Source organism: Liolophura sinensis, chromosome 5, assembly GCF_032854445.1.
Source record: "Liolophura sinensis isolate JHLJ2023 chromosome 5, CUHK_Ljap_v2, whole genome shotgun sequence".
Classification (NCBI taxonomy): Eukaryota; Metazoa; Mollusca; class Polyplacophora; order Chitonida; family Chitonidae; genus Liolophura; species Liolophura sinensis.
Window position 1 is genome coordinate 1911522 of NC_088299.1, and position 59870 is coordinate 1971391.

The window sequence follows — 59870 nt, forward strand, 5'->3', positions numbered from 1 at the left end:
TATAATTCTCTTAATTTACAATTTTCGGAAAATATAGCCCCAGGAGATTTAGTTAGTTGTCACATAGAACTCATTTTATGTATTTAGCTGAACCGACTCAAAAGTGCAGAATTTCCTTTGGCAGTACATTTCTTTAACATTGTGTAAATTCAAGTCAGAAAGCACATCTCAAGTGAAGAGCTCTTGATATAGTGTATGGGTGGGTAAATGACAACATACTATGATACGCCCTATGACGAGCCAGGGTATGCCTCTTCATCAAAAAAAAAAAAATGTTTTGGGACATTTAGACCGATTTAAATTGTTGTTTACTGGGCAGAATTAATCTTTTTTTCAATGTCAGAGGGTATAAAAATAAACTTGAAAATCATCTAATTTGTGGAAAATTTGACTATCCTGGCAATTTTTGCTTTTGAAAACATATTTGCATGATCAGAAAGTGATGAAAAATAGGAAATTGATGAAAAACCCTTATGTTCACATGAAATAAAATTGTAGATTTTCATTTTTACTTCTCATCAACTCTAGGTTTTTAGAGTTGGCTCACCCGTAAAAAGTAAAAACAAAAGATAATTTTTGTCGCCTCGGTGTCCTCCCCATCCCCCCCCCCACACCATATACACAAAAAAAGGTCATGACTAAGTTATAAGAAGGTTCACTGGCTCTTCTTATTCTAAATATGAAGTTGGTGTCACATTATTGCTGGTAGAGAAACTGTTCATGGTTTTCTTGAGTTGATCGTAGCTCCAATGTAACTGCCGGACCTCATGCTGGTGACGACTGCGAGTCTCCTCTAAGTCCTTCAGCAGATGGTCGTTGGTCTGTACCAGGGGACTTGTGACTTTCTTGTAACATAGAGGCCAATTCCTGAACGTGGCCTACCTGCTTCAGACGCATGCGTAACTTCTCCACTTCCTGTCGCAAGTCACCATTCTGCTTCTCCAGCTGGTCTGTGAATAGAGAAACTATGGAATTAGCAATTAATTGGCTAATTTGTAGCGGGCTAAACTTTAGTAATAATTGTTTTATTTATTTATATGATTGGTGTTTTACGCCGTACTCAAGAATATTTCACTTATACGATCACAACCAGCGTTATGGTGGGAGGAAACTGGGCTCCGCCCGGGGAAAACTCACTACCATCCACAGGTTGCTAGACGAACTTCCCGCATACGGCCAGAGAGAAACCAGCATGAGCAGACTTGAATTCCCTGCGCCTGCATTGGTGAGTATTTCACTTCTTGAGCAGCTGCCAATATTATGGTGAGAGGAAACCCACAACCAAGTCGGAGAGGAAGGCAGCATGAGATACCTTTAGCAATGAAGTACTTTTTCTTTGGTGCAATGGCTACTCGAGACCCGCGCCAGATTGACCGCTACGGTACTGTGTTTGCCCACAAACATGACAAAGTGCCATCGCAAAGGCAGGATCGAACAATAGAATACACAGTTTAGACTTTAATTACTTTGGGCAGGAAAGGTTCCTTACTTTTTATTATTTTTATGTGAGGTCACAAATACTCAAAGTAACCTGTGAGTTTCCTCATTTTCCTTTAATCACTTTTTAAGGCATGAACAAAATACAGAAGACTTAAAACCACAGAAAAGCAATGGATATGTATCCTCTCTTCTCAAGGAAGGGGGTATTAACTAGGGTTATGAAACCATGCATGGCTATATGCCTACCGATTTGTGACTGAGAAGTGTCACTGTTAAAGGCTACGGATTTCGTCTCGGTGATCTTGTTCTGAAGATGCTGGTTCTCCCTGATGTATTTCTGCAGCTGCGATCGTAATGTTTCCTAGACAACACAAAATATTACTATCCTCACTAGAGTTTTACACTAGAATTACAAAGGCAAAATTTAAGAGCAACAGAATTCTCAGAATCAGGCAAAATGTGCAAATCAATGATGAGAAACATTTCAGGGCACTTATATTGTCCTGCCCAGTTAACACTTGCCACAGTGTTACACTTAATGCCTAAGGGCCAGTGGTAGGTACATAAGCACTTGGTGAAGAAACACATACTTCCACCAAGGAATTTAACAAAACAGTAATGGCTATCAGTTTTCTGTCTATTAAGACAACATGTGTCTATGTACCTAAGTGAAGATCCTCTTCAAATGAAGATATGTACATATAGTGTTAACATTATAAGGTTTCATATGGCCTTACTCAAAAATATTTCACTGATGCAACAGCAGCCAGCATTATGGTGGGAGGAATTGGGCAGAGCCCAGCCGAAACCCACGACCATCCTCAGGTTGCTAGCAGACCTTGCCACGTATGATTGGAGAAGAAGTCGCCATGAGCTGGACTTGAACTCAGAGCGAGGGCATTGGTGAGAGCTTCTTGACTTATTGTGGTGCACTAAGACTCTATTAACCACCAGGCCAGCTTTCCTATCGCAACTGAAAAGGGCATAAAAAACGCCTTGCCTCTTGTACAGCTTCAGGCATGTAATGAACTTCATCCATTTTTCAAAACGTCATTCAACAACCAAGCTGGCCAGCCAAAACTATATTCTGAAAATATAGTGTTGGTGAAACTTTGCTCTTTTGTGAAGCGTCTAACATGGACAAAATAATCACTGAATCTTAACTTGTCCTTCTACATGAAATTATAAGACAAAGGACTGGGTAACTGTGAAATGAATATCATTCATATGTACTGTATATACTTTGGTATGGAGTGGTTTTACTGCTGTGCTACAATGACTACACTATACACGACTGAGGGCATTTATTCCATGACTGCAATTTTCAGCCACACTCCTGACAACAAATGCATCACTCTTTATGCTCTCCAATCTCTATCACCACAGGCGTATTTTCTATGAAAACTTACTGAAAACTGAAAGAATGCCATGTTCAAATGGTCACAATCAGAAAGAAATAAAAAAAAAAAAAACAACTTTAGCTGTTTCAACCTTTCTTTCTACTGAGACTTGCTTCATATGCATAGCCTTTTATCTGAGGTTACTGCACATGCATGCATGAGGTGAAGTTTGTCTAGTGGTGGCAGTGATATAAAGAGAGCTCATGCTAAGGGGAGAATACTTGACTTCAGCAGAACTACATTCTGTATACTCAGTGCACCTTGACCGGCCCGGATAGCACAGTTGGTAGAGCGTCCACTTCGGGACCGGTAGATCCAGGATCAATCCTTGATCGAGTCACACCTAAGACTTTAAAAGAGGAAGTTGTAACTTCCTCGCTTGGTGTTCAGCATGAAGGGGATAGTGCAACGACTGGTTGACCCGTATCAGTATAAGGGCTCGGGCGGGGCGGCTTACTTGCCTTCGGCAAGTCGTCTCAGTGAAGCAGCACTAAATAAAAGAGCGGTGGAAATCCGTCCTGCAACAAGGAGGCACATTACACGTACATGCACCCTAAGGATTCCTTCGTCGTCATATGACTGAAAAATTGTTGAGTACGACATTAAACCCCAAGCACGCACTCACTCAGTGCAGCTTTCACCCAGTATAATTCACTTCAATAGAACTACATGTATATATATGTAGGTGACTACCACTACAATTTTCAGACACACTTTCACTAATTGTCCGTATAGTAAAACCGGTGAGTTAGGGCAGAATACGTCTACATTATTGAAGAACAACACCTGTTGAATATTGTATTCTGAAGTTTCAGGTAGCTATACTATCCCCATTATTTACAAGCCCAGCTACCATATTAATATCATTCTCAACTATATCAAAGACACAACAGATGCTGGCAGGTTGAATTTGAGTTCAGCACTCACCACATCCTGATACGCCTGTTTCAGAGATGCCTTCAGATATGCTTCATTCAGACTATTTTCCTTCAGCAGTTCCGTGTTCTCTCCCATTTGCCTTCCGTCTTCTCCTGCCCTAGGGTTCTCACTGTTTTTGCCATGAGATAAACCAATTTCCAGCCTATCCAGCAACTCTATGGCCACACCTGCAACAACAACAGAACACTGAGAGCATCAAAACATGGTAATGAGGTGGGAGGACAGGCAGATGGCTTACTGGAGATCGAGGCAGGTAGGCATGTAAAACTCAAGGAAAGCAATTTCTTTCAACATCATTCTACAAGGTGACAAAAATTAAATCTGGTTTTGATCCACCTCATTCATCTAACATATAATGCCACGGAAAGAGTTTTCTGTGAATTTTGTTTAATTTCTTATCAGAAAAACTTAAGTGCTGTCTCTATGTTCACTAGCAGGAAAAAAAAAACACCATTTCAGTAATTTTTTACTCATCCGTAAGAAGAGCTGTTTAAACATTCAAGGTCGTGTATAGAGTACGAAAAACATCTTCAGATGTCAAGACCCCCATAACACCGGTACTACAGTCCATAAAACCCACTTTTGCAGCATTTTCCTTCAAACAAAACCTCTCTCTAATTTCCCGCCACCCCTTACAATGACAATAATTGCAAATAAAGCTTACTTTTAAACTTTGGGTTCTTGTGAAGTGATTTGTTTCCATTCCAGTATTTGTCAACAAGATCTAAAAATGCAATTAGAAAGTCTCTATGCTGGGGGCCTAGGCTATCAGGAAAGGTAACTCCAGTACTTTGCTTCCCATCTGAACCACCTGGAGACTTTTGCTTTGGGCCATTGGACTGAAAATCAAAAAAAAAAAAACTATACAAAAAATCTTCACCGGTATAAAATATAATAACCTGTTACGTTTTATAAAGCATATGATTTTAAAATCCTCCACTTTCAGTAAATGCAGTCGGAATCATGTCCTCAAATGAAAAAATGAAAAGTGAAAATGACTACACACAGGATTGCAAGAAAATTTAACTGTTCAGTGATGAAATAAATTTTACCAAATTTTAATAAAATTGAAACATTTAGACACTTTTTTCCCCACCAATCAGACTGTTTCTCTAGTCATTCTGTATATTCACATTCACCATCGTCCTCATGTTTTCAAGAAGATTTTGCCGAGTGATCATAATAAGATTTACAATTCAGTACACAATTCACTGATGCAGACCACACCTGCAGTCCCTGGACCGGCTGCTTATCATCAGAGAATCTTAGTTTGCCTGCAGGAGAAGGAGGAGCCCCGGGGGGTGGTGTACTAGCAGCCTCCCATTGTGAATCACATGGAGGAGGGGGATTGCCACCCTCAAATCCCTCGGACTCAACAAAACCTGAAAGTACAAGTCAAGTGCTTAATGGCAAATAAAGGACATAAAATAGTATTGCTGGTACTGAAACGTACATTTTCCCAGTGCAATATAACCCTGCCTTTCAATTTATCTATATTCATTAGATTGGAGTGTTACGCTCTACTCATGAATATGTCACATATACAACAACAGCCATCAATATGGTGAGAGGAAACCGGGTAGTGCATGGGGTAAACCCCCCAAATATCTGCAGGCTGCTGGGGGACCTTACCATATACAACTGGAGAGGAAGCCAGCATGAACTGGGTTTGAACTCCCAGAGGCACCTGGGACATTGTAGTGTGCTAGGATCCTAACCACTAGTCCCCCTACCTTTCGAACAAACACTGAAACATCTTCCTAAGATCGACAGAGCTCTCACCATCAAGCAAAATATGTAGCTTAGCCTTGGATGAAATTTTACTCACAGGTTTTAATACAAAAAGTTTGCACTTGGTTATGCATGAATGTGCATGAAGGTAAACTTTATAACTGATAACTTACAGTTTTGATCTCCAAAAATCTGTCACTGTTTCTGTGTTCATGAACTTGAATTACTTCTAAAAACTGCAACCTTAGATTAGTTACATTACCTGGATGAGGTGTAAAAAAACCATGACTTTTGTATTTGGTGTAGGCTTCCATTTCATCTGTGTATTTCAGGTTAGGGTCGCTGAAGTAAACAGTAAATAAAAACCATCTTCAATTACTATATTTATTTATTTATTTGAGTGGTGTCTTAAGCCATACTCAAGAATATTTCACTTATATGACAATGGCCAGCTTTATGGTGGGAGGAAACCGGACAGAGCCCGGGAGAAAGCCACAACCATCCGCAGGTTGCTGTCAGACCTTCCCATGTATGGCCGGAGAGGAAGTCAGCATCAAATTACTATGAAGTGATACATTTTAAGTGATCCTGATTTATTCATCCACCTTTTAGGGTGACTTAAGAGTTTTTGTGTGAAGTCTGAATGATTTGTTAACAGAAAATACTTAAAGTGTTGGCATAAAAAATATCATTTTAAGGGATTGGTGAGCTTCTGAAAGCACATCAGGCCAAAACTTAGGTAAAATACAGTGACCATTCCTGCACAACACAGCACACAATGTGTACACATTTCCTAAACAAATGTATCAATTATGTTAACAAATATCATGCTTGTTTAACTTCATACAGCAACCTGCGGATGGTCGTGGGTTTCCCCCGGGGTGCTCGGTTTCCACCCACCATAATGCTGGCCGCCGTCGTATAAGTGAAATATTCTTGAGTACGGCATAAAACACCAATCAAATAAATAAATAAATAACTTCATGCATCAATGGTTGTTCACTTCATCGCGTTTTACCACTGACTGGTCCTCTAAATTCTACCAACAATGCTGCTGACACCAGTTTTTTTTTTTTTTTTAATTTGAAGTGATTTGCATTCAGCTGGAAGAGTTTTTTGTGTTGACACACCACCCTCCAATGGGCAATGATGCAGACAGATATCAGTGCTTCTCAAAAATGATGTTTAATAGGAATTCCTTCCCAATGACATCATTTTGCGTCATAAATGCAGTTCCCTTACAGCTCGGGTAATCCATAATCAACCTTGATTTAGGAGAATGGAAAGGTATTCCCCTTGTTACACCGCATAACAACACTGATCTGAATCAAAGTGAACATCTCAAAAAACGTAAAAACAGAGCTATAAAGAGTAACATGATATTTGCGTCCTGAGCAGTAATTCTCTGGTGATATATAAATAAAATGTTTTACCACAAGATTTCCCTTACCACAATAATGGACCGGTATAAAATTTCTGGCAACCCGTGACCTGCTTAGTGCCCCCACTTTAGGCTCTTCCCCACAACAGTTGTGTTGATAGCTATCACCGCTGACATCCCCACAATGGTTTAAAGCCATTTTTACACCTCATAAAGAAAGCTCAGTAGCCTTTTTGTACATTTATATATTAGGTCACTTCCTAAACTCAATATTAAGACATAAAAAGTGTTTCGTGTATCTTTTAATGTAATGGCCACAAAGTGGACTTACCCAACTTGCTGAGCGTCTGACTGAGGGGGTCTCATCAACGATGGTGAAATGGTTCCATTAGTTGGTACTCTTGGAATGTTGGGATATTTAATGGCGGCACTCGTGGATTGTGTTGGCTCTGAGTACAAATGACCATTTGAAGCAGTATTTGGTTGAGCAGGTAAATTCCTTGTGTTCAGTGAGTCAGGGAGGTGCTTTAAGTCTGAAATGATCAAATGTCATCACGTGGTACTACGGCTCATGGTTAAAAGAAAAAGCTAGAATCAAAGACTGTGATCATCAATGCTCCTTTATTCTGTTTTTTTTTTCAAACATACAGCACATTATACGTGCATACTGAAACATATTCAGACTTCCTTAAAATGAATAAATGCATTTTTATTGAAATACAACACTATTATTACATAGTTTTTGTGCAAAGAATTTGGTGTCGAAACAATCATACAGTTAAACAAATGAAAAGAATTCTATTTAATTTCGGCCAATTATTTCTTGGTAAATTCTGAATGCTGCCGAAATCATTATTGTTGAAAGATGTCATGGGTCATGTAGATCTGCTTACCGTCCAGAGAGTATTCTATCATGTCATCCTCCAGAGCTGCTGAACCTGTGATTTGCCGCGGTCTGCTGAGGTCACCATTAGTACGGGCAATCAAGTCCAGAACTTCCACATCATCATCATCCAGAGCTAGTTAATAAAAACCAAACTTCCACATCTTCATCATCCAGAACTAGATATCCAGAACTAGATACACAAAACCCAAACTTCCACATCATCATCCAGAACTAGATACATAAAAACCAAACTTCCACATCATCATCCAGAACTAGATACACAATAACCAAACTTCCACATCATCATCCAGAACTAGATACATAAAAACCAAACTTCCACATCATCATCCAGAACCAGATACACAATAACCAAACTTCCACATAGTCATCCAAAACTAGATACATAAAAACCAAACTTCCACATCATAATCATCCAGAACTAGATACACAATAACCAAACTTCCACATCGTCATCCAGAACTAGATACATAAAAAGCAAACTTCCACATCATCATCATCCAGAACTAGATACACAATAACCAAACTTTCACATCATCATCATCCAAAGATAGATACATAAAAACCAAACTTCCACATCATCATCATCATCCAGAACTAGATACACAATAACCAAACATCCACAACATCATCATCCAGAGCTAGATACACAATAACCAAACTTCCACACCATCATCATCCAGAGCTAGATACACAATAACCAAACTTCCACACCACCATTGCAAACAACTAAGTTACTAGGAGTTGACAAACTGCCCACTGACAATGTTAAATAACCAATACCTATAAATACCGTGGTCGTGTGAATGATGATATTGCATTAAATTTTTTGGTCAAACAAACCAAAATTTAAGTCACATGTGTGATTAACTGATCGTTAACTTTGAGCCCTGATACACTGTAAGGAAACAATGAGAAGATTGCAATTATTTGCTTATGAAACTGCATATGAACTTAACGGCACACCTGTGGCGCGCTTGTTCTGAGCCTGTAAGTACTGCACACGTGGGTGGCTCTGCCTGTCTGCCACATCTGGGGTGGGTGGAGGGGTGGGAGCACTGAACTCTGCAGCTTGACTGGAGGTGAAGTGAATCAGCGCAGTCTGCCTCTCTCTGTCTCGCACGCCACGGTCGTCTGACAGGTATACAAAAGTATCAATGAACATTTTAGGGGGAAGGAAAGTTCCTGGGCCCGGTTGTTTGAAAGTGTACTAAAGGTTAAGCCAGGCTAAAATCTTAATACCAGTCATGGCCTCATACAAAATAATGTGATTTTAGTTCAGACTACAGTTCATACGGGGCTTAATTTTTTAAACTAAGTTTACAGTTTTAAACAACTGGGACAAATACATGTATGTCTTCAACAAGAAATTTTCCACAAATAAAAAGCTTTTTAACTTTTTATTTTCATACCCTCAGATGCCCCTATGACCTTGGAAATAGATTAATTCTGCCCATAAAGCAACAATTAAAATTGGTGGGGCCTAAGTGCACAAGTTGTACTTTGGATTTCTCAACTTTTTACTGATTTATTTCAGGACTGTTCGCTGCATATGCCCAGTAGTGCAAGACATAAGAGGTTCTACAAGTCTAGGTGTACAAGAATCCTGTCCACTTTAGTCAGACAGCAGCAGAAGTCAATGCAGCATTCAAATGTGTGAATAAGCATTGCCATAAACTTCTTCCTTAAGAAAGCTAAACATATGCTCAGTTCCTTCAGGTTGGATATCTGACATACGTCCGTAGACTGGGCACAGAGCTAGGATGAACTCACCTAGTTTCTGTAGGTTGGGTAGAAGATGTATAAGATAAAGTCGGTAGTCCGGCTCATCCCTCGCCACTGGGTTCAGCCTGAGGTCTATTTCCACAAGCTTCGAGTTGTGTCGAAGTCTCTTCAGTTCTTCTAAGCTACCAATACTGTTATAATATCTGGTACAAGTAGTTATGGTTGTATACACAGATTTTAAGACTTTAAATATTTCACCCAAAAACGGGACAGATCAATATGCAAGAGGACACGTCACTGTTGAAAAGGGACATCAGTAACAAGGTCTGAGCGATGAGAATAAGCTATTTCAAACTTTGGGTCCACTTACCTTAAACAATAATTTGAGATATTATTGTATGACTGGTATAAGCAAAAAAGATTTCACTTCAAACTGAATTTCAGTGCAGTCATAATAGTGACATATTGCAAAAGGATACAAGTTGACGTTTTCCAGTAGCTTTAAATGTTCCAATCCCTAAAAATAAAATACAGTCATTTTTATTAATACAGTCATTATCATTATTATTATTCCATATGTGTACACACAACAAGCCCTGTTGTTTTGATGTTCCAATCCCTAAAAATAAAATAGTCATTATTATTATTATTATTCCACATGTGTACACACAACAAGCCCTGTTCTATAGCACTGGTCATAAAATGTTCATTACCCACCCGCTTTTACCATAATTTCTCAACTTTTTCACATATGAAAGAGCAACTTTGAGTGCATGCAGTTTATGAATATTTATAATTTGTTTTTAGTGACAAAACTACATTGGTTGGATTGGTCAATTTCTGGGCTTCACAAAAAGTACATCTTTTTCATTCTACACAGAATAATGCCATCAGATAATGGTTGAAACAACATCTTGCAAAGATGCGAAACGATTGAAAAATTAAAGCATTTTATCTGTACAAGCTGAAAACATAGAGAATTGTACATGTGCTTACTTCAGGGAGTTTCAACAAGTTACAGTATTTCACCTAAAGTTTGGTATGTAAAAATGCACTTTCAGAAGCATGTGAAGGCCTTAAAATAACACTTCTGAAAGAAATTTATCACACTTCACAAACAACAACAAAAAAAGTAAGTGAGCATATAAGGTGAATCAGTCAGTCAATCAGAATCAAGCAAAATGTGTCATTTGAAAATTCTAAACTTAAACGATACATGAAACGGAACTATAAATGTAATTATAGTTCTATGGCAAATAAAGAAAATTATGCCTCATAATTTTGGTTAAAAAAATTTCATTTTGGGGGTATTTTTATACCTGTTAATTACCTCTATATATTATGCATATTTTTTAGAAATTTTTTTAGAAATTATGTCATCGTTGATCTTGCTCGGAACCCGGTGAATACCCCCTAAGTGTCCGAGCCCAATGAGCTATGTCGCCACAGTTTGGGCAAGGTGACATGTACAGAGATCTGTACGGCTTCTTTGATCCACACCCCTAATCCTGCCCCCTTTTGGTCTATTCCTCAAACACCGGCCCCATTTGGCCAGACCCATTAGGTCTCTACCCCAAAGAGTTCTTTTTAAGCAAGAATCATCACTGACGTCACCACTGCAAGCTACTTAACTTCTGGACTGCCCTCTGAGGCCTTAAGAAAACTGTACTTTAAAGCTGGTTTTACCCCCCAAAGTGGAAGTTGAACAATTTGTTTGTACTGTGATGTGTTATTACACACGATAATCTGTACATTACGAAATAAAAAAGCATCTGATGTATCCCTTAAGGTGAAATACAGTATGTGCTGTTACAAATGGGTAAACTAAGATTTAAACAGTAGAAGTACATGTTTTACAACATTAACACAACTACATGTATAACAGAAACCTACTGGGGGATATTATGCATTTTGTATTTTTTCATCAGTTTTAAGTACGTATATACTAACTACAATTTCAGAGCCATCCCAATGTTATACCACGGGCCTTTGCATATATAGATGCTACAGGCCTATGTGGTCATAGTACAATATGTGTAGGCCCATTGTATATACAAAGAAGGACAAGGCTGGAAACACAGTTTCACTGACTTTAGATATACATACAATACATCTCCCCGTTAGTTTTACACTTATCTGTACTTTCGGAATTACTCCCAATGTAACTACATTGAGGTCTATTTTCAACAATTTCTGATATTTACCTGCCTCAAGTAAATATCAGAAATTGTTGAAAACAAGACATCGATGTTTATTCTAATTGAACTCACACAACAGCATGAAGTACGGATAAATGTAAGTTAAACTGACGGAGAAATGCTTTATTTTTAAAATCGGTGAAACTTCGTTTTCAACCTTGTCCTCGTTTATATGTAAGCCTACAGTACACATATAGTATGACTGGGCCTGCAAGGTCGATATGAGGGCCTATGGTTATACCTACAGACAAGCTTGTCAGTGCATTTCGTGAGAGATCCAGTATTTTAAGGCGAGTGAATTTCCTCAAGGCTTTTCCAAGACAAGTAATTTTTTCATGGTAAGTCCCAGGCAAGGATAGGGATTTCACATCCTCTGTGGAAAAACAAAATAATAGAAATTAATAATAACTTTTAGTGTTTCTAATACAAACAACTGAGATAGTGCAGAATGGCAATTTATGTGTTGCTAGACTACAGATCCTAGATAAGACAAATTATCGGAAGTCCATATATACTTGTATATGTATACTTCAGCTAAAAACATAGAACTATAATGTAAAATGGATGTACATGAAGGGCCTATAAAAATAGACAGATGAGGCCATCACTAAAATTATGCTTGTGAGGTGTAACCTGGCTCACCATACAAAACAGGGCCACATTCTTAAGCTTTATGGGGCATTTTGATCATTTTAAGAAAATGTTCTCTCCATGTTAATCTTCCAAAAATTCCTATCTTTTTCACCAGACAGAATAATAAGAATACTAACTGATCCGACTTTTTCTGAGCGGGTCAAGTTATGTTCAACAAAGTTACTGAGGATGACATATTACATTATTTTTGATAGTGCCGGCAAAGAAATCCTGAAATGTCATGTCAGTACATGAGTCGATGTGTTGATAAAGATAGAACACGGCAAAACACTGTGGCTTGCATCGAAATGAATTCTGGAATAATGGAATAAAGTAAATTTGCATTCATCGTCAACTCAGAAACTTGATCTTTCCTACCTAAGTTGTCATGTTTAAGCTTCACTCGGGAACGGACTGCTTCTTCTGTCAGTTCTGTTAATGCCGCCATCGTTTCAAATGACAGGTAATCAAAAGAGGTGAAACCATGAATTTAAAATGGTCCCAAAACGAGGCATTTACATGTTCGTGCTGCAAGTTCAGTCACGCTTCCGCGGTCGTGGCCACGGTACATACTCTGTCATTATAAACGCCGTACAGATAGGCAGAAATGAACGCAACCGTTTACACACGCTGCGATTTTTAACACATATTAATTCCTCTCAATCAATTTAATAAAAACATTTCACACTGAAAAATACATTATCACAAGACTAGTTTGACCTTTTGATGTTTCCTTGGTGCCACATCCGGTCCTTTCGGTTTCTCCCCAGGCAGGATGCAGGCTGTACCTATACCGTAACTACACGTGGTCTGAGTACTCCTGCGTTATCCGCTTGTGATTGCCATTAAGTAAGTGGATTAAGTAAGTAGTGCTAAAATTACCATGAATTTGATGAAGATGTTAACATTAAGTGTCATAGAATTTTTTTCTTTTTTTTTCTTTTAAAATCCGCATAGATTTTAGGCTTGGTGTTGTAACGAGATCTAGGCACTGTATTTTGTCAGAATATTATGTTGTGGGCGACATAGTAGTTTATGCATCAACGTAAACATATAGCCCCAAAACCCGAACTCATACACTACATGCAGTACTTATTGAGATGAGACTCTTAACATATACATGTATCTTAACATTGCATTCCAACAGACAAAAGGGGTAAGTTTTCCACGGAATATGTGAATTTTCTAGTTTATGAATTAATAAGTTGAGTCAGCATTTCAGGAGTCTTGCAAGTTCATGCAAATATGGACGTGACAGTTTGGTGGCTCCCACAAACGAACGCATCTGAAAGTCGAGATTTTACGGTACTTTGCTATACGCGGTGCACATCTTGCATAGCTAGGTCTGTCTGTCCAATTGCGCCCTTAGTAGCTACCGTAAAATCACCCTCTCCCCTCCCCCTCCCCCCACCGTGTCTTGTCTCAACCAATGTGAACTTGTGAGATTCCAAAAATGCAGACTTGTGTTCTGTGCACACACCAGAACATCCCCCGTGTTAGTGTTGTTAAGATATGTACATGCATACAAAACCAGATCGAGGTCAATACATGTTGTACGTTTTTGAGATATGACTTAATCTTTATCTTAATATTATTGATTCCTACAATGCTAAAATTCACACACAAGGAATGTTAAGCTAAATGTCAGTGGTGGTACCTACAGAAATACTGCATGTATTAAGCGCAATAAAGCACAGTAACATGGGGAGGAGGGTTGGATTGTGGATGCTGTGTGTGCATATTAATCACAGTAAATTCCAAACTTCACCACTTATTCTGTGGTGTAGGAGAATTCATGTCAAGGTAAATATTAAAGGACTTTCATCTCAAAAAGCAAAGTGTATTTTCTGCAGGTATTGAGCTCACGTTTTGCATACAAGGATGCAAGGCAAAGAAAGATTAGGGAGATGGTCCATTGTTGATGGCTTGCAGATGTATTACAAAAAAATTTTGACTTTATGTCCATTTCTGCTTTTAAATTACATTGTTTTAGTACATTGTTTAAAGGGGCCTATTGAGCTGCTGTGTTGTTGTCAGGCTTAGTTTCAGTTTGTTGCTTCGCACCTGTTTACAATATTTCATTGATTTATTTATTTATTTATTTATTTGATTGGTGTTTTACGCCGTACTCAAGAATATTTCGCTTGTATGACGGCGGCCAGCATTATGGTGGGTGGAAACCGGGCAGAGCCCGGGGGAAACCTACAACCATCCACAGGTTGCTGACAGACCTTCCCACGTATGGCTGGAGAGGAAACCAGCATGAGCTGGACTTGAACTCACAGTGACCGCATTGGTGAGAGACTGCTGGGTCATCACGCTGCGCTAGCACGCTAACCAGCTGAGCCACCTCAATATTCCATTGAAAAGGAGAAGGGATTTAAAAGTTATGGTTTTCCTTTAGCAAGAAAAAGTACTCCAAGCATATGTCCTGGCCAGAATGAGTTACTGCTCAACAATAACTTACCATTTATGTTTTTGGATTCACCAAGATTTTGCCCCGTGACAACAGACACTCCATCTTAACCATGTTTACAGGGTGTTTAGGTAGCACTTTTCTAATCTGGTCAATCAAAATGTCTTTCATAGAAGTAACTTCTGTGGGCCACCCTTGCGGTAATTGTTTGAAAGAAAGGTGCCCCTAAACACTTTTCTCTGACTTTAGGCAACTAAACAATTAAGGTTACACTGAAGGAGGTGTCCCTGTGCCCGGTATGAGTCTTCGGGTACTCTTAAGGGCCCCTGAAACCCAATGTAGGAACTTCAAATTGGTATTCAGTTGAGTTTGAACTAGATTTCTCTTTGAACTGAGGTCACTTCAATAAATCTCTGGTTTCCATGGCAATCAGTTCTAAAAGATTACTTTAGGTGAGAGTAAAAATTAAATACTCCTTTTTGGTGGAGAGTGTGTGTTGTTGTTTGGGATCTGTTAGATATAAAAGATAAAACATCTATAGTCATAAGCCCTCTGGGAATCCTGAAATAGTTAGGGAGGCTTATATTTTCTAAACCGATCATTTCCAATAGTTGGATTCACATTATACGTCAGATGAAATGATATGTTCCTGCGTGTGCCTAATATGATTGAGCTGAGATGAAGATAGAGCTGCCCATGACTTGAAGATAGAGCTGTCCATCACTTGAAGATAGAGCTGTAAATCATTTGAAGATAGAGCTGTCCTTCACTTGAAGATGCAGCTGTCCATCACTTGAAGATGCAGCTGTCCATCACTTGAAGATGGAGCTGTCCGTCATTTGAAGATAGAGCTCTCCTTCACTTGAAGATGGAGCTGTCCATCATTTGAAGATGGAGCTGTCCATCACTTGAAGATGGAGGTGTCCATCACTTGAAGATAGAGCTGTCCATCACTTGAAGATGAAACTGTCCATCACTTGAAGATAGAGCTGTCCATCATTTGAAAATAGAGATGTCCATCACTTGAAGATAGAGCTGTCCATCACTTGAAGATAGCGCTGTCCATCACTTGAAGATGGAGCTGTCCATCACCCTAAGATAGAGCTGTCCATCACCCGAAGATAGAGCTGTCCATCACTTGAAGATAGAGCTGTCCATTACTTTAAGATGGAGCTGTCCATCACCTAAAGATGAAACTGTCCATCATTTGAAGATAGAGCTGTCCATCACTTGGAAGATGGAGCTGTCCATCACTTGAAGATAGAACTGTCCATCCCTTGAAGATGAAGCTGTCCATCACTTGAAAATAGAGCTGTCCATCACCCGAAGATAGAGCTGTCTATTGCTTGAAGATGGAGCTGTCCATCACTTGAAGATGAAACTGTCCATCACTTGAAGATAGAACTGTCCATCACCCAAAGATAGAGCTGTCCATCACCCAAAGATAGAGCTGTCCATCACTTGATGATAGAGCTGTCCATTGCTTGAAGATGCAGCTGTCTATCACTTGAAGATAGAGCTATCCATCACTTGAAGATGGAGCTGTCCATCACTTGAAGATGAAACTGTCCATCAGTTGAAGATAGATCTGTCCATCACTTGAAGATAGAGCTGTCCATCACTTGAAGATGCAGCTGTCCATCACTTGAAGATAGAGCTGTCCATCACTTGAAGATAGAGGTGTCCATTGCTTGAAGATGGAGCTGTCCATCACTTGAAGATGAAACTGTCCATCACTTGAAGATAGAGCTGTCCATCACCCAAAGATAGAGCTGTCCATCTCTTGAAGATAGAGCTGCCCATTGCTTGAAGATAGAGCTGTCTATCACTTGAAGATAGAGCTGTCCATCACTTGAAGATAGAGCTGTCCATCACTTGAAGATAGAACTGTCCATTACTTGAATATGGAGCTGTCCATCACTTAAAGATGAAACTGTCCATCACTTGAAGATAGAGCTGTCCATTATCCCAAAGATAGAGCTGTCCATTGCTTGAAGATGGAGCTGTCCATCACTTGAAGATAGAGCTGTCCATCACTTGAAGATGAAACTGTCCATCACTTGAAGATAGATCTGTCCATCACTTGAAGATAGAGCTGTCCATCACTTAAAGACAAAACTGTCCATTACTTGAAGATAGAGCTATCCATCACTTGAAAATGGAGCTGTCCATCTCTTGAAGATGGAGCTGTCCATCACTTGAAGATAGAGCTGTCCATCACTTGATTTCAAAAACGTGAATACATGTCACTGACATTGAAATGCATCCAGATTTAACAACCTGTTTGTATACCATACTTATTTCATGCACTACTCCAATGGCCTTTACTGGCCAGTCTGCTCTTGTGTCCAGCTCTTGTTGGTATAACCATAGCTTTATGTCCAGTAATTTGCAGTAGATCTGTGCACAGTGTATAAGACGTGTACTTCGGTAATCTCCATTCACATGTCTGGCTTTCATAAGTTGTTGCGATAAAACTGAAATATTGTTGAAAGCGACATTAAAACTTTCACTCACTCACTCACTCACTGGCTTTCATAAGACTGAAAAATTTTTGGATGATGAACATACGTGTTACTCCAGTCAGATAAATTATTTTTTGTACATATTTGCAGATTGTGTTCCTTGAAAATGGCTAGCCCACAGGATAGGATAAAGACAGTGAAATATTATGAGAAAGATTCAGTTATTCCTGTTGAAGAAGACTTTCTGCATGAGTTCAAGGGTCACAGAAACCTTGCAGTTGAGGAATTACCTCCAAGTTCACAAGTCCATGCAAGACAAGAGAAGGCAACACGCAAAGCGGCGTCCAGGTGAGGGGGATAATCCCAACAGTTTGACCTAACTTCGGGAAAAGTCGTCACACACGTTACTGACCTACAAAATTAATCAGCCTGATCAATTAATCAGACAGTCTATACCTTAATCACAGATTTAGACAAACATGTTACCCTAAATCTTCAGCATTTTCTGCAACCAAAATTTTGAAACATTCTGAGAGAATTATGGGGTGCAGGGAAATAATTTCCACAGTTTTACGAAGCTTGAAACAAATCATTTTTGGCGTCATTTTCATCATAATTGTATGCATGACTTCCCTTGAAAAAAAGTGCTTTAGTGGTTGAAAGGTTTGAAGATTTACAGTGGATGCAATTTGAAAAGATAAATCAAAAGACTGTGGAAACTAAAGTAAAATGTATTGTTTAGGTAGGTGGGCATCAGAAATTCACAAAAATAAATATTCTGTACAGATTTGATACCATTCCAACAGTATGTCACCATTGCACATTTGTTCGAGCGTCCGCTTCGGGAGTGGTATATCCAGGGTCAATACTGGGTCGAGTCACACCTAAGACTTTTAAAAAGGAAGTTGTAACTTCCTCGCTTGGCATTAAGCATGAAGGGGATAGTGCAACGACTGGTTGACCCGTATCAGTATAATGGCTCAGACGGGTCGGCTTGCTTGCATTCGGTAAGGCGTCTCATTGAAGCAGCACTAGCTAAAAAAAGGTGTGGAAATCTGTCCTGCAACAAGGAGGCACATTACATGCACTCTAAGGATTCCTTTGTCGTCATATGACTGAAAAACTGTTGAGTACGACGTTAAACCCCACTCACTCACTCCAGTATGTCCAAATATACACGATGTCTGTGGTTGAATTAGCTCATAGTGTTAGCCAGGAATTGTTGAACTGGGAGTGCAAAAAAAATTTTAGGGAGTGCATCTTCTTTGACCGAGCATAGCGATGGGAGATGACCAAGCGTAGCGATGGGAGTTAACTGAATGTAGCGATGGGAGTTTAACGAGCGTAGGGATGGGAGATGACCAAGCGTATCGATGGGAGTTAACCGAATGTAGCGATGGGAGTTTAACGAGCGTAGCGATGGGAGTTAACTGAATGTAGCGATGGGAGATGACCAAGCATAGCGATGGGAGTTAACTGAATGTAGCGATGGGTGTTGAACGAGCGTAGCGATGGGAGATGACCAAGCGTAGCAATGAGAGTTAACTGAATGTAGCGATGGGTGTTGAACGAGCATAGCGATGGGAGATGACCAAGCGTAGCGATGAGAGTTAACTGAATGTAGCGATGGGTGTTGAACGAACGTAGCGATGGGAGATGACCAAGCGTAGCGATGAGAGTTAACTGAATGTAGCTATGGGTGTTGAACGAGCATAGTGATGGGAGATGACCAAGCGTAGCGATGAGATTTAACTGAATGTAGCGATGGGTGTTGAACGAGCGTAGCGATGGGAGATGACCAAGCATATCGATGGGAGTTAACTGAATTTAGCGATGGGTGTTGAATGAGCATAGCGATGGGAGATGACCAAGCGTAGCGATGAAAGTTAACTGAATGTAGCGATGGGTGTTGAACGAGCATAGCGATGGGAGATGACCAAGCGTAGCGATGGGAGTTAACTGAATGTAGCGATGGGTGTTTAACGAGCGTAACGATGGAAGTTGAACACGCGTAGGGATGGAATTGACCGGGTGTAGTGATGGGAATCAACTGAGTGGAGCACAAGTTGCCAACAGGCCTGGGTTCAGGGGCCACCTAGGTCCCTGGAAGCCCTTGGTTTCTAGATTGTCTCTGATGACTTTGGAGTGAATTTAGTGAGCAAAAAAATTATGAATAGTGCATCAACTTTTTGAGGAAAGAGTTAAGAATGAAAATTTGATGAAAGTGATATTTTTTTTTTCTTTTCATGGTCTCTTGCAAGTGTAACTGATCACCCTTGACATATTTGTACTTGATCAACCCAACAAGGAGGCATATTACATGCTCACTTAGAACTCCTTTGTCGTCATATGACTGAAAAATTGTTAAGTACACTGTTAAATCCCCAGCACTTACTCAGATCTGTCCATGCAAATCACAGCTGCACGGTTTGCTAGCTAAATGCATGAATTAGCAAAAACGATTTTGGGGACTTCGTATATAGATACTTTCACAAAGCGGCATACTAGATTTTCTTATCGTACATTTGGGGTACGATATTCTGTACTTCACTATTAAGGTACCATTGCCTCATATCTGTGACATCGTACAAGGACGACATCTCTGTGAAAGTGGCCCCTTTTCAGACTCACGTTTCCCTGCTATCTACTGACTACTACATAAATGGGTATTAACTTCATGTCCAGGCTACAACTGCGATTGTTGTCCATTTGTAGTTTTGATATTTCATGGATAGACCGAGAGGGCACAATGTAGCACGACTCACATGTATCAGTTCATAGGGCTGTGATAGTAACAGGTATGCCAATTTCTCTTAGTAGATAAATATGACTTCATGCCCTGGCTACAAGTCTAATTGTTTTCCACGTGAAATTTTACTTTTTTTTTTTTTTACTTTATACATGAAAACAGAGGTGCATATAACATGGTGTTGTGTCACATCTGTACATTTTTTTAGGGTTGTCCTGGTAACTGGATTACCATTTTTCCTATACAGTAAATATGTGACTTCATACCTGGGCTACAACTTCAGCTGTTGTGTATATGCATTTCTTAGTTTTGGTGGATACATAGACCTGTAAGTGAAGATGGTTATTTATATATTTATTTGATTGGTGTTTTACGCCGTACTCAAGAATATTTCACTTATACGACAGCGGCCAGCATTATGGTGGGTGGAAACCGGGCACATCCCGGGGGAAACCAACCATCCACAGGTTGCTGGCAGACCTTCCCATGTACGGCCGGAGAGGTAGCCAGCATGAGCTAGTGAAGATGGTGATTAACCAGATGGCCATGGTCTCTGTCTACCATGTCAAAGCTACGACTCTAATTGTTCTGTTTATGCTGTTTTAGTTTTTACAGGATACAGAGATAATGATGTGTCGGGCATAGATTGATAATTTCTACAATGCGTCTACTGTATTATCAAGTAGGTATAAGAAAGAATATAAATTTTTATACATTACATGTATGTTATAATATGTACCTTAAATTAATATAAAAAGTGACGTGAAAAAATGAAGAAAAAAAAGAAAAAAGAAACCACCAGCGACTTTTTTCTCTTGGTAGAAACATAAACGCCTTTTTGAACACGGGTAAAGGTGGCACATTATACATGGGAATTCTTGATGATGGGACTGTAAAGGGAATTGACCTGACTCAGTACCAGGTGAGTGAGTGCATGAGTGAGTTAGTGAGTGTATGAAGAGTTTGTACCAAATGCATTGTGACTGTGGTTCACGTTTGGAAAGGTGAGGACAGACGTACTTGTCAGTTCTGTACACTTGGCGTCGTGGTGTTGCAACTGTGGCAAGTGTATCACGGGTACAGCAAGTGTATAGTGGTGATACATCCTCTCCACACTCCTGCCAGTCCCTGCTCAACCAAATAGGACTTAGTGGTGATACATCCTCTCCACACTCCTGCCAGTCCCTGCTCAACCAAATAGGACTTAGTGGTGATACATCCTCTCCACACTTCTGCCAGTCCCTGCTCAACCAAATAGGACTTAGTGGTGATACATCCTCTCCACACTCCTGCCAGTCCCTGCTCAACCAAATAGGACTTAGTGGTGATACATCCTCTCCACACTTCTGCCAGTCCCTGCTCAACCAAATAGGACTTAGTGGTGATACATCCTCTCCACACTTCTGCCAGTCCCTGCTCAACCAAATAGGACTTTGTGTAGATAAAACCTTGCTAGTTATGAGTGTACTGAAACTGGACATCTTGTAAACATGTTAGTATATGTATGTATTTATCTTACATCAGAAAAGTAAGGAACCTCCCATCAGTGTGGTTGCTGTGAGTTCAAGTCTAGCTCATGCTGGCTTCCTCTCTGGCCGCATATGGGAAGGTCTGTCAGCAACCTGTGAATGGTCATGGGTTTTCCCCAGGCTCTGCTAGGTTTCCTCCCACCATAATGCTGGCTGCTGTCAGAAAGGTGAAATATTCTTGAGTATGGCCTAAAACACCAATGAAGTAAACAAATAAATAAATAAATCAGAAAAAAACAAGGAGATCACCCATGCCTACCGAAGGCCAATACATCTCTATCTTTATATAATACATATTAAAGACTGGATGTTCACAGAGCTGAATGAATGGTAGGAGCTGCTGTTGTTGGTTAAGCGGGGGTTTAAAGGATATTGGTACGTGAAATCAAAGGGAACAGCATCCCATGAGGGCATGTATGAGGTGGTGAAAATTAAAACCGATTTATTGAAGTAGATCCAGTTTCAGAGTGTACTGCCGTGGTGTTTTTAGCATATCCGTAAGGTTTTCTTCTATTTGAGTGTGTAAACCTGCTTAGAGCTAGTTATTGTGAAGTACAATACTTAGTTCATAAAATACCGGTCAAATTATGTTTTTTAGTGCTCGCACTGTTTAGCTGCATGGTCACATTTCCAGTGATTCGGCCGGACGCAATTACAAAAAGTGTTTGTTGCGGTAACGTGACAGAGTACCATTTCATCCTCTGTGTTACAGCACGTCATATTCACACAATGAATGTAGGTCCTAAAAATGTAACAATGGCATCGTTTAAAGGAGAAGAAAATTTAAATATCAATCAAATACCATTGAAAAGAGTATGCTTTTCCTCGCAGGTGCGTGCCATAAACAAAATTTTAATATGTACCCCAAGTTGACAAATTATAAATAAAGTCAGCGCAAAATCCACTGTGGCGACTCCATTTTGCCTAAGAACTAGTCCTGAATTTTTCTGTGTTAGGAGGAGAATTGCTGTCAAAAACCACTGAAATGCAGTTCGTACATTTCTGGTAGAACTCTTTTTTTTCCCAGAAGGTAGCGAACAGTACAGTTCGTTTTCCGCTTGACGATAGGGAAACCGGAATGTTGGACGTAGGTTCGAAGTTTACACGAACAGGCAGCAGTTGTAATGACTCTCATTGGCTGAGATGGACTTGGCGATTTATGCCAGCTTTGCCGTTTTCAGGCTTTACGTGTATGGCGAAGAAAAATCATAAAATGATGCAACAGGCACAACCAGATAGAAAAAAAGTGCTCTATTTAGTCTATAGTGTCATGTTTTTAGGTGTTCTTCTCCTTTAAAACGTAATGTTTGTGGCTCAGTTCTACTCAGAATGTTAATGCATCGTTAGATCAATGGACTGATATTTGTGCAGCTAATACCTTATAATCCTACAACTGCACTGGACAATAACCAGACCCCTGGGTTCTAGTTTTTTCTTAATGCAGAGTGTATGATGTGGCCAAACATTTAAAGGCACAAAAAAACGCTTCTCAGCTTTCTACTTGTAAAAATAACTTATAAACTATAATTTTCTAAAAGCCTAAGTGATCAGTCTGGAAATAAAGTAACTTGTTGTGGTGATATCAGCGGTGAAAGCTGTGAAAAGAACTGGAGAAGGGAGAAGGGAGAGCTTGAATTGGGGTGCTAGGCTGGTACTGCTATCCAAGTATGTTTGTCGATGAAGTCATTTCCAAATATTTCTGACCACTAAATGGAACTTTGTTCTGTTTTTTTTTTGGTATTTTTTCATGTCTCCGTAATTGACGCCCTGAGTTGTTGTTTCTGTAAAGTAAATAAATGAAAAATCATTTCTGATTCTTTGTGAATTTTCAGAAAGACCATGTTCAAGCCAGTTTGGATGATTTGATGATGCGCTATTCCCCACCAGTGAAGCCGCATCGATACAAACTGCAGTTTATTCCAGTTCTGGATAAGGCATTATCAGAGCAAGCCAAACTGCAACAATGTGCATATGAACAACGGTAGGTGTGGACGGTTGGTGTGTGGGGGGGTGGGGTGGGGGGGATGGTGCGAGGGTTGTGGTGGCGGAAAAAGGGAAGGCAACTAAGACATATACATAGCAGGGCCCATTTTCTCAAAGATGTTGTACGATAATCGCATGTGGTGCTGAAAATGGTTCAGTGACATACAAAATATCGTACAACAAATGTAAGATAAAAAAAATGTCATTCGCTGCTTTTTGAAAGTGGGCCGAGGAGCAAAGAGGTTAACACGTTTGCCTGGTAAGCTAGATATCGAAGATGATTCTAAAGCAGAACAGTCCCGGAACTGGTAAAATGGCTGTACATTCATGTCATTCATGTCTCTACTGTTTCTGACTGCAAGACAACATTTTGAATAATTCTAGACAGTGACATCTAATAAATTACCATTAACATTATTCTAATTTTTACCTAATTCTGCTTAGCACATGGTGCAATGGGACATCTAAGTTGCTACTACATGTGCATTTACATGAACATGTAGTTAGAATAATACTCCAACTAAAGTCAACTGACTAGAGGCTGGATTTCCAAGCTCACTGGTTATTTGATATATTTATTTATTTATTTGATTGGTGTTTTACGCCGTACTCAAGAAGATTTCACTTATACGATGGAGGCCAACATTATGGTGGGGGTAAACCGGGCAGAGCCTGGGGAAAACCCAGGACCATCCGCAGGTTGCTGGCATACCTTCCTACTTACTGGCGGAGAGGAAGCGCCCACTGGTTATTTGTGACCATTGTCCAACTGTTGCACTCCCTTTGGTCACGGCTCTTGCTCTGCTCCCTGCTGTTGTCTTTTGTATCCTACAATCCTGAAGCTACAGTTTTAACATTCGGTCAGCAAGTACATATTAGTGATTGGCCATGGCCTACACTTGTCCAGCAGGAAACCTTTTCTATAGTGATTGGCCATGGCCTACACTTGTCCAGCATGAAACCTTGTCTGCCTGAGGTACTGTACCCAAAGATCAACATTTTTCAAGTCCTACATTTTGCTTGATTTTGAATAATTCATCCACTTATTAGGCACTTAAGAGATTTTTTAAAAGTTTGATTAATTTCTTTTCCAAAATAGCATCAAAAGTATCATTTTGAGGCCCTCATGTGCTGCTAAGAGTTCAGTTTTTACATACCAAACTTTAGGTGAAATACAGTAATTCAGGCCAAAGCTATGTTGTGTTCATTTCTATTTGTACCTACATGTATGTAATGTGTAGTATTCTCCCTGTATGATGGGAGGACAAATGTTTCCACTTAGACCTGAGTTGCGTTTGCTTAGGAAGAGGTACATGTACCCCATGCACATACTGCCCCATTGAAATGCGGGGGCGCCTCGGCTTCGTTTCTGGACCCTGGGCCCATTCTAATAAGCCTTTTCTGACTTCTGTAAAAATATGAAATATGGTAACTGTTTGGTTCTTAGAAATTAAAATTTTGAACACCTTGTCAAATTTATTTATTGATTTGATTTGTGATTTCCGCCATACTCAAGAATATTTCACTTATACGACGGTGGCCAGCATTATGGTGGGAGGTAACCGGGCACAGTCTAGGGGAAACCCATGACCATCCGCAGGTTGCTGACAGACTTTCCCACGTATGGCTCGGGAAGGAAGCCAGCACGACCTGGACTTGAACTCACAGTCACTGCATTGGTTATTATGCCCCTGGGTCACAGCGACTGCATTGGTCATTATGCTCCTGGGTCATTACGCTGCGCGTTCTCATTATTGTGAGAAAGATGTGTCAGAATTTCAGCTTTCAGCACCAACAAAAAGAAGCCTTGTGACAAAGTTGTGAAATTTGACAACAGGTTAAAAATGGCTATGAGGAATCGTCCCCAGGAATCCCATAAGTAATTACCCGATTGTAAGAGCTCTGGCCCAGTCCATGATGACCGAACAATGTTTCCATAGAATTGAGGTTGTGATAATTTTCTTTTTCACTTCCCAAATAGCATGATAGGTCTGTCCACTGAGGAAGAGCGGCTACGACCTCATCAGCTACGGACAGCTCTTTTCTGCTGGTGTGACAAGGACGCCATTGCTCAGAAAAACATGGTAAATCTGCTTGTGTTATCAAAAACTTTTTTTATTGCTTAAGGGATTATGGCATAATTGCGATCTTAGACATTTTAAAATATAATGTGAAGAATACAAAGGTTGAAATTGAAAGCTGTGAAAGCCTGTTATATCAGTACATATAAATAGTTTCACATTAAGCTTTATTACGCTCACATAATAATGTAATGGTTAAAGGGAACCAACCGAGCTAACGGGAAATTCCTGCAAGCTACAGCCAGTATATGCACTGGAAAGCTGCTCCTGTTACAATTCTGAACGAATGTGAAAATTTCTTATTACTTTCTTTAGAACTTATTAGAACAAAATATCACTAATAAATATCTACTTTCTCTTCTGTATAGTTTAAAAAGTTGCCTTTTGTGCAAAGATGAAAAAAATATTTAAAATCAGCATGTTAATTACATATCATCACTTTTTATGGGAAAAACCGGGGCATGTGCAAGGGTTACGCTTCATTGGGAGTTTGTGGACATGTGGACAGCAAGTTGAGTTAGGGATCAGGTTTACAGAAGCCTGGTAAGGCAGTGTAATGCTTCAAGCCAAGGGCAGTGTTTGGTCTGGCAGTATATGTGCGCATACCTGATGTCTTGTTGTCATATGACTGAAAAATTGCTAAGTACAACGTCAGACCCCAAGCATATACATATATCTATCCATACATACATACATACAGACATAATTACTTTGAACAACATCACTAAGTATTGGACGTATTGGGGAGTTAACTACGGTTCAGGCCTGGACATTATTTTACTCTTCAACATATTATGTGATGTTGCCGTTAAAGGTGTGTTACATTGTCATAAGCCAACTGGTTTAACATTTTGTGATCAGTAATAACACAGACCTGTACCACAACACTCTGTGAAATGGTCCTGCAGGGACATGACAACCAAATTGATGTAAGCAGTCTCAAAATGATGCCTTATGCACAAATTCAGTGTTATTAGCGGTACCTTTCTGTTGTGAATGGGTGAAGACAACCTCAAAATGTAAGCTACGCAATATGTTAGCAACAGGTTTGTTTGGATAAAGTTTTCAAGATGGCTGCATCAAGACAGACCAAGCATTTGCCCAGTATTGTTGTTTTCTTGTACATTAATTCATATTCTGTGAAAACTCACTGGAAAAATAACATATAATGCCTTTTTCTGAAGATTTAACATCCTGCTTTTGACTTCCGCAACCTTTCAGCCTCTTGTAGTAACATAAAAATTACATAAAGTGCAGATGAAAGAGTGCAGGGAATTAGTTGCAGATATGGTCTTCATTACTGAAGAGACCTACCCCGATGGCCAGTTGGTAGAGCGTCTGCCCTGGTAGATCCAGGGTCAAACCTTGGTCGTGTCACATCTAAGACCTTAAAAGAGGAAGTTGTAACTTTCTCGCTTGGTGTTTAGCGTGAAGGGGATAGTGCAATGACTGCTTGACCCGTATCAGTATAATGGCTCGGGTGGGGTGGCTTACTTGCCTTTGGTAAGGCGTCTCAGTGAAGCAGCACTAGGTGAAAGAGTGGTGGAAATCTGTCCTGCAACAAGGAGGCACATTACATACACTCTAAGGACTCCTTTTTTTATCATATGACTGAAAAATTATTAAGTACGACGTTAAGCACTCACTCATTCACTCACTCAATACTGAAGGCTCTTGAAAAGAAGTTTTGTATGGTAGGTACCTGTATTTGGGACCTCTTGATACATATTGTCTTTTCGTAATAATGTTACATATGAGGATCCGACACATGCTTAATGAATTGTTTTGCACCAGAATTTGATCTTTGCCGCCAACAAATATATTCAACCTGGATTTTGATCATATTTATACATATATTCAAAAATATTATTATAATTCAGATTAAAAGCATATACTTGGATATAGGCAGCATATTTACATTCAAATAAATATATTAGACACGTGATCTCAAATACCCAACTAATAAAATATTTTCAAACACCATTTTCTCTTGAAAAAATTTTGGCAAATAAGTTTTCATGCTATTTCATCTGATTTTGGCATAATTTTCATGCTTTCTTTTTTTTTTAAATATGCCTGATCTCAAACATAGAGCCCTTCAAGGTCGGAAAATCTATTTGTCTATTATTATTACCACATGTAGTTATATGTTATTTTGCTTTATCACTATGGCTTATAAATGCCACTAGCTAATCAATTTCCCTGCATGTAAGTGCTGCACAAACATTTCAAGTATCATTGTATGAATTAAAGAACTATTCAAGTTCTGCAAGTTAGTTAGAGGTTTCAGCTCTCTGTCGTTTATACATAGGATTATATAGAGATACAAACTCCTGTTCTTTAGTTCGGAAATGTTTTCTTTACGCACAACACTTGTAGCAAGAAAAGTCCGACAACAACTTGAGGATTGTCAATGGTTTCACCATAATGCTGGCAGCCGGGGTATAAGTGAAATATCCTTCAGTATTGAATAAAACACTAATCCAATAAATAAATGCATAAATTGTAGCGGGCTGTAACTTCCTCATGTCAGTGTAATTGAGCTGCTTATTCGCTACAGTTTCGTATAGGCTTAAGTTTTCTAGCTTTAATATTTTAAAAGTTACGAACCAAAATCAAAATTACCAGTAGTATTTAGTGCATTTTTCTTCCATAAAAGTGAACTTAAAAGTTCTCATTTCTGGTGATAAAAATAACTGATATCTAAAAGTGCAAACATTTACATGTTTTGGAATGATCTGTACGAATAAAGCTTATTCTTGGCAATGGCTTAAAATAATCTGAAATAACGCATCACAGTGTTGTCTTATTGAATTTGCTGGTTTATATACTTTACTGTATAAGTGGGACAACAACAGTTACCCTAAATGACCTGAAATTTTGCCTGCAGAAGTGCATTATCACATAAAATGTCACAAAATATTATTTTTGGTGCTGAAATTTACCATTTTCTTTAGATTATCATCCCATGTTCCAAGCAAACCTCAAAACAATAGAACTCTAAAAAAACAAGAAAAAAAGCGCAAGTTAGTCATGGATGAAATTCATGGTCTTTTAGGGTATTACTTTCAATTTTGTCAGAACTTTTGAAACTATACTTTTGTATTCAGGGCCAAATTTCCACATCCTATGTCATTGAAGTGCACATCAAATCATGGGACCCAAGTGACTATAGGAACCTAGAGGGCGCTGTAACCTCCACCAACCTTAACCCTATTCATGAAGATGAAGAAGGAAATGCCTACTTCCGAAGACAGGCCAGTGTTGTCATGGTGTGCATTACATTTTAGTGTTGATCCTCCTAAAGATGCCTGACAGCATTACACTGTAGAAATAGTTACCATTTATGGCCTGCCTTTGTAGTAAGAATCAGACGTACCTTGGTCAAAACTAAAAAAAAAAGTTTGAAATACAAATGTTTTTTTTGTTCCTGGGCCTGCAGAGACATCTTCACACTTTAATCTCTATTCTCACAGTCACATAGCAACAGATGCATAGCAACATTTCCTTAGTGACAAATAAAATTGTCTCAACACATGTGCCATTAATTTAAGCTATTTTGCAATAGCCAGTAAACTGTTAGTTGGTGGATGAATTGATGTACATTGGAGGAAGCAGGATGAAGCTTCATGGTAAGATGTGCGACTCCAAACTGCTCACGCTTGAGCCGTTGAGGAGTACATTTAGCCCTGCTCTAGGGTTTCCACTCACTTTTATGTACAATGTTTGAATCGTTTTGTGGACATGGCATGCAATAGAGAACAATCAGGTATAACAAAATAAATAATTGTACTGGTTTCCTCTCCGGCCATACGTGGGAAGGTCTGCCAGCAACCTGGATGGTCGTGGATTTCCCCCGTGCTGTGCCCGGTTTCCACCCACCATAATGCTGGCCGCCGTCGTATAAATGAAATATTCTTGAGTATGGCGTAAAACACTAATCAAATAAATAAATAAATGAATGTAGACAGGAAGTATACAACTCATGGGAGCCGTTTTGATGACAGCTAGCGACCACAAAAAACAATCAGTGGCACTTTGTCCTGCACAGTAGGAAGAACTTTTTTTATGACCATGTTAAGGTTAAGAATGAGATGGGATTAAGGTATAACAGGATGTAGTTTGACAGATGCTTAAAGTAAAGTTTCCAAACAGGCTTGTATATTTACGACATAAGTACTACAACCATGTTGGCTACTTTATCTACAGATCCGCAGCCCCAAGTTCATTGAAACTTCATCCAGAGATTCACTGATGGCGACCCAAAAGGCGCATTTATCAAAGTGCATGTATCAAAATGCAGTGCATGTATCAAAGTGCAGTATGTGAGACCTCAGATCAAGCCTGAAAACTAGCCCAATCTGTGCAAAAGTTTACATATTTAATATTTAATTCCTTGATTCTCATTGACGTAGGATTCATTTGTAGGATTCAGAGCAGTAAATATGTCTGAATGTTTTTTTTGTTTTTTATTTTCAGTTTACTATGCAGATCTATTTTATGCATGTTTAACATCTTTCTTGATTCTGATGACGTGAAGTGCACGCAACTGCTGAATAGTATTGTCTGTTTTAATAAAACTTTGTGGGCTGATTCATATTGCATCTGCTCAGATTGAAAACAAGATTGATAGCAATTTGCTGATTTCTTTGAAAAAGACATAGAAGACACAGGTTTCATCAAGTATGCGAGATGCTTGTGGCAAGTGCATATTATTGGTCTATCAAATTCATTTGCGTCCATTCGGTTTTATGGGGCAGGTTTTCAGTGATTTGCTTGGCTGATATAATCTGATCAAAGGAGAATCCTGAACCTCACAAGTTACATGCAATAGGGTGTGTGAAACACTTTTGGTTAGTGCATATCTGATTACTGGAATTCTTCAACCTTTTGGCATGTTTGCAAGGTGTTTATTCCACCATATTGTGAGAACATTATTCTGCATAGACTGATAAAATTATACGTCTTGAGAAGTCTTGAAATTGGTCAAGCCAACCGATGTAGTTTTTTGTCTGAAATCTCACTGAAAGTTGCTCTTTCAGATGTGAAAAGGGTTAGGAACTAGGGTAGTTGTGGAGTGGAGTAACTCTCATTTCCAGCAATGCAGTTGCGAGAGTTATGCTGTGAAATAGTCCCAAATGTGTCACATTGATGGTAAGGAACATTTACTGCTGTTCACATGTGCATTGAAACGTCATTAACATCAGGGCCTCCGTGGCTCAGTTTGTTAGCGCTCTAGCGCAGCGTAATGACCCAGGAGTCTCTCACCAATGTGGTCGCTGTGAGTTCAAGTCCAGCTCATGCTGGCTTCCTCTACGGCCGTGGGAAGGCCTGGCAGCAACCTGCGGATGGTCCTGGGTTTCCACCCACCATAATGCTGGCCATCGTCAAGTGAAATATTCTTGGGTACGGCGTAAAACCCATCATAAAACACCAATAAAATGAATAAATAAATCATTATCATCAATCAGATACACAAATACCTTTCAGTCTTCGGGGGTTTCTCAGGCTGGTATAGTTCAGGTTATTATTAGTTTCACCAGATTATCCAGGATCTGCTGCAAAAAGAGACAGGGTAAAAATTTGCAAAACTGAGATTTTGTTTTAGACTGACATGTGAACTTGTGTGAGTAAAGTTTTAAGAAGAAGTGACATCATTAAACCAGGAAATCTGACTGATAATTTTGCTTTCATTGCCTTCACAGTACACTATGGCTGAATTGGCGGAATTAACCAAGAGTGAAGTTCGCAAGATTTATGACCCACAGATATCAAGGTGAGAAAAAGAATTTTATGTGATTACCATTTTTCAAGCCATCTGTCTTTAATTAAACCTTGAAAATCATAAGTTTAAACAATAGTTAAATAAATAAATTGATTGAAGTATAATATAATAAGTATTATAATATAGTATACTAAGTTAAACATGTATTTTATCTATATGTAGATTTATGCCTAAATTCTTTCATTCAGAAAATGATAAATTTTTGTCGTAAATTGTATAATGCAAGATTCTTCAGTTATATCAGTAATATTATGTTATGCATGAGCATCTTTTTGACTTCCTAAAAGGACTGCAAATTATCACAAGTTGGCACATGCATCAAGTATTTTCTTCTTATATGTACATGAGGGACCTCCGTGGCTCAGTTGGTTAGCGTGCTAGCGCAGCCTAATGACCCAGGTGCCTCTCATCAGTGCAGTTGCTGTGAGTTCAAGTCCAGCCAATGCTGGCTTCCTCTCCGGCCATACGTGGGAAGGTCCGCCAGCAACCTGCGGATGGTCAGGGGTTTCCCTATGGCTCTGCCCGGTTACCACCCACCATAATGCTGGCCGCTGTCATATAGGTGAAATATTCTTGAGTACGGCGTAAAACACCAACCAAATAAATAAATAAATATATGTACATGTATGTTATTTTAATATAGAAATATTAAAGATTATTACACTGCATACAGTCAAATCTTTCATTGTTTTTGTATTATTATTCTATGTGGGTTTGTCTGTGGCCTAGTGTTTTGTGTGCTATAGCAGCACAATGACCCAGGAGCCTCTGACTAATGCAGTCGCTCTGAGTTCAAGGCCAGCTTATGCTGGTTTCCTGTCTGGAAGTACTTGGAAGGCCTGTCAGCAACCAGACGATGGTTGTGGGGTTCTCCCGGGCTTAGTCTGGTTCCTCCCACCATAAGGCTGACTGCCGTGAAATATTCCCGAGTCCGGTATAAAACAACAATTAAATAAATAAAATATTATTCTATATACCTACATGTATATTCCAGTGATAAGTAATACAGTACTCAATAAATTTTATTGTTTTATATTGAAAGTTTGAAAGACGAAATTGAGAGGTGTCTTCAGAGTTTAAATGAACAAGAGTCATGATAGTTTAATTCCTGACCTGTCAGATGTCAAGATGGCAAGAGAAGTTGAAACTGCAGATGGATACAAATCAAGAAGGGAAGGTGCTTGAAAGTTTCAAGAAGACCAGCACTCTGGAGAGATATCTTTGGTTTCTTATATAACTGATTATATGCCTCCATAAAAAAGTGTTATCCATTTACTGAATTGGTGTGTATAATCCTGACAAGTCTTGTAATTCTAGACAGGTTAAAAGTCTTTTTCAAAGCTACTTTTGATTTCTCATGGTCATGTAAATGTACATTCAAGAGGCAAGCTTAATTTCTTATGTTCGATTTTTAAAGTGTGTGCAGGGGATCTTCTGCTTGATGAAAGCTATTTTACTGACAACTGTTAAGTTTTACCTTTTTTTTTTCAGACATGGTTAATGTTTGCCCTTTCATATGTTATGATTACATTCATTTTCCAAAGATAGCTGACAAATTATCATTATGATCTCTCCTAAGTAGTGTATAATTTTTCAGTTTTTGTATTAGTGTTTCTAATTTATCTCCGACATTATTCCAACATTCCTCGTGTTCACCACCAGTGCTGTAATTCTTCAACCTTTTCGCATGTTTGCAAGGTGTTTATTCAAGCATATTCTGGAGGCATTATTCTGTGTAGACTCACGAAGTTGTACTTTTGGTGAAGCCCTGAAACTGGTCAATCCAACCAATGTAGTTTTGTCTCCAAAATCAGATTAAGATAGAGCAAGAATTACAGTGAAATTGCTCTTTCATTAGGAATTAGGATAATTGTACATGTACACAAGGTCAAACCATTCCATACATCTTTTACACTTTGTGAACAAGTTCACATATTCCGTTCAAGTTTTAGAAAGAAATTAAGGCTTCAAAATGGGATTTGTCCACACTCATAATGGGGTTTGTCTATAATCATACACTCAAAATGGGATTTGTCCATAATCATACATTCAAAATGGGATTTGTCCATAATCATACATTCAAAATGGGATTTGTCCATAATCATACTCAAAATGGGATTTGTCCACACTCAAAATGGGATTTGTCCATAATAATACATTCAAAATGGGACTTGTCCATAGTCATACTCAAAATGGGATTTGTCCATACTGGGATTTTAAGGAAAGTTTTGGTTAGGTTACAGATTACGAATTAAGAGTGAGAGTTTTTGGCAAGTTGCCATTCATTCTGGACTGACACTGTGAAACGAACTCCCTACACATCAATCACAGGATGTTAATATCTTTACAAACAAATCGAAATGTTTATCCTGTCAAAATATGTCTCTGTTCAGTAAGTGTAAAATAGTCTAATATGTACATTGTATATAGTCGGTGACCACTGTTTATCATATTCATGTACATTATATATATACCATATATACATGAAAATAACTTTTAGTGCGAGTTTGTGTTATTAATGGTTTTGCGTGGAATATTGGTTTTGTAGCTGATTGATCTCCCTCAAAAAGTCAAGTATTATTATTATTATTCACATACCATAAAAGTAACCAGAATGAAAGACACATAATAAAAAAATAAATATTAAGCTTACATTAAAACCAGAAAAGGCCCCTGGGCTATGCCCAGTTTCCTCCTCAACCATAATGCTGGCCGCTGTCATATAAGTTAAATATTCTTGAGTACAGAGTAAAACACAGATCAAATAAATAAAATAAATAAATAAAATCACAAAAGGTACGAGTTCTAAATCGACAATCAACATTTTCCTCAAGTCCCCACTGCTCTTCCCCGAGTTAATACAAGATCACATCTGGAATGGTTATTTCTCAGATAGCATCGTATGGCTGACACATGTACTGGAATTTCCATATCAAAACCAGTGAAAATGCTGGTCTGAGTGAGATTCGAACCCACAACTGGAATATTCTGTCTACCACCTGCAATACCAAGCCAGATGGGAATGGCTTGTTTGTCGGAGCCCACTTCATAATCCAGGCATGAATGACTTTTAAGTTAGGCTCTTAACATTGATGTTACAAGGTACCATTTTTGATACATATAAACAGCGCCAAATAGATGTCATCAGTACACCATGTAGCTGCCCTGCACATATACAGATGTACATAAATTGTATATATACCTTTGAAGAATCTTGTTACATTTTAAAAATAAATTGTTACTGTTTTTGACATCAGACTTCTTCTTAGTTATTTAAAGTCGACAGCTGACATATGATAATGGGTGGCATGGAGTGACTGACGTTTGAATAAATAATAGCATATATATTCATGAGTATGCAGATAGCATTCCACAGTTTGACGCTTGGTCTTTCACGCTACCAGTACTTATTTTGAAAAGGGTATCAGTGAAATGTCATTGGGGCCTCCGTGGCAGAGGGGCTAGCATGCTAGCGGAGGAGCCTCTCACCGATGTGATTGCAGATCCTGTTGGCTTCCTCTCTCATCCTATGTGGAAAGGTCTTGCCAGCAACCTGCGGATGGTCGTGGATTTCCCCCCCGCGTTCGCCTTGGTTTCCTCCCACCATAATGCTGGCCGCTGTCGTGTAAATGAAATATTCTTGAGTACGGCGTAAAGCATCAATCAAATATATTTGAACAAACTTGTGTTATTTTAAAGATAACTGTTACTATTGTTTGTTGAACCTAGAAATCTGATATCTTCTTGGTTATTTGAAGTCGACAGCTGACGTACGATAATGGATGGCATGACTGACATTCAAATAAACAGTATCAGGTATCTCCGTTAGTATACAGACAGCATTCCACAGTTTGACACTTGGCCTTTCACGCTACCAATACTTATTCTGAGGGGGGCATCACTGAAATGTGTTTTCCCTTGTCTTATATGTGGATGGTTGTGAGTTTCCCCCAAAGGTCTGCACGGTTTCCTGCTACCATAATGCTGGTCATTGTCGTATAAGTGAAATATTCTTGAGTACATAAAAACACCAATCAAATAAAATCAAATAAATGAACAATGAGAAAATTAAGAAAAAAATACTGCCACAGTAGATATGATCTCAAGAATCTTTATCATCTGACCACACTCTCACAATGTTTACACAGTGCTTGTTTTTACTTCACTTTAGTTATGGGTGAGCGATGCTGAGGAAATATTGCAGCCTGATTCAGTGTGTTTTATAATGACTTGGGCGGGTTATGGAAAGTGGGCTGTAATGTGTGCGTTGTACACAGATCTGGGTGGTCTTTGTAAGGTGGGCTGTAGTGTGTGTATTGTACTCAGATGTAGGTGGGCTGTAGTGTGTGTATTGTACAGACTTCGTGGGCTATGTAAGGTGGGGTGTAGTGTATATTGTACACGGACTTGGGTTGGCTATGGAAGGTGGGCTATAGTGCGTTTGTGTGTGTTGTACAGGGACCTGGGTGGGCTATGGAAGGTGGGTTGTAGTGTGTGTGTTGTACATGGACCTGGGTGGGCTATGTAAGGTGGGTTGTAGTGTATGTGTTGTACAGGGACCTGGGTGGGCTATAGCGTGTGTGTGTGTGTTGTACAGGGACCTGGGTGGGCTATGGAAGGTGGGTTGTAGTGTGTGTGTGTTGTACATGGAGCTGGGTGGGCTATGGAAGGTGGGTTGTAGTGTGTGTGTGTTGTACATGGACCTGGGTGGGTTATGGAAAGTGGGTTGTAGTGTGTGTATTGTATTCAGATATAGGTGGGCTATGTAAAGGACGGTGTAGTGTGTGTTTTGTACTCAGATCTGGGTTTCCTGTATTGTGTGTATTGTACAGACTTGGGTTGGCTATGTAAGGTGGGTTGTAAGGTGTATTGCACAGAGACATTGGTGGGCTATAAAAAGGTGGGTTGTAGTGTGTTCATTGTACAGAGACCTGGGTGGGCTATGAAAGGTGGGTTGTAATGTGTATTGTACAGGGACCTGGGTGGGTTATAGTGTGTGTGTTGTACAGAGACCTGAGTGGGCTATGGAAGGTGGGCTGTAGTGTGTGTGTTGTACAGAGACATGGGTGGGCTATGGAAGGTGGGCTGGTGTGTGTATGTGTTGTACAGGGAACTGGGTAGACTATGGAAGGTGGGTTGTAGCATGTGTGTTGTATAGGGGCCTGGGTGGGCTGTAGTGTGTGTGTTGTACAGGGACCTAGGTGGGCTATGGAAGGTAGATTGTAGTATCTGCATTGTACAGAGACCTGGGAGGGCTATGGAAAGTGGGTTGTAGTGTGTGTATTATACAGAGATCTGGAAGGTGGGTTGTAGTGTGTGAATTGTACAGAGACCTGGGTGGGCTACGTAAGGTGGGCTAGAGTGTGTACTGTACAGAGAGCTGGGTGGGCTATGTAGGGTAGGGTGTAGTGTGTGTATTATACAGAGACCTGCATAGGGTATGTTAGTGTATGTTGTTCAGAGACCTGGGTGGGCTATGGAAAGTGGGTTGCAATGTGTGTATTGTACAGAGGCCTGGGTGGGCTATAAAAAGGTGGGTTGCAATGTGTGTATTGTACAGAGACCTGGGTGGGCTATGCAAGGTGGGTTGCAATGTGTGTATTGTACAGAGACCTGGGTGGGCTATGGAATGTGCGTTGCAAAGGTAGGCTGTAGTGTGTGTATTATATGGAGACCTGGGTGGGCTATGTAAGGGGGGTTGTAGTGTACTACTTTAGTGGGTGAAATGCTATCTTGGCTTGACCTGTCATGTGTGACGGGCTGATTTTTCTTACTGGTTTCTCCAGAATTTTACCGGAACCAGTTTTTAGTAATACTTTGATTGAATATACACAAATTCAGTGTGCAACAGTTGGCTTTTAATAATTTTAATCGACATTGAAAAAAGAATCATCGGCATGGTTCGTACTCATATGCAGTAAACAAACCAAGTTATCAACAATATTGTCAGCCAGGTCTTATTTATTTATTTATCATTTTATTTATTTTTAACTGTAGGATCAGAAGAATAATGGATTTCCGTAGATACACTAGGCTTCCAAGGCAAACTCTCCACGACCACTGCCTCCATCTTGAGCCGCTACGTGCGTGTCCTGCTTCACTGTGGAGCAGTGGGAAGATGGTGGCATTGCCTAAGGAATGAGTGCTGTGGAAGTCTTTATGGCTATAATAAATCTATTTTAAAGTGAGCGGGGGCATATGGTGCGGTGGGTGTTGAAAGCAGGTCTTTAGGTTGGAGTCTTTTATTTGCATGGGGGCTACTTGTTCAATAACAAAGGCAATCGGTCTGGGCCTTCTTTGAGGACGTAATTGGTCCTCATAAGCCGACAACATCAGTGTTTCCATATTATCACAAGCGCCTCAAGCCCTTCGGGGCTAAAAACATGGTGGACATCAGCTGCACTTCTCGATTCAAAATTCATAATGGCTGGATTGTTGTAAAAGAGGGTTTACTGGTGCATTGTTTTGATGTCTTTTAACATGAAAGACAGCTCCTGACTAATGTTTTTGTCCACTGAAAGACTACCATTCAAAGTACCTTACATCGGCATTAAATGTTTTTTCACATTTTTTTCAACCCAGAAAAAGTTTAGTGAAACTTCATCCTGTCACAGCCTCAGTGCATCTCCATTATTGACAGCAAGATGATGTCACGTTTAACTGTTTAACATCGATGACAATAAAAATTGTGGACTTAGGTGATGAAGGTTCAAGTGATAAATAGCTATCTTGGAAATTGGACATACAGGAAGGATATTTCTTCCACTGCTTGAACTGTTGATACAGTAAGCGGGCCATATCATTTACAATTTAAGTAGCCTGCAGATGCACGGCAGGGTATTAATTCCTGGTTCAAGTCATAGCCTTGGGAGGGGTTGTGGTGGTAATTTTGACCCAATGTTGTACAACTAGATTCATGCTCAGTTCTGAAACAGATGGAAGTAAATCTAAGCACCACTCCGGCTGACCTATGCATTCAACTGTTGCAGAGTTTTATGCTTCGGTTTTGTGGTGGTGGCTTCTAAGATTAGAGAGCAATCTCTAACCTAATTATCGGGGACGCCAGAGAAAGCACCTCAGCTTGAACACAGAGTTTCAAGAATTTTACCATATTTTACAAAAGAAAACACAGAAAGATTATCCCTGGTGTGCAAGAAACACAAAAGAGCAATATTTAAATTGTTCAATGCTCATTAACTTAGAGACGAAGAATTGTATCACAAGATTTAGTTAATTTTAAGCACTGTCTTGTGAGATGCTGTCTTCTCATTCCCACAAAACTTCGACATCCCTGATAAATTTTTTCACTGACTGATAGTTATTACTTAGAAACTGCTGACTAAACGGTGAAATAAACAAGAAAAAATGTATTTGTATAATTTGAACAGCATGTCTAAGTAGGCCTATGATCTACTTGGGAGATGAATGTGGTTTGGGTCGAAACAGTATGCTTCTGTCTCATACCGTCATTGAATATTAAACGACTTTAAAATCAACTAATTTTATGTCTGTGCTGGCCCGTAAATGATACAGTCCTGTCAAATAACACAGTGTGAAATGGCCTCTCGGCTATACTAACTAAATTGTTGGAAAAGATCTCAAAATGATGTCTTATGCAGTTGTTCTGTGTCATCATGTCACTTCATGGAGTGAATGGGTAAAGGCCGTGCAATCTGATAGCAACGTGTTTGATTGGATAAAATTCTCTAGATGTCTGCCTCGATTCAAACCAGCCATTTGTGCAGTACTGACATGTTGTTCGACATGTTATTCGGTGAAGTCTCATTAAAATAATAAAATATGACACTATTTAGAAAACTTGAGAATCCAGCTTTCGATTGAAATATGTTTTAGCCATGTGCTGTCTTGTCCTTTAAACGTGGATAATTTTTGGAATCAGTGCATACCAAACATTTACGATGGACTCGAGATATAGAAGTTTGTGAAATTTTCTGCTGGGTGAGATATGCCGAAGGGATGGGTTATATTATATAGGCTTGATAGGCTAGACTCAGTGTGCTATTTTTAAATTCTGACCTTCATTGGAACAATGAGTCCATCTGGATGGACTAGTTAAGTCAAAAAATACCCAGTATCTTATCGACCCTGTGTAGGCAAGCCACTGTCGTTGTTGTCTGTACGCTGTAGATAATTGTAAACGGCAAACACATGTCGTTGTTGTTTTGAGGTCTGCCCGCGTGCAGTGTGTTTTGGCTTTGTATTGTGCCATTTGATTGGTTGAATTGTGCTTGCCACATTTTGTTTGTAAGATAACTTCTTATTGGGTCCAACATTTTGCAGTCGGCGAAAATGATTGGCGAAAATGTAACGGAAGTGGCCTGGAGAAGCTAGCATGGAGGGAACGCGTCAAGAAATTAGTGACAAGTCCAAAAACAAAACACTGAAATGGAAAGTGAAGGGCGGAGTTGTGTCAAGAGGGTAAACTGAAATACTTTGTTACATTTTCCCACTGTATGATTATCGGTACCATAATAGTAGTCTAAAGCCATGGCGGACACGAATTCAAGATCGCGCTCATCTGCACACTTTACTGACATGATAAAGTCAGTGAAAAGCAGACGACGACTTGCACTACCAACTCGATATCCTTAAACAGAAGCTGTATAAATGTATGTATGTTTGGGGTTTCACGTCGTACTTAACAAATTTTGAGTCATATGACGCCAAGGAGTCATTCAGTGCATGTGACGTATCTTCTTGTGGTAGTGCAAGACCTAGTCCATCCGGTCTAAGGATGTTTACTGATACGAGGATATTTACTGATACGAGGAGACTCGCTGCCACCCGAAGCCTAACTTACATTTACTGATTCGCGGAGACGCGCTGCCATCCTAAGCCAGGATGATGTGTGCACCCGATTATGACATAGTATCCGTATTCAGCTACCTCATCGGCAAAGCTCCCTGCATACGCAATACTTGATATCCAAATCTGCTTAATACATGGTCAGTCGGCATGTTAAGACATTTATGCACCTTTTGCAACCATAAGATCTGCTTTGAGCTACTCGCCGCATGATTCCGTCTACCCAGTTGACCTAAATTGGTATATCATTCATGTTGACATCTATTGAGAATCTGACAACATGTGAAAATATACCACAATGTTATTTAAGTATTCCAATCTCTAGAACAGCTCAGCATGCAAAGGTGGACAATGATGTTGTTTGGAAAGCTAATTGTTGAATAAGGTGAAGATATGACTGCTAGATTTTTTCACCACCTAAATGACAATCGGATATGCGCATGCGCCAAGAGCGAAAAACAATAGCTACACGTGTTTAATGAAGACTGTCTAACATTTGTGAGAAGGGCACAAAAGCGAGATATCATGGAATTACCAATTGTATTCTCCACAGAATTGGGTAAAAATTGTCCAGAAGACCATGAAACCATCGGAAAATGTAACTTACTTGACTTTTCCCGATGACACCTAAGTATTTTCTTGTATTTTCAAACCACCAAATAAGTTGGTGGAAGACTCCATTCCCATATACATACATGTATTTCACCATGGATAGCGTCTCGGCTGTGAACAAGACCTTTAGCTAATTTTAAAAGTTCACAGCCAATTTCTTGGCTAGATTCTGTGTTATTTTAAAATTCTGGCAATCATCGTAACACTGAATCCATCGCTGACTCTCAAAGAAATTGCTGCACATCTGTGCACTCCAACTCCATGGAGGCCATCTTTATGAGGTCGGCTCTCATGGCACCCAAACTTTCCTGCACTAAAAATACAAGTTCGAGCTAAGAAGGTTAAATTGTTCTTGTAGACGGCAATCGAAATATAATAATTTTCTTGAGGATTTTAATACCAAAACTCAGTTATATTTCAAACCTAGAAGTAGGTCAAGTGACACTTTAAAATGGCTGTCAATGACGAGACACTTGGGACTGCCAAACACAGCCAGTTAATGAGTTTCATAGGTGAGGATAGTTAAAGAAGAGGATAGTGTTAGAGGTTCCACCATAAAATTACATTTAAATGAGAAGAGGAGGTGAGTTACATTACCATAAGTGGGAAGGAGATGGTATTGCTGTTTGAAATCCTTGCCATGTTTTTTTGAGAGGCGTTGATGTGTTATGATGAATGTCAGAGTTTTAAAATAGTCCAGCTCGATGGACTATGCAAGACCATGCCACCAAATTAAGTGCTACTTTGGAGTTAATTTGTCCTAAATTTCTGACTAGAACTTGCAGCAGGCATGGTGATAGGCCTGACAGCATGCTACAGTTCAGCAAGTCGTTCCATGTGAAAAAGTTAAGAGTTTGCAAAAAGTGTTCCTGACACTAAACTACAAAACCATACCCTCTTCCGCTTGTCTCTTGAACAGTTCAACCAAACTCCACCCAATACGTTGCCTATTGATTTTCAATGACCCTAACTTATTTTTAGACTTGTATTAAATACATTTATTCATACTGAAGTTAGGATGTTCATGAAAACTTTGAAAGTGACCTGATGAAAAACCCCAAGCAAACATACACATGTATACATACATTTAATGTTACACGACCAGTCATAGTGAACCTGTTTCTTAAACAGTTCAAACAAATTCGAAGGAAGAACCTTATTGATATTTCAGTGATCTTGGCCTCTTTTTGGACTTGTCTTAGATACGTTCATCCATATCAAAACTTTGCTGTGAAATAAGCAAAGAAGCTGTTACTGATACAAAGGTATTCTTGTGTTTGTTTATTTATTTATTTATTTGATTGGTGTTTTATGCCGTACTCAAGAATATTTCACTTATACGATGATGGCCAGCATTATGGTGGGTGGAAACCCAGGACCATCGGCAGGTTGCTGGCAGACCTTCCCACCTAAGGCCGGAGAGGAAGCCAGCATGAGCAGGACTTGAACTCGCAGCGACCGCATTGGTGAGGGACTCCTGGGTCATTACGCTGCACTGTCGCGCTAACCTACTTTTCGTGTTTAATGTTGATCAGTTTCTAAGGGCCCTTAAACAAGATGCACACATTCCTGTGTTAAGTTTGCATCTATTAGTTGCATGTCTTTATGAAGGCGAGGGGTTTTATGTGCATTGTGTGGGATATTTGTGTTTTCAGTCTGTCTCAGCCTGGGACCCAGGATTGTACTCACCCAACTTTGATGAAGGACATGTGTGCAGAATGTGGAGCAGATCTCAGAGAGTAGGATTATTTTTGTGTTTTTGTGAATTTTGATCTCTTACTATCCATCTACACAGATGTAATGTTTTCTCTGTACTCTATAATGAAATACCTGTGGTGACACAAGTCAGATAATGAGTATGATGTTCACTTTTGAAAAGGTAAATTGGAGGAATTTATTGTTTTTGTACAGATTTCTGCTTATTGTTAGAAAGTGAAACTCAGATGTGCATGGACCTCACTGATAATAAATCTGATGTTGTTTTTGAATGAAAAGACAACAGACAATTGAACCTTGCTTATTTCGGACCAGTGGTAGAAATAGACCTGAATGTATGTGGGGCATTAAGGCCTGGGAAAATTAATAACATTGCGGCACTTTCAACTTTTGTTGTTGTGGAAATCGGCTTAGCTTTTATCGATTCACACGTTCATAGTCTATGAATGCTTTACATATGTCAGATTTGAGGCTTAGATTTGAATGAAGTAGAAAATGAAATTGGCAGAAGAACCTTTGGTAATGCATGCAATTGTTTACCCAATTCAGCCAACATTTTATTTTGTGACTAAGGAGAAGACAGAGACATTAAATGGTCCTTAATGTTGTGGCAGTAGTTTACCAGTCATAACAGTGCATAAGTAAATCTGTCATGTTTCAGAAATCCAGGCCATGCTGGTGCAAGGAAGGAAGCTGTATCGGCTTCTGTGGCCATGGTACACAGTATACCTGAACTTATTGTCAGTGAGGAGGTCAGTGAAAACCCTTCTGCTTGAGGCTTAAACATCGCTGTAGCAGTGTTTGTTGTGTGAGCCCATACAGCTTAACCTTGTTTCGTACCGAGTCAAATCTCGAGGTTGCTGTGCATTGTTAGCCGTGCTTTTGATAATCATACAGCATACTATTACGTGTACTCAAACTCAATAAACTTAATGTCAGATATATGTAACAAATGTTTCTTTTTCCAAGTCATGGCGTCTAGGTGTAATCTATCCAAAACAGTAGCAATATCTAAAAACTGTGTGAAATAACACTTTTATCACTGAAGGAAATTCCGTCAGTTCAACTTCATATAAATCACAAAAGCAAATCTAACAAGTAAACAAACTCAGATTTTTTTATTTGTGCACGTAAACAGTCAGATGTGCAATTGAGGAATTTGGTGTTGATTGTACCACTGTCGTCAGGTCATGGTTTGTGCTTGATATGATAAATTCTGGCATGAAATCTGTATTTTTGTAGGAAGCACTTCGGATTGGTAAATCTGATGAGGAGAGATTGCTAAAGACAAGAAAACTCGTCCTCTTGGTTGATCTGGATCAGACACTTATCCACACCACCAATGATAATATCCCAGCCAATCTGAAGGTAACATAGACACCTCAGTTTCTGCAAATTCTATAAGGGAACACGTGATCTCCTTAGCAACAGACGGCATGGGCAAAGAAAATTGTCCTCCTGATGTTACAGCATAGGGAAATGCCTATTTTTGAATTTTTTATCGCTCTCGGGGATAGTGTATCCTTTGGATTTGTATAATTTTCAGCTTTCCAAATAGCCTGAGTATTGCGGTAGAGCTAACGTGATCTTTTTTTTGTACAACCAGTGCCGATGATGGAGTGGCAAACATGGGTCTTTTAAAACTCGCTGCTTCAACATGGGGTGGTCGTTTTGTTTTTGCCCAGCTGAGGTGATCATGTGATCACTCCTTGGCTGTCTTACAGAACATAATACGATAATTGAAGGTACACGCACCCTATTTCCACTTTACAGCCATAATTACAATTAGTTAAGACCAATGATTTGTCAACAGATTGTGAAACTGAATTCCAAAACTGTAAATAGCATGTGTAAAAGTCCTCATCAATTTATTCCAGTGCAAGATCATAGAATATGGTTTTTATGGTGAAATATATTCATCAGTTCAATACAATGAGCTGTTAGAAAAATGTCCAGAAAACTTCTGAGACATAAAAGGAGACATGAAGATGATGAATTTGGTAATTTATGGTAATTAACATGCTTGCAGGCATCAGCGGTGGAAGAGCCCCCTTGAGTTACATGTATGCAAAACCTGAGCTCCATACGTACAGTACTTTTTGAGATACCACATCTAACATTGATTGTGATACTCAAGAGACAAGCTGTGAGTTTTGGTATACACACAGAGCATTATTGATGAAGCAACCTTATGTTTATTTTCCCCTTGCGTTTATTATTTTCAGAACTGTAGCTCAGTACTTGCAGTACTAGAGATACCACCTTTAACATTTACTTTTGACGTTGATTCCAGTAGACAAGAGGCTAAGTCGTGCATATTGTAATTTACGGTAATTAACATATGCTTAATGCATTAATGATAATGATGGAACATGGCTCCCACGTTATTGTGGTGTATATGTAAGCAACATAGTAATAACAGAAGGACAAACTTGGACGCATCTTGACACCAAGATTTTCGTGAGTGGGCCAAATGTGAGCCTAGTAAAAGTCAACAACAGTCAAGAGCTGAACTACAACTTTACATCTATTCCACTGTTTGCAGGACCCACACCAGTGATGCCACACCTCCCTTCTGCATCTCCTCCACCCTCATTCGTCTTTACAGTTTTAGTTTTGAGAAGACGTTATAAAGTAAAAAAACAATTTTAACATCTACAGGTATGCACATGTAGGTACGTCACTGCTGTAAAGTTTTACTTTGTTTTACTGGCATTTTTTTTAAGGCAGACAACCATGTAGATGAAACATTTTCAAAACAGTAAAAAGTAACAAAGCTCACAGTCATAGGTAGCATGACAAACTCTGAAATGGCAGCATGCAGGCTATACTGGCAGTAAGTTGTACCATTGTTAAAAACTTCAAGTCAGGTTTGTCTTCATTGATGTAAACTTCTGTTACTCTGTTTGCCTGTTGACAGGGGGTTTTCCATTTTCAACTGGCTCATGGGAACGCTGTCCTCTGGTATCACACGCGTCTCCGACCGCCACACAGAAGAATTCCTAAAGAAGATTTCAACCATGTACGAGCTACACATTTGCACCTTTGGTGTTCGTCTCTATGCCCATACCATTGCCAACTTTCTGGACCCCGAAGGCAATACTTCTCACATCGAATTCTTTCTAGGGATGAATGCTTCAGCTCTAACTCCAAGATGCCAAATTTAAAGTAAGACTTGATTTAGTACATTCAGGGTCAATAAAGGGTGCCTTGCCTTACCTTGGAGTTTATGCATTGTCACTCTGTTGCAGTGTTCATTATACTGAGCCTACAGGAAATACATTTGGCACTAGCATTGCAAAAACTTGGAGAAAACTGAACTGTATAAGGATATGAAATATAGAGGTCGTATATATTAAAAAAAAAACTTCTTTTTAGACTGTCCAGATTATTTCAAGTATATTTTTTAGTTTACTATTTTAACATGTATGCAAAAATAAGTACTAACCTTGTGGTCTCTCAGTACATGCTAGCACTGGTTTTTGAATACATTTGTTCGAGTTTGCTGTGTCCTTCTCTGATACGTTCAATATGATTGTCAGTTGTGTTTTTGTATTAACCAGTGATTGGTTTTGTTGTGGCGAGAATAGAAGCTCGACCTTGAAATTGTTGTCATCTTTCCATTGACTGCGGACACGACAACCGGGTTTTGTGCTCACTGAAACTCTTATTTTCACCTGTGCTTGTAGTGTACTGGAATAACATTAATTTTAGGCATGCTTTATGTAATATCGGTTTTTTGTTGACAGGGCACTATTTCCCTGTGGAGACTCGATGGTATGTATCATTGATGACAGGGAAGATGTGTGGAATTTTTCCCCCAATCTGATCAATGTCAAACCCTACCGGTTTTTCCAAGGAACTGCTGATATAAACGCTCCTCCCGGGTGTCAGAAAACGGAGTCTGATTTAAACCCTGTAAAACACAGAGTGCGGAGAATCTCTCATTCTAGTGATGGAAGCAGCCAGGTTGTGGAGATCAACAGTAAGCTGCCCTCAGAGGGAGAAATTCAGGTAGAGGAAAAAGATTCTCAGAGTAAAGAGGGACAGAAGCAGAGTGAAATTAAACCTGACAAGGCAGCAGACGTGAAGTGTGGGCAGAAGGAGAACACTGATTGTGTCAAAATGACTAATTCAGGTGGAGAGGGGGGAATTGATACAAAATCAGATGCATGTGAATCTGAAGCCAAAAGCCCAGAGTCGGCTGGGAAGGGAGAGGTTGAGACTATATCGGAAGAGATAGAATGGGTGGATGATGATGACTACTTACTTCATTTAGAAGAGATTTTACGACGAGTACACAAAGCATTTTACGATGTTTACGATCAAATGACTCAGAAAGGAGATGTTGAGAAAGTCCCTGATATGAAAAGTATAATACCATATGTGAAAAAGAAAGTACTTAAAGGAGCAAACGTGCTATTTAGCGGAGTGTTTCCGACAAATATGCCTCCAGAGAAAAGCAGGGCGCATATCGTCGCTAAATCTCTGGGAGCCAGCATTCACACAAACTTTGTACCTAAGTCTGCTCAAGAGGGAAAAAATGGGAACCACACAACTCATGTTATAGCAGCTCGTCTTGGTACGTCGAAAGTTCGAGCTGCTCAGAAGTCTGGGAGTGTGTATCTGGTGACACCTGAGTGGCTGTGGACGTGTGGAGATCGTTGGGAACATGTTGATGAGAGGTTATTTCCCCTGACGGAGGAGTCCCAGGCTACCCTCCCCATGAAACCTGATGTGCCAAGCCAGCCACCCATGGTGAAAGAGGCAGTTAAACGGAAGAGCGACACCAGTGTGGAAGAAGTATATGTGTATGACAGAGTTACTGGAAAGCGTTGCAAAACTGAGACTTTACAAGGTGGAAGGCAAACAGAGTCTGATACACCACCAGACATAAAAGCAGCAAAAGGGTAAGGAAAGTATTCCTCCATAATACTTATAAGACCAAGATAGGATAGCAACGCACATGGTACCTCTCTGGTTGTGAAGACTGTTCCTAAAAGTTTACTTTGAGTTGTTCCCCTTTAATATAGCTCTTCAGAAAATGACATCTTTCTGTGAGAGACAATGCAAGAAACTTTGCAATGTGAATTTGGATAGCGAATGCTTTTGTTTTTTTTGTCGTCTCAATATTCAATAAAATAGTTGATAAAAACTGGCACAGGTAAAATTTTAGAGAAACCAGTAACAAAAATCAATATCTGTCACATTTGATGGGAAACCAAAAAAACATTTTGCTGCCTGAAATTGAGTGTATGTGTCCTCAATTGTAGTTTTAAAACTAGCCCGATTCTTACAAGTTTCGCATATGTAATAAATTCTCATTGGTCGTTGGTTTCCAGGCAACAACTGCTCTTTAAAATATTGATCTGAATTTTGTTTACAGGTTTATTTTTTGTATGGTCTAATTAAGTTTGAAACCCAGCAGGATCCGTACATAAGATTTAAATATTAATTTCCTGGATTCTGGTTTAGTGAACTTTGGGTAGATTATGTCTCATTTGCTGGTATCTCAAAAACCATTTAGAGAAGAATCTAAACAAGAATCATATCTCCGATAAATTTGTAAAATCTTGCTAAACCTTTTCATATTTAGGATAAGACAGCACCTGTTTAACATGTATCCCCTACGGAAGACTACTACCATCTGCACTATCTGAACTGGCATTAAATATTTTGGGGATTTTTTTTTTATCCCAGTGAAAGTTCAGTGAAACTTGATCTTGACACTGCTTCAGCACTGAATGTCATAATACTTCTATATCATGCTCTATGACAGAGGTATTTTCTGGATACGCCATACACAAAAATACATTAATAAGGAATGAATCATGATATCCTAAAAGTGACGGACTGTATATATTTGCTACCCTGGAAATTATTTCTCTTGCCATATGATGTGTTGATACTTAATTCTACCCTGCTGTTAGTTGCAGGCCGTGTGCAAATATATATGTTAAATGGAGGTGACCTTTCAAACAACAGTGAGTGTGTCACGCAACACATAATAATATTATTTCATGCCATTATTTCTACAAATAAAAGAATTTGAGTTTGTTTACATGTTAGTTATACATTTATAATTGATATTATGGTGAACTTTTGAAATTCCTTCAATGATAAATCTGTTATTTCGCACAGTTTATAGATGTCGCTTTTGTGTCTTACATTTTTGACATTTTATACTCAGACTCCATGACGTTGAAAAAGAAACATTTGTTTCATGATGTTCCAATCTGAGCTCGGCAGTATGATGTCATAATACATGTACAGTATACTTGTACATTCCTACGTCATGGCACAGTGAGACATGACCTTATATATACGTAGCCTTCAAAATTTCTAGGTCAACTGCATAGATCTCTGCGGAGGGACTGAAAGAGAATAGCAGCATGAAATATGCCATTTTTGCTTCATTTTCTTCCTTTTAGAGGTCGAATGGACTTTAAAGAACAAGACAGTACCTGGCTAAGACATATTTCAGTCGAAAGCAGAATAGTTAAGCTTTCTAAAAAGTATCATACTTTTATTATTTTAATGAGATTTCACTGAATAACATGTAGAACAGAATGACAGTACTGCTGAAACGGCTGGTGTGAATTGAGGCAGCCATGTTGGGAATTTTATCCAATCAAACATGTTGCTATCAGACTACACTGCTTACTCTGTGACCTAGCCTTTACCCATTCAATCCATGAAGTGACATATGATAACACAGAACTGCTGAATAAAACATCATTTTGAGATCGTTTACTAAGATTTATTTACGTATAGCCGAAGGGCCATTTGACATGATGTTGTGGGACAGGTCTGTATCATTTTCGGACGTAAAATCAGTTGATTTACAAGCCGTGCAATATTCAATTACAGCATAACAAATTATGTCAGACACCAGCATATACCGTCTTGGCCCAAACAGCATTCATCTATCCAGTAGACCTTAGGCCTATTTAGACACGCTATTCAAGTTATGCAAATGCAGTTTTTGTCGTTCATGTTAGCGTTAAATCAGCATGCAGTTGCTAAATAACAAATATAGTCATATGGTCACTGACAAATTGTCAGTGGAAAATTCTCTTTTGCCAAAGTTTTATGGAAATGAGAAGATCGCATCTCATTGGACAGTTCTTAAAATTAATGAAATCTTAAGATCCAATTTTTTTTCTGAATTTTTTAGAACTGAGGAATTTAAATCTTTTTTTCTGTTTGCTTTTATAAAATATAGTAAAATGATTGAAACGCTATGTTTAAGCAGAGGAGCTTTTTCTGACGTCTAGGTCAGCAATGCTTTCATCTTAGAAGCCACCACAACAAAATTGAAACATAAAATCCGGCGAAAGTCAAATGCCTGGATCAGCCTTAGTGATGCTTAGATTTATTTCCATTTGTGTCAAAACTGAGCATGAATCCAGTTCTACAACAATCCTATTGTAATTTTGTAATCATTTAATAGGGGTCAGAATTACTGGTACCAGTGCAACCCCTCCTGAGGCTACTAACTGAACCAGGAATACCTATCCCGTGCATCTGCAGGCTACTCGTATACCGTATATACAATGTAGTAGGCCTACTGTTACAACAGTTCAAGCAGTGGAAGAAATTTCCTTCCAGTATGTCCAGTTTACAAGAAAGCTATTAGTCACTAGCCAAACATCTTGGCTGTGATCATTTAATCTGGGGTTAGGCGTAGATCCCAGCCGAGGACTCTTCCAGGTTAAAATATTGGTATTTAAGAAACTCCATGCAAAATGAACCAATACATGATTTACCGGGCAAAACTCCAAGAGAGTATGTTCACCAAGACTTCCTCTGTTCCTCTACCAATTTTTTCCATATTTTGTAGCCTTTACGACCAGTAAATCCAAGATAATTCACAGTTGTGGCTTACGCTCACACGCCATGTCGCCATTGTGACCTAATAAATGGTATTAGTCCTCCCCGTGCATGCGTTGACCTTTCATGACGTCACCATGTTTTGATCAGCTGGCAGTTTTGACAGACAGAAGGCCATGTGTTTGCAGAGACACGATTTTGCAATTGACTGAAGGATATGGAGCAGAATGATGGACCCCACGGTTTGTGTGAACTGTTCTATTAAGTTTGCAGTGAAAAATGGGGCTTATCTTCGGCATCTGTTCCATTCAGTTTCACTGAAAGGTAAAGCGCTGCTGTGCATGTGCGCCTCGCTGACCCAGATTTTAAAAACATGGCAATGTGTGGAGACCCGCTAAATATGAGCCTATTTTAAACTTCCGCTAAAATTTACAGGAGAACGGCAAATAGTGATTGTGGCAAAATGTGCGTAAGCGTTTCAACTTTCAGAATTGCCGAGGTACTCAGGACGAATGTAATGTGCATGCATCAGAATTGAAGGAGGAGGTAGATCTTTGTAAGCATTATACTGGAATCAGACAGAGGTCTCGGGATAATTTATCACTTGGTCCTTCATCGCCGAAGTTCACAGCTTTAATCTGCCCAAGGCTATTGCTTGAACTATTATACAGGAAATGCCTTTGATGTTAAAGAGCTAGAGTAAACGTGACATCATCTTGCTGTCAGTAATGGAGATGCTCTGAAGCTGTGACAAGACGAAGTTTCACTAAACCTTTACTGCATTGAAAAAATCTTAAAAAATATTTAATGCCAGTTTAAGATACTTTGAATGGTAGTCTTTCAGTGTACATAAACGTTAGTCAAGTGCTGTCTTTCACTTTAACACCTTCGTCTGGGTGTTGGTTGTGTTACCCGATATCGGTGACCCTTGTTTCGTACAAATCCTGAGAATGGGCAGCATGTTGTTTGAAATGCTCAGCATTTTTGGGATTTGACTTGGTAGGAAACAGGGTTCAGCGATATCGTGTTAAACAACAAACACCAAGACGAAGGTGTTAAACCCTGAAACAGACATTGTGTGATTTCCATGTGCAGCCCAGTACAAACCAAGTGCAAATGAAGGGGGATTTTGGATTCAGGCTGTGGTCTCTGAAGGGTTTTGTTCTGGTGACTTTGTTACCCAAGTAAAAGCTACTAACAACATTTGACAACCAGTTCTTAACACATATATTCATTTCTGGGATTGCCATGGCAACCAGATATATTGTTAATGACTATAGATAGGTATAAACTTTGTGTCCAGTTGTATTACATATTCAGTTTTATTTCCTTGGTGGATACATACATGTACATGTAAATGTAGAAGTGAGGATCTGTTGCTCATCACATTTATCAAGGTTTGAAGTTGCCATGGTTACCAGTTGCCAAGGAAATTTTTCTGTCCATAGATAGTTGTAGGTATGACTTTGAGTCCCAAACCTTACAACTCCAACCATTATACATATGTTGTTTATGTTGTTTTAGTGGGGAAATGGGAATTAGTTTCACCTTGACTGTTTACTTATAATATGGTGGCCAATTTTATGGGTGAAGGGAGCTAGAGTATGTTAAACCATTGACCTCTGGTGGGTTATTGACGAACTCTATCACATGTGACATGTCATATAGGTGGAATGCAAGTGATTTTAAACTTAATGCTATAACACAGGAGAGCAACGATGACCACTTATTGTCATCAAGTAAGGTGACAACAGATAAATCAACAGTTGTTTTGTGTGTTCCAGAGATGGTGATTTCCTGAGTGGGGAGCAGGATTGTATAGAAGACTTTCCTCAGAACGTGGAAGAGCAGGAGTCAAAATTTGCTGATAGTTTTAACCCGTTGTATTCTCTCTCTGATGAGGAGATAGCGACGATGGATCGGGAGGTGGAGGAGCTGATGGAAGATGAAGACAGCTCTGATGATGAAGGTGAAGATGAAAATACAAAGAAGAATGAGGAAAGCCTGAGGAGAAAAGTTTTGGGCAGTTGCCTTCCACAGGAGTCCTCCAGCGAAGACAGTCTGAGTGCAGACTTCCCCAGAGGCTGGCAGGCCAAGAAAAAGCTGCAGAAAATTGGAAAATTGAGGTCTTGTGGGGTTGGAATGGGAGAGTTAGATACGGACAAGGAAGATGAGGGTGATGAACAGGATGACATAATGGATGTCAGTAGAAATGCAGGGGATGAGTCTGACGATTCAGAGAATTCTGAGAAATCTTATGAGTCAGTAGGCTCTGTGGACGATGAAATTGCGTTAGCTGTAGAGAAGGAGTTTTTGTCATAAGACATGTTTTTTGCTGGTCTTTTCTTCAGTGTGACATCATCGTGGTTCAGAACTCGGATCCATGATCATGTTGTTGGCAGTGTAATGATGTATGCCTTGTCATATCTGTTAATATATCCTGTGAGTCCCAATAGCAGAATTTTTCTCAAATCAGATTAAAAAATATCTTCATTCCTAATTACAGGTTAATATTAAGTCTAAGAATAATGTGACTAATGTTGCTAACTTAAGGCTGACCATGCCATGAACACTATTACAAATGGCTCCAAGGCAACTGAAGCCCGCAGTACGTCATTGTATTCTGCGATCACTCGATGTACATCATCCAGCAACTTACAGGTGCACATAAAAGTGCGACTTGTCAATACAGTCGGAATGTTACAACAAGGTGCATTACTTATCACCAGCAATGAACATGCTTTAAAGCTTCAATTTGACTCTAAGTATGCTCCTCTACTTCATACCAAGTAGTTTTATATGTCTGTTGTTACTGGCTTTAAATATTTCTTTCTCTGCCTCATTCCATCAGACAATAACTCAAACACCATGACCGATAGCCGTCAACGTTAGTAAGTGGTTTGGATTGGTTTGCAGTGATGGGCATAAAATAGTTTGGCCCTCTTTGTTTTCCCCCTAAACTTAATCTGGATAATAACTCTTGAATGCTACAATCGATGGCCTTCAGTCTTGGTAAGGGATTTGATGCCATTGACAGGAAGGCAGAGATTTATTTTTGGTGATGTGTGCACATGGTCATTGTTGATATAATAATATGGCAATTAAGTGACATTTCAGGAATATGGTTTCCAGTGCTCTTGCTGTCCATCATTCACACATGTTTTGATAACGATGATGCCTTGTGGTGGGATAATTGTACATAGGTTAAAAAGTATATGACTGACAACTTATTTCTCCATCATGTTACATGTAAATGACGACATCTTGTTGATGCAACAATGGGCCGAGGTGGTTAGCAAGCGGCGAGATGACCCAGTGCGGTCGCTGTGAGTTCAGGTTGAGTTCATCCTGGCTTCGTCTCCAGCCATATGTGAGAAGGTCTGGCAGCAACCTGTGGATGATCATGAGTTTCTCCTGGTTTCTGCCCGGTTTCCTCCCACCATAATGCTGACCGTCATCGTATAAGGGAAATATTCTTGAGTAAGGCTTAAACACCAGTATTGCAACAAAAGCTTTGTTGAAATATTGAAATGTCTTTTCAGTTTATTAGGTGGCTTGTACAAAGTACAGGTGTAGCTAAAGTCATACCTTGGCAGACTAATAACAGAGAAGGCAATACTTAAGTAAAGTATAGGGTGGTGTCTTAAAAAGCATTGCATGTATTGAGCTCAGGTTTTGCACACATGTAGAGCTCAACAACATTAAGGCGATTCTCACTGTGTCCATATTAATTACCATAAGTTACAAAATTTGTGACTTACAGTATCATGTATTGGAATCAGTGTTAATTAAGGTAAGTGTTGTGCATCATTTGTGTGCACAGTAGTTACTGTAAATTAACAAATTCAAGACTTCTGTACTTTGTTTTCAGCTGAAGGTTTTCATTCGTGTATCTTCTACACGCAAGCCCTTTTGTAGCCTTGCTATCAGATATGAGGTTGTATGATTTTGCTCATTTTTACGAATGTCCAAATTTTACAATAATACAGACGGACTGTATGGTGATTTGCTTTTGCTAACCTGGGAATACACACAGTTTTTATGTACATGTTGATTGTGCTGATAGGGGAATAAATCTGATTTGTTGAATTTCATGTGTAAAAATCTTAACCCAAAAGATTATTATAAGCTTGATTAAATTTCCTTGAAGACAATGTTTGTAATTGTGGTACGTCATGATTCTGCCAAGTATAGAAATTTCTCTCCACACAAGGCTGATTTCTAACATATTTCTTAGAAAAAAAAATCAGTATTTTATATAAAATGGTAAATGGCCATACCCCGATAGTATCATTAGGTACAACATGCAGGACACGCATGTAGTCGTTGTTGGCCTAGTCTGAGTGTTCAGTTCGTTGCGTTGACGTAATCCTGAACACACCTTGAAGTGACGGACTGAAAACAACAGACTGATCCTCAAACATTTCTCATGTAGTGGGAAACCTGGAAAGCAAATATTGCCACCATTTATACCATTACCAAAACCTGACTGGAGTGCGTTAGTAATTTACTGTAGGAAGATTGACGCAAACCAGAAAAATGTCTTCACTGAAGTGCACGCAAATATATCTGCGTGTTGTCAACGTTTCGTTTGGAAACTTTAAAATTCATATTTTTGTCGTTGTTAGGGGCGCGTTTTGATATATATGTAGTACCGGCACAGCAAGTTAATGGAGTCTGTGGAGAATAGAGAACTCTTGTAAAGATAAAAGATGTGTGATGAATATATAGCTCTGCTTGTATTTAATGAATGTTACATGTGTGTCATGTCAACAAGGACGTCATTGCTGTCAGATGGAATTCACTTAGATTTACCAGATCTTGGAGACGAGCAGGCTGCTGAGGAATAACGGTAAGGCGCGTATTTGTGCAGATCTGTACATTCGCAGGAGACACAAGGTAAGTACCAGAGATACCAGGCAACAGAACTCCAAGAAAATTTATTAGAAGGATGTATAGCTCTAACGGAGTGTTAGAAAAGGTAGATCTATGTGGAGCTATGATAGAGACCGTAAGCTTGGCCAAAGTTGACTATTTAGTCAAAAGCAGTTATCAATTATTAGGACGGAGTCACGTAGGTACCTGGGACAGTAGGTACTTAATCTGCTTAAGCACAGAGATTTTTATCTAGTCTCTGTAGTTCGTTTTGCTACAGTGAATCTTGAACTACGGCAGAGTTGAAATTTTTAAGACGAGATGCCATATTGAATGGCCCGCCCTGTAAAAAGGGAGATAACTCTGAACAAGCCCTCTCGTATAACTGGGTATTATTCAGGCCTTGTTGTGTTTCGGTGTATTCAAATATATTACCACGTTTGCATTTTCTCTTCACAAATTCATCCCATGCAAGATAAATGGATCAAGTCCTGTTTAATAAAATCCATTATTTTGTGGCTTTATTAAGTCCTCCCCGCCAACTGCCTCCATAGCTCAGTGGTTAGAGCACTGGTCTTGTAAACCAGGGGTCGGGAGTTCGATCCTCCCTGGGGGCTGGTAGGCTTTCCCTGCTAGATTTTTTTTTTTGTTTTCTCTAACACAGCACTACATAAGCATATCAAACAAGAAATTATGACAATTTAAACCAATGGAAACTATTCCAAAATGATTAATATTTTCTGTCATGCTGTAACAATCTAATCTGATCACCATACTGATCCTTCTGCACCTATTCCTTGGTTATATAGGCCTACCAATAGTTTCTAGACATCATTACTAACAGAGGTATACCAAATAAATACTGAATAACTGTTTTATTATTACTAAAGTAAATTTTAAAATATTCATTAATAACATTTGCTGGGCTGCCATAAATTTATTTTAAACTATAATGGTCTTTTTCCACAGAGTCCACTTACAGTATACTATATCTGAATGGCACTGCTACACTTGATATTCAATAAAATACATTAAATAACTTAAAAGTTGTGCCCTTGGCTAAAAGATGCATACTTATTGAACTGTGATATTTCTAATGATCTTGGAATGGCATTAAGAAATTAGTTTCGAAGGTATAAGGAAATCCTACTGGAAATATGTAAGCTTAAGCACTAGAAGTAATATTTTATAGCATTTATTTGCCCTTAAAAATGAACTTGTTGGGGGCAAAACTTTAGGTCATTTACCATAATTAACTTTGTAAAGAATTCATGCTTTCTGATTATGCAACACTTCACAGCATAATAGTGCTGACATTTAACCATCTTGACCTTAGCTGCCAAGTAACTCTTCAGTTTGTGAGACAGAAACAGTGTTAACCAATCCTAAAGGCATGCAGGCTGAATCTCCAGCTCTTATGAAACTCAAATTTATTTTGGTTCATTTGAATCGATGTGAAGTGAAGATTAATCCCAAATATACTGCATTACAAAATAATAGACCAATGTTACAAATCCTGAGAAAGCAGAGCACGTCGTGTTCTGTATCTCATTTTCACTGAACCATTTTCAAAAAGATGTATAGTATGTGACTGTTTCTTCATTCCCGACTTGCTTCTCAACAAATCAAAATATTGAAACTATGTACATATGCGTGTTTTAGGACATGTTTTGTTTTACGACATTCTCAGCCTAATTCCTCAAGCTTTTAGCTTATGAAAGAGCAATTTTCAGTGTAATTCATGCACATTTGTGAACTGTTTTTAGTTACAGTACAATTTTATCAGTCCACACATAATACTATTTTCATAAGTTGCCTGATTTATGTAATTTATTTGATTGGTGTTTTATGCCATACTCAAGAATATTTCACCAATACCACAGCAGCCAGCATTATGGTGGGAGGAAACTGGGCAAAGCCCAGGGGAAACCTATGACCATCCACAGGTTGCTGCCAGACCTTCCCACTCACGGCCGGAGAGGAAGCCAGCACGAGCTGGACTTGAACTCACAGTGACTGCATTGGTGAGAGGCTTCTGGGTATTGCTTGAAACAACACCTTATAACTATGCAAAAAGGTTAAAGAATTACAGTAACAAGTTGTCAGTGGTGTGATGAAGACGAGTCCTTGAAAGTGTGTACATACAGTCCTACTGTGTATTCCTGTGGCAATGTACTGCTGCAACCAATGGCTCAAGGGCTGAAATATCGAAACAAATATACTTTGCTTGTCATTACTTCGATCTGTGAGTTTGGCCTAATATCTTTTGATACAATATTTGCCCTATAAGTCGGCTAAAAAGCAAAGCAAAAAAAAAAAAAAAAAAACACAGGAAAACAGGTCATAAAGTATTTCTTTTGAAGCTGAACTGTCAAACATCTATTAACATAAGGTGTCTTCGGATTCATGGATAATCTCTAAGTACATTTACTTGAAAACCAATGTGTCAGACTGTCAAACAGGAAAAAGCTCAATAAAAATCATTCGTAAGCATACAAAGATACAGTTATCAATGGTGTCGTTTCTGTACAAACCACATGTTGTACATTTTAATTAACATCTCGTGAATATGTGAAATCCATCGACGTTTCTACTAACACAACATGGCTATTTCACAACATGTGCCACACTGCCACACAAATCTACACCACAATACAAGAGTCAGTCAACTGTTACAAAGGACATTAACCCTAAGACATCACACTGCTGAGCTTTCTTCCGAGATCTGTGTTTTTCTATTTTCATCAATAAATTCTGTGCCGCGACATCTTCTGCCAGTGACTGGATCAACCACAGCACCAAGTTTAAACACTATCTCTTTCAGTTCAAATCTTGTTCTGGGAGACACTCGCTCATCAAGTTCTTCAATCAGCACAAAGTCACCGATGTTACATTTAACATCTTTCTCAAGAGCCCAATAATCTTTTCTTTTGTTGAAATACTGCAATGTGAAAAAAAAAAACAATATCATAATCTTTTCTTTTGTTGAAAGACTGCAATGTAAACAAAAACAACATCAAGCTAACTGTTAACCAGGACATTCTGAGAATTTATTTATTTGATTGGTGTTTTATGCCGTACTCAAGAATATTTCACTTATATGATGGCGGCCAGCATTATGGTGGGAGGAAACTGGGTACAGCCCGGGGGAAACCCACGACCATCCACAGGTTGCTGCCAGACCTTCCCACTTACGAGCCGAGAGGAAGCCAGCATGAGCTGGACTTGAACCCACAGCGACCACATTGGTGACAGGCTCCTGAGCTAGCGAGCTAACCAACTGAGCCACAGAGGCCCCTTTTTGAGAATTTATACCCAAGCTGAATATACAAAGCTTGAAGTGCATACATGGATCATGTAGGTTTTGAAACTTAATATGAAAGGCCACAAATTAAATCTGCACACAAAATTTTACCAAATTAATCAATACCAGATTAATCCAAGCGTTTACAGAATTTGCATGGAAAGCAATGACCAATCACAATCAAGGAAATCATTACATATGTATGCCCAAATTAAACACTGATCAATCTGGTTTTCAAACTTCATAGATCTGATGTCACACAGAATGTTATGCACCTGTACATAGTGACACACATAAATGCATAACTTCAGCCTAATGTTTATTTGGTGTTTTACTCCGTACTCAAAAATATTTCACTTATACGACGGTCGCCAATATTGTGTTGAGAGGAAGCCGGGCACAGCCCGGGGGAACCCATAATCATCAACAGTTTGTTGACAGACCTTCCCACGTATGGCCAGAGAGGAAGCCAGCATGAGCTGGACTTGAGCTCACAGTGACCCCACTGGCGAGAGGCTCCTGGGTCATTACGCTGCGCTAACATGCTAACCAACTGAGCCACGAAGATCCCTTCAGCCAAATATAAAATACACAACTGCACATGCTTCATGTAAATATGACATGTAAATGCATATCAGCTCAATATACAAAGAAAGTGCTTTTTGAGATACTGCTTAGCTTTCAAATCAACTGCTCTTAATCGTTACATTTACTAACCTGGAATTCAGTCCTTTTGCTTGTTTGCGGAATGTAACTATGAAATCGATCAACACGAAGTATTGGGAGAGTCACAGGGAATAACTGCTTCTAATGCGTCGGATCGGCATCTTCACGCGCATTAAATCTTCCCTAGCATAAATTGATGTCAACCGAGTTGTCCCCACAATCAACTAACCTGTTCGGAGTCGTGCCGAACCAGAAATGATCCATGACAACTGCACAAATTCCCAAAGTAAATACATTTTCAGACACTACACTCACTATGGCCGCCATCTCGTTCTGATAGTGGTACATGCAAGTCATGTGACTGATATGAGCACAGACAAAAATAAGGTCGTTAAAGGGAGATAATACGTATGGCAATCATTACAGTTACACTATTCAAGTCTAGTCATCTTTCTGGTATGTTCACTCCCCCTGGTGTCAGATGGCATTTATCGCTTTGGCTTCGTTCGTTCTGGCAACTGATCAAAATGGTGAGAGACAGCTTACGGTCATAGTGGGTGTTTCGTCTGAAAATGTATTTATTTTTGTTGTCATGGATCGTTTTTGGTTTGACGAGACTCCGAACAGGTTTGTTAATTATGGGGGCCACTCAGTTGACATCGATTTACACTAGGGAAGA

General features: G+C 39.2%; 4 protein-coding genes and 1 non-coding gene across 7 annotated transcripts in view; 3 read left to right on the forward strand and 2 right to left on the reverse strand.

Moving 5' to 3' along the window:
• Positions 1 to 584: 584 nt before the first annotated feature.
• LOC135465846 (centrosomal protein of 72 kDa-like) lies at positions 585 to 12799 on the reverse strand. The gene is given in 14 exon segments (XM_064743209.1): positions 585 to 830; positions 832 to 950; positions 1687 to 1801; positions 3768 to 3946; positions 4444 to 4618; positions 5007 to 5161; positions 5773 to 5852; positions 7223 to 7424; positions 7785 to 7910; positions 8762 to 8929; positions 9569 to 9723; positions 10000 to 10037; positions 11964 to 12091; positions 12730 to 12799. Coding segments are annotated over 14 exon segments (1872 nt in total). The 3' UTR covers positions 585 to 668.
• Positions 12800 to 13137: 338 nt separating this feature from the next.
• LOC135465782 (uncharacterized) lies at positions 13138 to 34524 on the forward strand. Of its 3 annotated transcripts, none has more exons than XM_064743123.1 (8): positions 13138 to 13200; positions 17383 to 17580; positions 20804 to 20903; positions 23343 to 23491; positions 25475 to 25577; positions 28685 to 28846; positions 31280 to 31350; positions 32402 to 34524. In XM_064743123.1, the coding sequence occupies exons 2-8, from the start codon at positions 17399 to 17401 to the stop codon at positions 32454 to 32456; spliced, it is 822 nt and encodes a 273-aa protein (XP_064599193.1). In that variant the 5' UTR covers positions 13138 to 13200; positions 17383 to 17398; the 3' UTR covers positions 32457 to 34524. The 3 variants fall into 3 exon arrangements, with proteins under 3 accessions (XP_064599193.1, XP_064599192.1, XP_064599194.1); XM_064743122.1 differs by having other exon boundaries at positions 13142 to 13213; XM_064743124.1 differs by having other exon boundaries at positions 13142 to 13213; positions 32480 to 34524.
• A 5178-nt stretch (positions 34525 to 39702) lies between these two features.
• LOC135465614 (RNA polymerase II subunit A C-terminal domain phosphatase-like) lies at positions 39703 to 53839 on the forward strand. Its single transcript, XM_064742891.1, is given in 9 exon segments — positions 39703 to 39798; positions 42453 to 42536; positions 43175 to 43265; positions 43756 to 43881; positions 45434 to 45499; positions 45501 to 45606; positions 45609 to 45681; positions 46263 to 47423; positions 52131 to 53839. Coding segments are annotated over 9 exon segments (2331 nt in total). The 5' UTR covers positions 39703 to 39712; the 3' UTR covers positions 52669 to 53839.
• A 1926-nt stretch (positions 53840 to 55765) lies between these two features.
• On the forward strand, positions 55766 to 55838 carry Trnat-ugu (transfer RNA threonine (anticodon UGU)). The gene has a single exon. It is a non-coding gene; the product is annotated as a tRNA-Thr (tRNA).
• A 1700-nt stretch (positions 55839 to 57538) lies between these two features.
• Positions 57539 to 59870, reverse strand: part of LOC135465847 (small ribosomal subunit protein uS17m-like) — a 4658-nt gene continuing 2326 nt past the window's right edge. The window contains exon 2 of the mRNA XM_064743210.1: positions 57539 to 58162. Within this exon, the coding sequence (XP_064599280.1) occupies positions 57920 to 58162 (243 nt within the window). The 3' untranslated portion in view covers positions 57539 to 57919. The remainder of the gene's footprint in view (positions 58163 to 59870) is intronic.

Coding starts and splice junctions, on each gene's coding strand:
- LOC135465782 (XM_064743123.1), top strand. CDS start 17,399: ATGGCTAGCCCACAGGATAGGATAAAGACAGTGAAATATTATGAGAAA. Junction 28,847..31,279: donor GACAGGCCAGTGTTGTCATG/GTGTGCATTACA, acceptor TTGCCTTCACAG/TACACTATGGCTGAATTGGC. Junction 31,351..32,401: donor TATGACCCACAGATATCAAG/GTGAGAAAAAGA, acceptor TTATATTGAAAG/TTTGAAAGACGAAATTGAGA.